The sequence below is a fragment of the Cricetulus griseus genome, chromosome 6 (genome assembly GCF_003668045.3).
Source record: "Cricetulus griseus strain 17A/GY chromosome 6, alternate assembly CriGri-PICRH-1.0, whole genome shotgun sequence".
NCBI lineage: Eukaryota > Metazoa > Chordata > Mammalia > Rodentia > Cricetidae > Cricetulus > Cricetulus griseus.
The window spans coordinates 142058860-142120595 of NC_048599.1; the positions used below are offsets into that span (position 1 = coordinate 142058860).

At 50.4% G+C, this 61736-nt stretch overlaps 3 protein-coding genes across 9 annotated transcripts; 2 read left to right on the forward strand and 1 right to left on the reverse strand.

The window, feature by feature from the left end:
- The first annotated feature begins 4265 nt into the window (after positions 1–4265).
- Dolpp1 (dolichyldiphosphatase 1) lies at positions 4266–12330 on the forward strand. Of its 3 annotated transcripts, none has more exons than XR_004770474.1 (8): positions 4266–4488; positions 7588–7688; positions 7886–7970; positions 8067–8166; positions 8308–8406; positions 8879–9057; positions 9356–9445; positions 10965–10991. XR_004770474.1 is itself a non-coding variant. In XM_027423192.2 (8 exons), exons 1-8 carry the CDS (start codon positions 4413–4415, stop codon positions 10999–11001), a joined length of 717 nt encoding a protein of 238 aa, XP_027278993.1. In that variant the 5' UTR covers positions 4276–4412; the 3' UTR covers positions 11002–12330. The 3 variants fall into 3 exon arrangements, 2 of the variants coding, with proteins under 2 accessions (XP_035302189.1, XP_027278993.1); XM_027423192.2 differs by having other exon boundaries at positions 4276–4488; positions 8879–9007; positions 10965–12330; XM_035446298.1 differs by lacking the exon at positions 8308–8406 and having other exon boundaries at positions 4270–4488; positions 8879–9007; positions 10965–12330.
- Positions 12331–13711: 1381 nt separating this feature from the next.
- Crat (carnitine O-acetyltransferase) lies at positions 13712–28041 on the reverse strand. 2 transcript variants are annotated; one of them, XM_027423187.1, is made up of 14 exons: positions 27801–27827; positions 25484–25747; positions 22743–22861; positions 21488–21541; positions 20853–21018; positions 20509–20683; positions 19788–19966; positions 18530–18630; positions 17456–17575; positions 17240–17362; positions 17004–17139; positions 16572–16634; positions 15219–15356; positions 13712–14494 (listed from the first exon to the last, which is right to left on the reverse strand). In XM_027423187.1, the coding sequence occupies exons 1-14, from the start codon at positions 27825–27827 to the stop codon at positions 14279–14281; spliced, it is 1881 nt and encodes a 626-aa protein (XP_027278988.1). In that variant the 3' UTR covers positions 13712–14278. The 2 variants fall into 2 exon arrangements, with proteins under 2 accessions (XP_027278988.1, XP_035302188.1); XM_035446297.1 differs by having other exon boundaries at positions 14279–14494; positions 25484–25687; positions 27801–28041.
- A 563-nt stretch (positions 28042–28604) lies between these two features.
- Positions 28605–60635, forward strand: Ptpa (protein phosphatase 2 phosphatase activator). Of its 4 annotated transcripts, none has more exons than XM_027423190.2 (11): positions 28605–28744; positions 29294–29395; positions 34418–34515; positions 36428–36514; positions 42150–42275; positions 46864–46981; positions 48812–48911; positions 50119–50243; positions 51519–51619; positions 55609–55716; positions 59243–60635. In XM_027423190.2, the coding sequence occupies exons 3-11, from the start codon at positions 34492–34494 to the stop codon at positions 59318–59320; spliced, it is 867 nt and encodes a 288-aa protein (XP_027278991.1). In that variant the 5' UTR covers positions 28605–28744; positions 29294–29395; positions 34418–34491; the 3' UTR covers positions 59321–60635. The 4 variants fall into 4 exon arrangements, with proteins under 4 accessions (XP_027278991.1, XP_027278990.1, XP_027278989.1 ...); XM_027423189.2 differs by lacking the exon at positions 29294–29395 and having other exon boundaries at positions 59243–59353; positions 59584–60635; XM_027423188.2 differs by lacking the exon at positions 29294–29395.
- Positions 60636–61736: the final 1101 nt, after the last annotated feature.

Sequence of the window (61736 nt, forward strand, 5' to 3'; positions counted from 1 at the left end):
AAGGCCCTCTTTCTGGGATGTTGATGGAGGAGAAAGATCAGCCAGGTGCTCTCTCTGCCTCTCTGAGCTAGCAGGGTTTTACACTAGCATCTGGCTCCCAAGTCTTTATTGGTAAAATTGAACGTTTGAGATTTTGTATAAAAACGACACTGCTACATAGTGCCTGTGGCAAATAGCTGGATGCATTGAACCTTTCTGCTTTCATCTACAAACTGGACCTGCCTTGCAAACCACATGAGGACCTGCCTTGCAAACCAAAAATGGTGGAGCAACCCTATAATCCCAGCACTGTGGAAGAGGCTCAGTACTTCAAAGCCACATTTGGCTATATAGCGAGTTCAAGACTAGCCCAGGCTACATGAGACCCAGTCAACAAACAAACAGAAACAGCTGGAGGGAGGGTTCAGTGGCTAAGAGCACTGGCTACTTTTCCCGAGGACCGGGGTTTGATTCCCAGTTTCTCCATGGCAGCTCACAAGGATCTGTAACTACAGTTCCAGGGAAAATCTGATGCCTTCTTTTGACTTCCACAGGCATTTCATGCATACAGTATATAGACATATACATACAAGCAAAACACCATACATGTAAAATAAGAATGAAGAAATGCTGTCTCTTTGGGCTGCTGATTTGGAAACTGAGAGCTCTCTGAAGATGACAAGATGCCTGTGTTTGATCTTTATCCCCGTTGGGTTGCTGGGAGCTTCCAGGTCCACACACCCCCACTCAGGTCGAACCTCATTGCTGGCACAAGGGAACAAGGAGGACATCTCATGGGATGAGCAGAAGGATTTCAGATGCCATTGGTCTAAATCTACTCTCAGAGGGAGGAGTTGGAGGCAGAACCCCTAATCTATCTGCACAGCTGGTCTGATCTTGTCATCTCTGCCATGTCAAGGAACCCTGCAATGTCTCCTGGGCATACTTCCATCAGCAACAAAGATGTACCCATGGATTTACTTTGCCTCTCTAGACCCATATGGGAACTGTAGCTCAGCCCACACTTGAGATAGCTGCCCTGGTCCCAAATGTCCTCCAAAAGTCAAATGGGAAGTAAACTAGGAGTTCATACCATGAGAGAGCACACAGCAAGGTCAGCTGTAGGCCACAGCATGAACAGCTCCCATAGCCAGTGCCCTGTGGGAGAAGCTGACTGTACACTGCAGGGTTTTGATTTCAGTAGATGTCTACCATTGGATGTCACCTAGAGTGACTGCACAGGCCATCCTTATCTGGAGGATTCTGGTTTTTTCTTTTGAGACAGGGTTTCTCTGTGTAGCCTTGGCTGTCCTGAAACTTCATTTGTAGATTAGGCTGGCCTCCAACTCTCAGAGATCCCAGAGATCTGCCTGCCTCTGCCTCCCGAGTGCTGGGATTAAAGGTGTTCGCCACCACTGCCCTGCTATCTGGGGGATTCTTACACAAGAATGTTTATCTTCTGAAACACATTGACCTATATCAATTTGATTTCTGGAACTTTCTGTAAAAATGTCACATGGATACACACAGACACACACACAGACACACAGACACACAGACACACAGACACACACACACACAGACACACACACACACACACACACACACACACACACACACACACACGATTTTGATCATCCTCCCTTAGCTTCCCTAGTGAAGAGATTATAAGTGCACACCACTCATACAATTTGGTTTTTAGTTTGTTTTTTTTCTTCTATTTTTGAGGCAGATTCTCATGTATCTCAGGCTAGCCAAGACCTCACTATGTGGCCTGAGGATGACCTTGAACTCCTGATCCTCCTGCCTCCTCCCAGGTGCTGGCATTATAGGCATGCTCCATCTGGTGTATCCTTTCTTTTATGAGACAAAGTCTCAGTATGTAGATCAAGTCTGCTTGGAACATACTATGCAGCATGGGCTAGAATTCCATCCTTCTGCCTCTGCCTCTCAGGTGCTATAGTTTTAGGTCATGCCACCCTGTTAAATATTTTATTTAATTAAAAATTAGCAAAAAATAGGGACTGGAGAGATGGTTCACAGGTTAAGAGCACTGGCTGCTCTTCCAAAGGTCCTGAGTTCAATTCCCAGCAATCACATGGTGGCTCACCACCATCTGTAATGAGATCAGGTGCCCTCTGCTGGTCTGCAGGCAGAAGACTGTATACATAATATATAAATAAATCTTTTAAAAAATGAGCAAGAGCAAGCTGGGTGTGGTGGAACACAGCTTTAGTCTCACCACTTGGGAGGCAGGGGCAGGCAGATCTCTGAGTTTGAGATCAGTCTACATAATGAGTTCCAGACCAGCCAAGATTACATAGTGAGACCCTGCCTTAAAAAGAAAAGAGCAAACCAACTTCCCTACTCTTCCTCCAGAGCTCTGTCTATCCTCGGCACCAGCTGTGCTCTCAGAGCCTCAGTGGCCCAGCTCTCCTCCCTCAGCATCCTGGGTTCCTTTACATAGCCATGCTGGACCACAGGACAGTGACATATGCTCTTCCTCTGCCAGAAACTCACCCTATGACTCCCACACTTCTTCAGTTCCTCATCTTGTCACTTCCTCAGGAATGTTTTCCCTCTGTGTCAGGTACTTTGCCTCTGGGGGCCTGTTGAGAAGGGGCTACACAGCCTTATCTCCCACGACTGCTGTGTCTCAGAGAACTATTCTAGGAAGCTCATGGCCATTCTTCACACCTCTTTTTTTCAGAGGCTAATAATGGCAGTGTCTGAGAGGGCTAAGGGCAGGTGACAAAGAGATGAGGCCACCTGACCCAGACAAGTTCAGGCTGGGCTGGGGAGAGGGAAGCTGGATACAGCTGGGGGCAGAGGCTTCCTGATCCACAGCTGGATTATGGTTCACCAGCAAGTCCCCAGCCTACTCAGACTAGCCTCAGGCCTGGCTTCTGCAGGATGACAAACTAAGCCACTCTAGCTAATGACCTCTTTGGTTTCTTCTCATTCCACCTCATGAGTACCATGTTATTTATTGAGTATTTATTCTAGGTCATCTATCAGGAGCTTGTGCTATGTCATTTATCAAGTACATGATAGGTCTGGGTTGGGCCAGGTTTTTGATGTAAGTTGTCTATTTGTTTGTTTATTTTAAGGTGGAGTTACAACCACTTGTATCAGAAACCCAAGAACATAGTATATGGAGGTCAAGTCTCCAACCCAGATCTACTGGGTTGATCCAGACCTCAGACAGACCCTGGAAGGCATCTTTATTGTATATGCTGTGGACTCAGTGAGGTCAGAGAATCATTACTTATTGGCAGAGACAGACAAGGAAATAACTACAGTGTAACGTAGCTAGAGATGAGGTAGGCAAAGGGGCTTCAAATGTAAGAGTACTGGAGGCCCCTTTGGTTTTTTGTTTTGTTTTGTTTTTGAGGCAGCCCAGAGTGGGCTTCAACTCACAGAGATCCTCTTGCTTCTGAGGAGGCCCTTCTCTTAACTTTGGGAACCTGTTAAGTATGAACTGACAAGCCAGACTAGGCCAGGAAATAGGGCAGGGGTGTGTGTGCCCGGTCCAAGCAGAGGAACAGCACAGGTAAAAGCTTGGAGACAGACTACCTGGCCTAGACTGTGTATGGGGGGTGTGGCTGTTTCCTCAAGAATGTTTTGGGGAAACAGAGAACGGTAGATGGGACATCTGGACTTACTGAAAATTTTCCCAGGTCGCCTCACTACGTAGCATAATTGATGGAAACAGTAGCGTTCCATCTGAGAAGCCTAGTATGTGCTCTGGCTCAGGAGCTAGGACGCATAATCTTTTAACAAAAAGGCTCCTTTGCAGAACTGTGATTCCTGTATGTCAATAAATGGAAGAAAAAATAATTCGCACAAGTCTTTGGCCTCAGTTTACGTTTATGGACAGGAAGCCAGAACCTGGAAGGGTGAGGCAAAAATGATATTAGCATAAGCCGATTGGTCTTCATAGTGACACACTAATTTTTGTTTTCAAAATGAGTCGATTCAGACCCGGTGGTGCTGAGACCCCCTTTCCACTGCGTTCAGAGTTCCTGGAAGCCTTTACTCTGGGAGCAGGTGCCAGCCGAACCAAAGCTCCCACCAAAGTACAACACGCCCCCCGAGATAGCGCCTGATTGGCTCCTCCTGCCCACACTCCGAACCAGGCTTACCTTTTGATTGGCTGTTCTGCGCTCTGTCCTGCGATGGAACCCTCCGTTCTCCTGATTGGCTAGACAACCACCTGCGCTCTCCCGGGATTGGGCACTGGCAGAGCTGCGCGGTTCCCCGCTCTCTGATTCGCCGCGCGGGCAGCTCACGGCCTGCACACTGAATGGCTGCGCCACTACCTGCAATCGGCCTCGGATTGGGTGCGTGGCGCCTCCCCGGCGTGATAGGTCAGGACCACCGCCCCCCTTGCTCCCCATTGGTTGCTCGCCGGAGCCCGGTCTCCGGGTAAGATGGCAGCGGACGGACAGTGCTCGCTCCCCGCTTCATGGCGGCCGGTGACCCTCACCCACGTCGAATATCCTGCAGGTAAGAGGCGGCCACGGTCCCGAGGACGTTCTCCGGGAGCCGGCGCCGCAGCCTCGGGCGCTCCAGGCCGCGTGGGCCGGCGTGGGGGCGCCGGAGCACCGCGGTGGGAACTGTCAAACAGCGAGCCATGGAGGGGCTCGGCCGGCGCGCGCGCCGCGCAGGCGCAGTGAGGCGGCGATGAGCTGGGCGAAATTGTAAGCGGCTCGCTAGTGCACTCTGCGGCTGCGCGGCCGAGTCGCTCTCCGGGGTCCCGGGGTGCTGGTGGGCTGTCCTGGGCCTGAGGCTTGGGTGGGGCGGGCAAGGATCTGGTCCTGGACCTTGTCCCTTGTGCCCCGCCCTCCCCTGAGCCAGAGAGGCCGCACTCCTGCTGGGGCGTGCTGGGAGTGCCAGTTTCCTTCACTATGCTGTGGGCTGCTTGCTGGAGAAAGCTCTCTGTTGCAGGGAGTGTACAAGTCCAGGCCAGGTTTGGGAGGATTTGCAGCGCCACGCCCTGAGCAGCGGGGCAGAGGCTAGCCGCCAGGGGGGCATGGAGTCCCCTGGAGCTTGACTTGTAAGAGCTTCCATCCGACACGCCTCTGGGAGTGCCCGCCTCTCTGGTGGGAAGGTCCATTAGCCACGGTTCTGAAGTTCCGGCTCGGCTCCGTAGAGTGGTGTGGAGCTTAGGCCTTGGGGTGAGACGCTTCCAGGGGAGGCACCATCCCTTCATCTTTCTAAGTGGCTCTAAGTACAGTATCTCCTTTCTGTAATGGTGTGTGAATCAAATGACCACAGGCCTGAGAGGTGCTGGGCACAGGGCCTAGCCCACAGTGAACGCCCAGTAAATACCTGTAGTTTGTATCTCCAGCTTGTTAGCATCCTCCCTGATAGATGTTTGTTACTGAGCAGCTGGAGGCCCCTTGCTGACCTCTGGTTGTCCAGGAAGGGAGAAGTTGGTTCTTCTGAGAGCTCAGGGCCACAGGCAGGGAGAACTTTGGCTCTGGGTATTCTGGATTATACTCAGTCATCGGTCCCCATCCAAGTGCCTGTTCAGCATCCATCCATCCACTCATTCATTCATTCTGCATCCCCTTAGCATCCCCCAAGTCCTAGGCCTTGAGCCAGCTCTGGGTTTGGAATGGTGAAGTCCCAGCACTCTTGATCTGTGGAAAGTCTGTTCTCCAGAGGAGGGAAACCAGGCCTGGAGAAGGGGAGAGACTTGACTCCACATCTTCCTGCCTTTCCCTCCTCGGCTTCAGAGTAGCTTCTTGGAGGGCTCATGACCTTACAGGTGAGAAGGCACCTGCCTCTGAGAACACCGTGACATACACAGGCTATGTGTGATATGACCCGTGGTTGCGCCTGAGGCCATCTGGTAAAGTCCAGTCCCCTGATACCCTTCTGGAACCCCTGCACCCTGAACATGTTCCTGTTATCTGTTTAACATGGTGTCTGATCCTGTAGAATGTCATACATTGCTCCACTCAGAGGACAGTGGGGTGTAGAGATGTTGTCACTACCCTCAGGGGGCCTGAAGTATAAGAGGGCAAAGAGAGGCACCCACCCCACAGCTACCCAAACTAACTAGTGGCTCATGAACCATGGCCCAGTCACAAGTCTCCCATCAGTCAGGCTGAGAGTTTTGTGATGGTCTCATCTTTGGGATTTGTAGCTTTTGTTTTTGAGTTCACCTAAGTAGTACCCCAGGTGGGAGAAGCCACGTGTGCATGGATGCAGAAGTAGGCCAGCACAGTGTGTTCAGGGAGTTAGAGTTCCATCCCTGCAACTGGAGCAGAGGGTGGGAGGGAAGTGGGCCAGGACTGCACAGAGCCTGGTAAGCAGGGCCTAAGAAAGCACATTCCAAGGGCAAGGGAGGGGTGTGGATCAGAGAGAGTTGAGACCAGAGTCCCTGGCAATATGTCCAGAAAAGCCTGAGGGTCTTGCTTGCAACCTGAGGAATTGGTCAGAGGTTCAGGGGTCCTAGCCGTGCCCTGTCCTCATAGCCCAGCAATTATCAGTGGAGATGTTCGAGAGTCAGAACCTCAGGGCTGGGGAGACATGGGCTCCAAAAAGGGTGGGTACTCACTCAGTGTTACTTAGTGGGTCCATGACAATAACAGCATTTGAACCTTGGTTACTGGCCAACTCAAGGTCAGTTTTCCTGGTTGGATCTAATAAGGTATATGTGCATCTCTTAAGGCCTGGAATCTGTTCTCTGCCCTCTGTGGGCACCTGCTGTGTAAAGCCAGGCTGCTGGTGTGGGCTATTTCCCATACTGGGTTCACCCAGCCTCTGTGAGCCCCACTGTGGGAGTGTCCTGTGTGCCCGAGATCATGCTGGGCATTTTACATGGCTCTTCACAGTTGTGGGAAAGATACTACTACGCCTGCCCCACAGGAGAGTGTGGAAATCTAGGGAGATAAATTCTGTACCTGAGTTCCTGTAGCAGCTCAGGCTGCTATAGGAAGTGAACGATGGCTTTTGAGTCACCCACCTGTGAGCAAGGGAATGTGACTCTAAGCTTCAGCTTCTGTCTCTCAGAGAGGCTAGTGGTCCTCTTCTGCTCCCTCCAGGCTTTGACAGGAGTAGGAAAACCAATGCCTTGCCTGCTAACTGTTGTGGGTGGCCACTTTGAGCTGGCTCCATTGGAGTCTCCAGTGTGGCTCTGTATCTGGTGTCTGGAAGAGCACAGGCTTCTCCAGAGGCCCCAGCCCCACGGGGCAGCCCAGACATGTTTTGCATCGGACCTTGGGGTTCAGACTCCACCCTCTGGTAGAGTTATGGGTACAGTGTGTAGACCAGACCAGAGACTGGGGTTCCATCCAGGTCCCACCTCTCTCTGGTTATGCTACTTGAGCAAGTCACATAGCCACAAAGAGACTTAGTTCCTTCTGTAAAATGGGGACAAAGAGGCACCTTCTTGAAATTCCTGGTGTGTGGGCTTTCATGGTTGGTAGTATGCCCCTTACAACTGTGAGGGAGTTGGTATATCAACTGGATGTCCATGGCTATGACCCTGGGATCTGTGATCTCCTCTTTTGTTTAGGCCCTGTTGACTTTCAGAGGACTGACCTCTCTTCTGATGCCCATGGCCTGGCTCATCCTGTTCCTCTGTCCCTACAGGTGATTTCTCTGGCCACCTCCTTGCCTACCTGAGCCTCAGCCCTATTTTTGTTATTGTTGGTTTTGTGACCCTCATCATATTCAAGCGGGAGCTACACACGGTGAGTTCTGGCCCCACATTGCCCAGAAACCCTCTTTCAATTTTTGCAGTACCTTACTCTGAAAAGCCTGTAGGGTCTCCTTGCTGGGTCTAGGTTGTTCCCTCATTGGTCTGGTCTGTCTAGTCAGAGGCCACGATCATTGGGTGTTGGCCAGCAGGTATACAGAGGCCCAGCTGAGTGCCCATCTTTCCCAGCAGATTTCATTCCTTGGGGGCCTGGCACTGAATGAAGGCATCAACTGGCTGATCAAACACGTCATCCAGGAGCCCCGGCCTTGTGGAGGTAGTGCTGGGACTTCGGGGACCCAGGGCTTCACATTGGACATTACGAGGAAGTCCATATCCTCCCATGATGCCCTGTTCTTTTTCTCTCCCTCAGGCCCACACGCAGCAGTGGGCACTAAGTACGGGATGCCCTCAAGCCATTCCCAGTTTATGTGGTTCTTCTCCGTCTATTCCTTCCTTTTCCTGTATTTAAGGTGAGCCCTACCCCTGGCCCCCGTGGTAGCTGTGCTCTGCTGGAGACTGCTGTACTAGGCTTTTGGATGGGACCTAGGGTAGTTTGGCAGGTTCTTATTTAGGCTGTGGGCTGAGGCTGTCTGATGCACCTCTTTTTCCAGAATGCATCAAACAAATAACGCCAGGTTCTTGGACTTGCTGTGGAGGCATGTGCTTTCCCTAGGGCTCCTCACCGCAGCCTTTCTCGTCTCCTATAGCAGGTATGAAGGAAGTAGGAGCCTTACCCTGCAGCCTGCCCACCTGGGGTCCTACTAGGATCTTGGTGTCTTTTGAACAGTCCCTGTGGACCCTGGGCGCAGAGACTGTATGGTAGGACTGGGAAAGGAACTTTTAACAGCCAGGGCTCCAGCTGCCCTTCTAACATAGCAGGCTAAGCCCTGAAATGTAACAGCAGCTTCTTGTGTTAGCCATTTGTCCCCAGCTTCCTGGCAGGGTGGGGGTGAGGGTGGTACACCTTTGTGGACAGGCTCCAGTTTAAGAGCTGGCTGGGAAGGAGGCAGGTCTGGAGATGGGCTGCTTGAGTGTCCCTGCTGCCTTCTGGGAGTGCCTCTTCTGTGTGTGTCTTCACATCTGCACACACAGGGTCCCGAGGAACTGGCCCTTGTGCATGGGATATTGTGCAAGCCCGTCCCTGGTTGGATCTCATGAATTTCCCTTCTGACCTTGTCACAGGGTCTACCTGCTATACCACACCTGGAGCCAGGTACTCTATGGGGGTATTGCTGGAAGCCTCATGGCCATCGCTTGGTTCATCTTTACCCAAGAAGTTCTCACCCCACTGTTCCCCAGGATAGCAGCCTGGTAACCAATTCCCCTCCCTTCCCAGCGCCATGGCCCTGCCCCTCCTGCAGGTATGCCCATCTTTGGAGAGCCTTGGATGGCCCAGGGTCTGGGCCTTTGGCGGCGTGAGGCTATAGTGCCCACTCTCCTGGCTACCTAGTCCCCCAGGGGCTTATGGGTCTGTCAGGCTCAGCAGCCAGAGTTCCATCCTCTGCCCTTGCTTCAGCACTTAGAGACTTAGAAGGCAGCCAGAGTCTCGTGGAGCAGTGGAGGAGGCTGTAGGACTCCAGGAACTGTTGGGACATCTGGGGTGCTGGTGTAGGCTCATGCCCTCACCATGCCCTGGCTTTTGGGTATCTGTCTCTCCAGGCCCATCTCCGAGTTTTTCCTCATCCGGGACACGAGCCTAATTCCCAATGTGCTCTGGTTTGAGTACACAGTAACCAGGGCAGAAGCCAGGTGAGTTCAGGGGACAATAGTCAACACTGCCCCCCATTTGGAAGGCTTCTCAAAAGCTAGATACTTGTTTCCATTTCTGCATTGAATTCTCCTGTGCTCTTAGTCTCAGAGAGGAGGAAGTCACTTCCCTGGGTTCTGTCCGTTAGTGAGGGAGGGAGCTGGTGATAAACTGCTGGCCCCATGTGTGCTTTTACCCTTTACAGCCCAGACACAGACAGCCAGGCCTTGGTGCTTTCAGGGCACATGAGTGTGACCATCCTCAGAACTGTTTAGCTTTGTTATCTGGGTAAGCCGAGGCACACTGAGTTGGGCCAGCATGAGGCCAAGTACAAGTTAGGGCAAAGCAGGACTTTGGTATCTCCTGACTCATACTCTTCTACTTAACTCTTCCCCAATCTGGGGTAGAGGTCATCATGGGTGGGGGAAGGCCAGTCCTTCCCTAAGCTCTGAGGGGAGCTAAGGCAGGTCAGGCTCCAGAGGATGCCTGGAAGATTTTCCAAGAGCCGTAATAGGAGTCACTGGGCAGTGCAGAGCAGGGTGGGCGTCCAGCAGCTAGGAAATGTGTTAGGACATCAAGGTCTACATTATCCTAATGAGCTTAAGAGCAAAGCCTGGGATCCATGAGGAAATGGGATTTGAGGGGTTAGGGCAGGGCAATCCCATTAGTGACAGAAAGGCCCAGATGCCTCAGGCTCAGCTCTCCACCTGGCTCCCAGAGTAGCCAATACTGCCTGGCCCTGCTCAGCCAGCTGCCACCTGTTCCGTGTCAGGCTGTGTGCAGGGACTGAGCACAGTGAGACAGCCATGCTGTCACCTTCCTGAGCCATGAGGATGAAATGGCCAGCCCATGTGAACTCTACTAGGGAGTAAAGCTCATTGCCTTAGTGACAGGATCCTAGAGTAGAGCAGGACAGTCCACTGGCATCCCAGGAGGAAGCAGACCTGAGCGATGCAAAAAAGCAGGCCTTTCACAGCATTCCTGACAGAGGCATCTGGGAAGAGGATCAGTGTACATGAAGACACTTTGGTGTGAACAGCCCAGGGAATGTGTTGGAGGGCTGGGGCCACATCACACTAGGACCCTGTTATTTCTGAGCCTCAGCTAGCCCCTCTAGAGAATAGCAGTAATTCTTCCTGTGCCCCTCCAAGTAGGTGCTTTGTCCCAGGCAGCCCATTCTGTGTGCCTTCCTCTGCTTGCATCCTCCCACGAGAAAAGCACACCATCTTTCTGTAGCTGCTTTGGTGGTGGCAGTAGAGCTCCCCACAATTAGTCAGGCCCATACAGGTACCACTGACCTTTCTTGTCCCAACCCCATCTTGCCATCCCAGGGTCATCAGGATACAGCCCAGCCTAATGCTAGTCCTCTTCAGGTTCTAGCCCATGGCAGGAGCTCTGATTGGCCTGGCTCTGGTCAGGGTGGCTGTGGTTGAGCATTTGCCTGTCTCATTGAGACTGAGCAGAGAGAGAGGATAGCTGTAATACCAGGCACCACCACATCTATGTCATCCCATTTTGCAGGAACAGACAACGCAAGCTGGGGACAAAACTGCAGTGACTGGTAGGTGTGGCTGGGTCAAGCCTCCGAATCTGGCCTGCACCATGCCTTGCAGGATAGACAGGATGATGGACGGAGGAGTGAAGCAGAGACCTCTACAGACCCAAGTCACCAAGTGGAGCCTTTTTTTTTCTTATTTTAATTTTAATGGACATGGTGGACCAAAGGGCTTAGTCAGGCCCTCAGCGAGGACCCTAGGAGGGCCTGCTCTCTGTGGGTCATATGGCCAGAGACCCTGGCTCTGCTGCTGCCAGCTCCTGACTGGGTGGAAAGTGCTCTTGGCATGAGCCCTGGGGTGGGTAGAGCACAAGGGCTCGGTCCTCTGGTCTTGAGACCAGGAACTCCAGGTGGTGGAGTGCACACTATTTATTTTTTGGGATTGTGGAGTTCAGGCTGAAGAGGCTGCTCTGCAGTGGCTGCCCTGTGTACAAAGGGATCCAGGTCAGCTCCCAGGCCCTGTGCCCTGAGCCACAGGTGGGACAGCCTGCCTTCTGTTGGACCTGAGTGGGGCCTAGGGCCTCATGAGTGAGGCATCCCCTGCTCTCCCTGCCACTATTGCAATTCCAGAACCTTGTCAGTGTTTCCTTGTCTGGGAGCAGGGCCCAGAGTGAGCACCGTCTGTCAGCTGCTGTCATTGTGCTCTTCCCTATACCAACCCAACATCACAAGGGCTTTCTCTGGTCCTCTATCCCCAAGACAGTCATCCCTTCCTGACAAAAGAGCCTGCACAGATGGGTGGGCACACCCAAGCGTTTACAGCTCCTTTTGTCTGGCCATCCAGTAGCAGTCTGTCTTCATCCCACTTGAACAAAATAGAGGAACCAGGAGCTAGAATTCTGGCAGTGTGGCAGTGCTGACCCCTCCCCCATCAGCTGCCTTGTGTGTTCCGGATTTGTTCCTGTCCTCCCTGGCCTGCCCTGGAGGCTGCCTGGGTGTGGGCTCTGATCCCCACCTGCCCAGCTGCAAGGAGTCCCTCTTCGGGCCTCTTTGTGAGTTGTCCTGACACAGCTGTGGAGATGCTTCCAGAACTGAAGCTGCCAGCCCTGGGGACTGTTTGAAGCCTCCCCCTTCTCTCTGTGGAGGTTCCTAACCTGCTGCTGAAGCACAAGTCCTTGGTGCTTTCCTTTGGTGTTTGTTAAAGGCTGTGTCCAAACAAGACATGCCAGGGCCCAGGGCTGGTTTCTAGGGAGGTAGGTCAGTCATGTCCCCTCCCTCCCCCTAGGATGTTTAGTTTTTACTTTTTGCCTGAGACAAGCCAAGTGTGAAGTGGTTTAAGAAAATAAATGAAATTGTTTACTATTGTTTTAAAATAAAATCCGAAACTCTGGAGGCTGAGTATACATTAACTGAGCTCATGAGAGTTGGCTGGGACAGCTGGGGCATAGGTGGCCCTCTGGAGCAAGGATGTGGTAAGACCCTGAAACCATAAGCATTTCCAGGATGCTTAGCCCTTCTATCCCCCAAAGTGAATGGCCTCAACATCTGCCACAGGGCTTGCCAGCCTCTGGTGCCTGTCATCCAGAATAGTCAGGTCTGCACACCTCTCTGTCTAGTTTGGCTAGCCCTGGCCAGGTTTCCTCCACAGAACAGTCTGAGGACTGGGGAGTATCTGCCCTTCACTGGGCTCTATGATCAACCCCACTTGTGCTGTCTGCTTCAGTGGGTATAGGTGACTGTTCTGCCTTAGCAGAAATGCCTGTCTGCCAGGCTGGAGGCCAGAGGCCCTGCAGGACTGAATGAGCACAGGCTGTCCCGAAGCAGGCAGGCAGTTTCCTTTCCCAGCAGGTTATGCCAAGGTACACAGCCACACCCTCTGGGTGAGGGTGTACAGGAGGTTACCATGTTCCTCACATGGTGGGAAGCCGGGAGAAGCACTTGGATGGGGGAGGGGGGAGTCTTAACAATCATGACTTCTGACTAGTAGTGAGAAGTAGGAGAAAGAATCTATCTTGGACTTTTATCCATAGTTTTTAAGTTACAGAGTCCTGCCTGGGCTCCAGCTCTTCTCTGGGGCCTATTCAGAACCCAAGGCCACACCCCTGATACATTCCTTTCTGCTTTGGGACAGCTGATGGGTGTGGTGTGAGACTGGGCTGAGTTGAGCTTCAGGATCTTCTCAGACAGACCTTTTCTGGCTTGGAGGTAACTAATGTACCCTTGGGAGCCTGCCATTTAGTAGCAGTGACATTAGCTCCTCTGAGCAGGTTTCCTCATGTAAAGACTGGTACATGCCACAGGCCCCTGCCTCAGGTGACCACACAGGTCAGTTAGGCCATGAAGCACTTCCAAGCACATGTGTACCCAGGGACTTGGGCAGGTGTCAGGGTTGGGGCAGTACATGTGGTAGCTCGTCCCTAGCCCACCTCCGGTAAGCATTTGCTCTATTGACAGGGCCCTGCTTCATTTCTCCTCCTGTTGAGCTCAGTGCAGGGTTAGCTGCACCAGCTTTCAGATCTGCAGCACCCCCAAGCCATGGGCCAGGACAGCAGGAGGGTGCTGTAGAAATAGACCACTAGGGCCTGGCACTATCTCTGACTCAGCACCAAGGTTGGGGCTGGTCCTCAGCTCTCTGAGCCCAGCCTGAGGACATCTCTTGGTTTCCCTGGGAGCAAACTTGACTACTGGGACACCAGCTCTCAGAACCAGAGATAGCTATTAGAAGGCAAGGCCGGGCATCTGTCCTCTACTTGCCACTCAGCTAACACTCGTCTTCACCAGCACTTCTTCCCTTTATTGAATCATCTGGGATATTCATATTACACAACCATGAATGTAGTTCTGGAATCAAGCTGAATGGAAGCAAGAAGGCTGGGGCAGAGTCACCAGAATGAGCATGGCAGCTGGGAGATGGCACCTCAGAGATGGAGTGATGGAGGCGAGGCCTCAGGGAGGCTGAGAGCCCCTCAGCGCTGTATCATCCCGACTCCTCCTGGTCCTTGGGCATTTCCAGATGAAGACAGATGAGATTCAGCGACTGGTCAAGCTGTGACAAGGGATGGGGGTAGGCTGGCTGTCTTCCCTGGGGCTCATGTTGGTGGGTGACACGTTGGTGACCTGGACCTTCATCTTGTTCAGCTTCTGAACTCAACCCTGGTGCTTGAACTATGGCAAGTGCTGAGGACAGGACCTGAAAGGCACTTGGCTTGAACTTTGGGGCCCTGCTAGAGACTTTCCCTGGCTCCACCAATTGGAGGGCACAGGAGCCAAGGAACTCTGAGCCATGGCAGGTATCCATCCCAAAAAAGGCTTGATTGTACTGACAGGCCTTGGCCTGGGCTCAGAGCTTGGCCTTGGGGTGGTTCTGCAGTAGGGTGCGCATGTCCAGCAGAGCTTTCTCCAAGTAGTGAGCCATGCGGGCAGCGTTAGTCTCAGCACAGCTGTTGTAGGCAGACACGGAAAAGTTGATATGGGCCTCCATGGGGTTATAGCAGATGCCATAACCATCCGGGACCACAGGTCCAAAGAACATGACGCAGTCTGTCTTAGCAGGCACCTGGGGACAGCAGGTTCAAAGCTTTCATACCCAGGTCTGCGGTGGCCTTCCTGCCCCTTGGTTGTACCAGTCTGTCTCTCTGCATCCACCCCCCCCCCCTGCTTTTTCCTTCTCTCCATGAGGTGAGCCTTCCTTCACATTCCTAGAGGGAGCACTGCTCCCTCTGTACTCTCTAGCTCCTAGCACTGCCCTGGGGCCATCACTGACACTGGGAGCTTCCTGGGACTATGGCTTGTCCCCATCTGTGTCCCAGTACCAGAACACTGTTGGTTGGTACTGATCAGGCGGTCATTTACAGATGAAAGAATGGAACAGACTCTCTCTCATCCTTGTCACAGCAGTGTCCTTACCCTGAGCTCCTGCTTGGGAACTCAGTTGCTTTGGCAATGTGGCTGTGGTGACCTGTGTGGGCCACATTATCCCTAAGATCCATCTGCCCATGGGTTCTAAAGATTATTAATATTTTATATGTCTGCCTGAGTATAGGTATGTGTACCACGTGTGTGTGTGTGTGTGTGTGTGTGTGTGTGTGTGTGTGTGTGTGTGGCCACAGAGGCTAGAAAAAGGCATCAGAAGTTATAGGTGGTTGTAAACAAGCTGATGAGGGCACTGGGACTGAATCTGGGTCATCTGGAAGAACATCGAGTGCTCTTAGCCATCTCTCCAGCCCCTGCTAGTGGGTTCTGTTCACCCCTACCCTGGGCTACCTGAGGCAGTGGCCTACCTGACTGGTAGAAAGGTTGAAGTGCATAGCGATGGCATAGGAGGTATCCATGAAGATGTCAGGCATGCTCACTAGGTCCTCAATGGCTTGCAGCTTCAGACCCAGCAGGTGCCGGTCAAAGGATTCCCCTCGGATAGCCTATGGGTGGGAGAACTGTAAGAGGCAGGTGCTACAGGGCCACACAGATATACATAAAGACAAAACAATTCACATAAAATAAATAAATCTTTTTTTTTTTTTTTTTTGAGACAGGGTTTCTCTGTGTAGCTTTGCAGCCTATCCTGGCACTCGCTTTTTAGACCAGGCTGGCCTTGAACTTACAGAGATCTGCCTGCCTCTGCCTCCCCAGTGCTGGAATTAAAGGTGTGCACCACCAATGCCTGGCAAATAAATAAATCTTAAAAAAAAAACAAACAAAAAACACCAAAAACATAAGCTTTCACCAAGTGTTGGTGGCACATGCCTTTAGTCGGAAGACAAAGGCAGGCAGATCTTTGTAAGTTCAAGGCCAGCCTGGTCTACAGAGCAAGTTCTAGGATAGCCAGGGCTATAAAGAGAAACCCTGTCTCAAAAACCAAACATCAAACCAAACCAAAAAAGCAAAACAAAACAAAAAAAAAAACAAAAACATGAGCTCCAGTAAAGAGTGGTCCAAAGAGAGGTAGATAGTATCCACATGTAAGATGAGCAGTGTCTGTGTATGCCAAATAACAAGGCCAGGGCCTATATAGGCTGTGTAAAAGGTGGTGTCTGTATGTGTTTAACAGGGCAGTGTTTGTGCATGTTGGGTAACATGGGGCAGTGTGCCCTTCATATGACAGGCAGTGTCTGTGTATGCCTTGATGCTCAAACCAGCAACTCCCAGGCTGCAGCCTCTGCTGCTGGACAACAGGAGAGATGCCATCTATTGGGCCATCAGGGAGAGTGCACAACATGAGATCTGAGGGCATGTACATAATTATATCATGGAACTGGGTCCAGGGCAGTGGCTAGGTTGACCCTGGTTTCACCAACTTTCAAACAGTGATATTAATTAAGTGACTAATTAATTAATTTTTAAATTTATTTTTATTTTGTGTACATTGATGTTTTATTTGAATGTATGTCCATGTGAGGGTGTTGTAAGCTGACATACGGGTGCTAGGAATTGAACCCTGGTCCTGTGGAAGAGCAATCAGTGCTCTTAATCTCTGAGCCATCTCTGCAGCCCGGTGATATTAATTTAAAATGGAGAGATTCCCAGGGGCTCCAGAGCTCTGGGAAGAGGCAGCTCTTACCAGGAAAGGACAGGAAGGTGGACTGACAGGCAGGGGTGGTAATGAACAATAAGGAAGGAAAGCAGGGCTCACTCACTCGGTCCGTGTAGGCTCGGTGGGCCTGCACAGCCTTCCGAAGCAGCTCCACCTTCTGGTGCTCCTAGGGGTGGGGTGGGAACAGAGCAAGCTGAAGTTCTGTCCCTCCTCTCTCATGTTAGCAGCTTGCTCTGCACCCTGCACCACAGCAAGTGCCGAGCCGCCATCTCTTCATTCTGTAGAGCCCAGCATTCGCTGCTGACGTGCATGGACAAATGGCTGGCTGGCTTCTCTTATGAACGGATGGACACATGGTTTTGCTTTCACTGCCAGAAAGCTCAGAACTATATTCATGGCTCCATCTTCTGTTAAGTTCCCTTTGCCCACTATAGGACTCAAATACCATAGAGGTGCAAGTCCTTTGCACACTGTGAACAGGAAAGGAACGAGGTGTCCCGGCACAGCCTACCCACCCGTGTCCCAGATCTCTCACCAGCACAGTGGAGTCATCCATGCCTTTGACAAAGGCTAGTGAGTCCATGGAGGATGAGCGGATGGTGTCAGTGCGGCCCAGGTGAAACATACGCAAAGAGGCGCTCTCATATGTGGCACATGCCTGTCCATAGATCCTGCATGGGAGGCAGATCTCAGTATGTCTCCTCTCCACACAGGGCTGCCTGCACCCCTCTTCCCTGTGCTCTGTGAGGCGGGTGGTCAGGTAGAGCATACCTGTAGTATGCCAACTGCAGGGCTATCTGAATGAAGGCGTCAGGGCTCAGCTTCTCTGACTTGGGGAAGTCCTTTCCAAAGTGATGGAATACCAGCATCGTGATGTCCAGGTCCTGGATCATGCTGGGGTGGAGGTGCAGGAGTCATGGGTGAGAAGCAGGCACCTGGCAGCCTTGTGGCTGGCCCTCCCCTAACCGGACCTAGCCGTGCACTCACATGCTGATGTTCTGTTTGGCTTTCTCAATGTCATTCTTGATCTCAGGTGTTATGTTGAACCGCAGCTTCTTGGGCATGGGCATGGGTAACATAGGAGACCGCACAAGCTCAGGCTTTTTTCTGCAGGAGAGGGGGGGGGCGCTTCAGGCTCATGCTGCTGTCACTGAAACCCAAGTGTCCCTGGGACTGAGGTGGGAGAGATAAGTTCTTGAAGCTAGGGGTGGGAGGTTCAGAGATCAGGGGTTAGCTCTTGTGAAAACTAATTTCACCCCAGCTTTCTAGATACCAGATGGAAGCCAGGTGTAGTGGCATACCTAGTGTCATAGCACTTAGGAGGTGGGTAGATCTCTGTGAGTTTGAGGCCAGCCTGGATCACTTAGTGAGTTCCAGGACAGCCAGGCTATAGTGAGACCCTGTTTCTTTCTTCTTCTCTTTTTTTCTCGGTCTTTCTTTTCTTCCCTCCCTCCCTCTCTCTCTCTCTCCCTCCCCCATCTCTCTCTCTCTCTCTCTCTCTCTCTCTCTCTCTCTCTCTCTTCTTTTTTTCTTTCAAGACAGGGTTTATCTGTATAGTCCTGGCTATCTTGGAACTCACTCTGTAGACTCAGAGATCCACCTGCCCCTGCCTCCCAGGTGCTGAGATTAAAAGCGTGTGTCACCATCTTGTGGCATGCTTTGCTCTTCTAGAAGTCCTGAGTTCAATTTCCAGCAATCACCTGGTGTCTTACAACCATCTATGATGGGATACAATGCCCTTTTCTGGTGTGCAGGAATACATGCAAAGTGTCCATATACATAAAATATATAAACAAACCTTTAAAAAACTGTCTAAACTGGGTGGTGATGACAAACACCTTTAATCCCAGCACTCAGGAGGCAGTGATTGGCCTACAGAGAAAGTTCCAGGGCAGCCAGAGCTACACCGAGAAACCCTGTCTTAAAAAATAAAACAAAATACTAAAAGAGACAGATGGACTGACTGACTCTTTGGTGCAAAGGAGAGTGATCTATCTTTACCTGCATGCCACCTGCCACCTGCCACCAGGAACTGGGGGATGAAGCTGTAACCATACTCACGTATACTCCATGACATGGTCCACAAGAGCAACGATGGGGGGCCCTTCTGCAGCCGCATGCTCATAAACCAGCCCACAGGATCCATCTTCTGCCACAATAAACTACGGATGAGAAAGGACCCATTCCATCAGCCCTAGATGCCTGGAGGGACCCAGTCACTCTCTAGGAAGGTTCCCTGAAGCCATCTCCAGCCCCTATGCTGATATGCTCAGCGTAATTGAAAGTAGGTCCTTAGAAGCACACCAGCCCCAGCACTTCTTTTTTTTTAGACAGTGAGCAAATTTTAATTGACATAGACCCTAATTTACTAGATGCACAAAACGAAGGAGTCAGATGGAGATGTATCTGGGTTCTATTCAAGGTTACTCTTTTTGGAGCTTGGCTGTCAGCACAGCAGACCTTCCCTGACTGCCAGCACAACAGCACCTACATGGGACTCCATTCCCTCCAACTGCTCAGCTGCGTTCTTCTAGTCAGGAGACTCTGGGTCTACTCTGTGTACCAATTTCAGCTTCCCACAAGGGACTCAGTCAGGTCATTAAGGTGCAGCACATTCAGCAATGCCTGGTACACACAGGATCAGAGTGTGTACTGATCTTGTGGATCAGTGAAGCATTATAATATACAGGTAAAATCTGAAACCCTAGGTGTTATTTCAAAATACTGGTTTCAAGCTGGGTGATGGTGACATAAGCCTTTAAATCCCAGCACTTGGGAAGCAGAGGCAAGCAGTTCTCTGAGTTTGAGGCCAGCCTGGTCTATAGACCAAGTTCCAGGACAGCCAGGGCCATATAGAGAAACCCTGTCTCAAAAAACAAAAAACACAACTTTCAACAAGTTTAAGGTATCGAGCTTATTAGTAACACTTATAGAAATTATGCTAATATACAAAAAACTACTGAGAATATAACCCAAAGTTAAACTAATTCCAAATCTGGCTCTATTCTTTGCAGGTTAACCTTGCTTGCCTCAGTTTCCTCTTGCAGCCCCAGCACTTCTACTGTACCTGTGGTATGAGCACAGAGGACGTTATACCCAGACTGCACCACTCTGACTGACCCAGATATGCTGAAGGGTTATGCTGGGGTTGTCAGTGGCATGCAGGCCTGGTAATGACAAGCTGGTTGCCTGGTAATTACAGCAGCGTCCAGCCTCCTTTACAAGCAGGAGGCTGGGGATGCTGGGCTTAAGGAGGGGACAGAAAGTCTAGAGCCTTAGGGAACCAAGCTTTGGGATTTTGGCCCTGCCAGGTCCTCACCTGCAGTGTCTTGTCGAACCAGCGGTTGCCACTGTTGAGCTTGCTGCCACCACCATGCAGCATCTGGCCTGCTACATGGTTGCGGTAGACGTCGTCGGAGACTCTGGGCACTGGTTTGTCCAGGCACACAGTGAAGATGCTCTTCTGAATGGAGTTCACTGACTCCCGGTTTACTTTGTCTGTAGGAGTTGGGGTAGACATAGGGAGCCTCAGGGCCTGTGGTCTCCTGCCCTGGGCTCTTCTTGCTTGGTACTCCTCTGGGGATGGGGAGTTCCCTACTTTTGGGGCCACTAGGACATTCCTGGAGTTCAGAATGTATGTTCAGAGCTTTGCCCTCAACAAGGTCCTGCAGGTACCCCTCCCCTCATACATCAAAGGGCAGGGCCCAACACCTGGCACACCACAGACACAGAAAAGCAGAAGCCCAGGGTCACATGGAGAGCTGGTGTGGCAGTCAGGGATCTAATAGGAGCAATCTATGACAGTGCCCATGGCTAGCATGGGATTTGATGGGTGTGATTCTGGGAGCAGAGACAGTCTGGAGAAGGGCACCTTAGCCAGAACACTTGTCTAAATCCAACTTGCTACTTCACAGGAAGAAACTAGTCTCACCAATCCAAGCCTTGATTTTCTCATCTATAAAATGGGCCGGTAACACCTGTTCCAAACTGAGAGGGTCAATGAAACCGTGGCTGTAAGGAAGCCCTTGCCCTGGAGGTACCTTTGATGAGGGTATTGTAGGCCTTGGCCCAGGTGTTGCGGTGGTTGGAGGTAAGGATGCCAATGGGCTCTTTGTTGGTTTGCAGTGATGAGTTCCAAATTTTCTCCAGCTGCACAAATATCTGATCCGAGGTGAATGGTGTCCCATCACTGTGGTACACATCCAGCTCGAAGAACTAGGAGGCACAGACATGGAAGAGAAGGGGGCTTGGGTAATCTCAGGCAGAGAATGCCTCTCCTGGCCTTGGCTGTGGAGGTCACAGCCAGCGCAGCTTAGGGCCAGCAGAGGAGCTGGAGTTGGGCTGGAAAGAGCTGGGGCCCCTCAGAGGGGGCAGTGGTGCCCACCTGGTAGTTGTGCACCACAGTTATGTGCATGGGTGGCTTCTTTGTCTTTAAGAAATTCACCACAGAGTCCTGCTTGGGACCCGGCACACGGCAAGAGGACAGGATCTGATAGTACTGATTCATGCACAGTGGCTTTCCCCCCAGGAACTCGACTGGCAGGCTCTCGCTGTGGGAGGACACAAGGAGGGGCTGCTGGGCAAGTCAATGGGGAAAAGGCCGGGGCAGACAGACACTTGCTAGGACTACTTGGAACTGGGTGAGGAACCTTCTCTTTAGCATGAACAGGAGCCACTGGGGTATAATGGGGTCTTGAGGCCTATACTTTCTAAGGATTGGGCCCTGTTTATGAGTCACCACAAACTCCCTCCCTTTCTGTTTCTGAGCTTCACTGTGATCCATTTTGGCTGGGATGACAAGGTCACCAGGAGAAGTCCCAAGAGCTGTAGTGGAAGACTTAGGTATCCCCACTCTCACTGATCACTGTCCTCAACCCTTTCCAAAGCTGGTCCAATAGGAAATGAAAATGACATGGGCCTGCTCAGTGCTTAGGCTGACACACTGAAGTGCAGGGCTAGAGCCAGGGGCAGCTATGGTATTAGGCAGGTGTGGGCAAGGGTAGGAGTGGGGCTGCTCACTTGTCAATCATGGACTTGAAATCCAACACACCCTCGATGAGTTTGGCAGCGAACCTAGAGGATGAAGTAGAGATGTGAAACAGTGTGGCCATCCGATGGGGGACCCTGGCACAGGGATGCGTGCTGAGTAGGGGAGGATCAGTCAAGGGTAGGACCTATGGAATTGCTACCCCCCCCCCAGTGTACTGAGGGCTGTGGACTACAAGGTGGATCCACAGATGTGGAGGCCTTTCTGAGCTTTTTATCATCTCCAGTGGGAGGGCTGCACTTGCCTCAGAAATGCTGGTGGGAGATGACCTGGAAGGACCTGGGAGCTACTCAATAGTGGCACTCTATGGCTAGATAAGAAGTCAGTGGTGACTGGTCACTGAAGGGCCACCACCACCACCAAGGGCCTGAAGTATTCATTATGTGGAGATTTGTTACCCTAGTGAGACAGATAAGGGTCCTCTCCAGGGTCTAAGTATCCCTGCTGCTAAGCTCTTTTCTGTTTCTGAGTCTATATTCCCAGTACACTGCTTTCAACCTGTTCTTCCTCCTTGGATTATCTGGGTGTAGGAGGAGGGGTTTCCTGGCTCATACCAACTATCCCCCAGTGCCTGAGGCCATCTCTGGTCCCAGTATGGGCTGGCTGGAGTTCCCAGGGTGAGTCCCATCCATAGCCAGGAGGCACCGGTCCCTTTATCATTTGTGTATGCACATTGCCAAAGATGGAACCTAGGATCTGATGCACGCTAGGCAATCACTCAACTACTGAGCCACACTTCTTTCTTCCTCTCCCTCCTGGCTTCTCTGTATTCTTGTCCCTGTCTCTTTAAGAGAAGCTGGTGGCAGTAATGAGTGAGTGGCAGGCTCCTGGATATCCCTGCTGCTAGTATTTTTATCTCTGGTAGGACTGGAACAGGGGCCAGGGCAGGTGACATGGCTGAATGTGGAAAAGGGGACTGTGTATAAAGGTCACTGTGTGGCCAGCTGAGGAGAGTGGGAGGGACCCAGGGCAAGGTTGGCAGGTGAATGGTTCCAAAGCCTTGGCAGTAGAAGCCTGGCCTTTGAGTTGTAATATGGGAGAAGGTCCCCTCATTGTTCTGAGCTTCAGTTTCCTCATCTGTAAGAGGCCATGGGCTGGGTAAAAGCACAGCGTCAAGGCCTTCCAGTTTCTAGGAAGTAGCCTTGAGGGTTCTGGAAACCCACAGAGCCCTGTCCATTGGCACTGCTCAGCCTTGTACTTGTCCTTGTACCAGTCTCAGACACTCACCGGAGCTGCCCCTGTTGATCCACGAAGTTCTGCTTGGGCAGCATCACTCCTGGGCTAGAGTGAATGACCACAGGCTGGCGGTACTGGAGATAGGCTGTCTTGAGCCACCAGTCGGACAGCTGGATGAGGACCAGAGCTAATCAGTAGTAGAACACAGGTACCTGATGCCCCTTCTTCCCCAGGACTAGGGACCTAGCTGGCCCTGGTGTCCTTTGACCTCTTTGCAGTACAGTCTCCCAGCAAATGCTGAGGTCCACAGTACCCTTCCCTACCTCCTTCTACCCATCATCTTCCCCTGAGCCTGAGCAAACAGCACTGCCTAACAGAACGACCTGGGAGAAAAGACTGGAAGCAAACCTGGCAAGGGTATAAACAAGTGAGCAGCTTTTCTCTTTCAGTGTGTATGCATGCTGGTGAGGCTTGAACCCAGGACATCACATACATGCTAATAAGCACGTTTGGTCACTGAAATATACCCTTCCTTTATCTTACAAATTTCCTGTTAATGATTATAATACACTAGTAAATAAAAATGCATCCCTAGACATGTAGAATAAAGCAGAAGGAATGACATATACTAATGATGATAAAACAAAGCCCAGCAAGTGGGTGTCAACCACCTTTAGTTGGTAATTGTCTGAGAAGCCAGAAACCTTCATCAGGACCACCCACAGGAACTGGTCCTTTTCAGTGGCCTTAGACTAGGAGATGGGCACTGGCAATTGTCAGGGCAATTCTAAGTGGGAACTCACTGTGAGGGTAAGTTATTTAGCAGTGACAACATGTGGAGGGGTCCTTTTTCTGCCCATGGACATGGTCTCTTAGGGGATCAGCCGTAGGCATGGTGTAAGCGATACCCTTCAGCCTTCTGTGCTGATTATGACTTACAGTAAGCTAGAGTAGGTGTTTGTCCACCTATCCCCACTTCATTTCTTAATTTTTTTTGAGACAGGGGTTTCACCATGTACCCTTGGCTTGCCTAGAGCTGTGCAGATTAGGCTGACCTTGAACTCACAGGGATCTGCACCTCTGTTTCCCATGTGCTATATATATATACCACCATGTCACACCTATCTCTTGTAGGTTCCTAAACCTCTTTGAGACTTAGGCCTCTCAGTGTGTTCCATGCCCTTCCCAAACAGCAGCAAGATGTGTCTACATAGCACACAGACTGTCTTTGTGGAGCGGCTAGCCTGTGGCATCAGGCCACTCGCCCTGGGCCCTTGGCAAGAGGGAAGGGAAGGTGACTTGCCACAGGCTGGGTAACATGTAATTGCCATCTGCTGATTCATAGCCAAGGACTGGTCCCCTTGAGGCATCCAGGCATCCTGTGCATCTCAGGGTCTTTCCTTTCTGAGAGCTACTACAGGATCTGGACTCTGGCCTACTTCTCTAGGTCACAGTTTTCTCATTTGTAGGAAGGAGATATATAAGGGCTCCCTCTCATCCAGGAGCCTTCACACCGCAGGGATTTCAGGAATCCATGGCTACAGTTTATAAGACAAGGGGAGAAGGCTTTCTTCCTAGTAGCTAGGGCTATTTTTTTTTGCTTTTTTTTTTTGTTTTTTGAGACAGGGTTTCTCTGTATAGCTTTGGAGCCTATCCTGGCAGTCGCTCTGGAGACCAGGCTGGCCTTGAACTCACAGAGATCCACCTGCCTCTGCCTCCCGAGTGCTGGGATTAAAGGCGTGCGCCACCAACGCCCGGCTAGCTAGGGCCATTTTTTTTTGTTTTTGTTTTTTGAGACAGGGTTTCTCTGGCCTTGAACTCACAGAGATCCACCTGCCTCTGCCTCCCGAGTGCTGGAATTAAAGGCGTGCGCCACCAACGCCCCGCTAGCTAGGGCTATTTTTTTTGTTTTTGTTTTTGTTTTTTGAGACAGGGTTTCTCTGTATAGCTTTGGAGCCTATCCTGGCAGTCGCTCTGGAGACCAGGCTGGCCTTGAACTCACAGAGATCCACCTGCCTCTGCCTCCCGAGTGCTGGGATTAAAGGCGTGCGCCACCAACGCCCGGCTAGCTAGGGCTATTTTTTTAAATCTTTATGTATAACATGAATACAATAATATGTACCAAGTACCAGTCTAGATATTTTTTGCAAATTGAACCAATCTTTTAGACACAGAGCTAGGATCATATACAGCAACCTCAGGCTGACACAAATTCCCTGCCTCAGACTATCCCACCAAACTCAAGTCTATATTCCTTCCCCTTGACTGCTTATCCTGCTCTGAACACATTCTGGCCCAGGCTCTGGCCCAAAATAGGCCATACTGTTGCTACCTTTGTCCTCAAATCCACCACCTCCTCATGCCCTCCCTCTGACAGTGTCATCCATCTCTCTGCCTCTTTCCCCCCTCAGCCCTGCAAGTGGAACCCAGGGTCTCATACATGCTAGGTAAGTGTTCTACCAGAGCCACAATCCAGCCAGAATGACACTTAAAAAAACTCCATGTAATTTCTCTGTTTAACATGACTTCACCTACTGATTTACAAGCCTGTTTCTCACCCTTCTCTCTCCACCCCCACGACTGAGTATCAGTTCTAAGAGGCTATAACCAGGTCCTTCTTGCCTACTACCCTGCACTTGCCAAGAGTAACCCTGTCAAGCAAACAAATGAAAATGCCAGAACAACTGGTATGGGGAGACTGTGGGCATGCAGCCAGCAACAAGCAACCGGAGGGATGCTCTGGAGGACCCAGGGGCCCTGGGGGATCGTCAAGATGCTGCCATCTCACTTACCCAGTTTTCCATTTTCTTGGCTCTGCGCTCCAGTCCCTTCTGCAGGCGTTCCCCTACACCCCCTGGGGTCTGAAATTCATCTACCAGTTGTTTGGTGTGGGCCCACTCTTCCTCACTCACGATGGGCTGCAGTGCCTTGAGGTAATGATCCAGGGATTGCTGGAGTGGGGGCACGGGCAGCCTTGGCAGTGCATCCTGGTGGGCCTTGAAGCGACCAGAAACCTTCATCAGGGAGGAGGGCTTGAGGAGGCCCAGGGGCTTTACCTGAGGGAAGCAGAACAGTCTATTCATTCTCTCAGTCTGAAGTACAGCTCTCTTCCAACTGTAGTCTTAGGCGCTTATATGCCATCCCTGGGGGCAAAGACAGCTTAATGGGTGGTGCCTGTCCTGGAGCCCAGCCCTCGAGAGACAGGAGTCCACCTCTCAGAAGCCTAGAAGTGCAGGGAGGCTAGGAAAGGGTGGGGGTGGGGATGAATGACTGAATGACACTGTTGGGGTGGCAGAGATAAGGGGGCCTAGCACTTGTCAGGATGGACAAGGCCCATCATCTTTCTTGTCCTGGCAGGTAAGTCAGCCAGCAGAGAGGTGGCAGCTGGCTCTCTAAGCTGAGGTCCCCAACTTCTTTCTCCCCCCCCCCCCCCCCGCCCCTTCCAGTTTGAGAAATAGGAGGAACTGGAAATGGGAGAACCAGACAGTGACAGCACCTCTGGGTGAAGCTTCAGCCTCTGGGCTTTCTCTTCACCGTGGGGTGATGGTAAGGGGTGCTGGGCAGTGCTGCACTAAGAGAGCTGAGTAGCCTGGCATGGAGGGTGAGAAGTAGCAGAGAGAGAGAGAGGTGGGGAGTCCCGGAGACTCAGAAGTGGCAGAAAGCAAGGCAGGAGGTCCCAGGCTGCTGGCACAGTGGCAGGCAAGCGGAAGAAGTTCCATTCCATACCTTCTCTCTCTGCTGCCCGTCCTCCATGGCAGGACTGAGGATGTGAGCCCTGTCTGTCTGCCTTGGCTGGATCTCTAAACCTAACTGTGCTACCAATTGGACGAGCAGAAACTAGCAAGAGGCAGCCACCTGCCTGGGCTGGAAAGAAAAGACAAGATCCACAATTCAGGGCTGAGAGAGCAGTAAGGCAGCAGCCACTGATGTGACATTTAAGGTTGTAGCCCTGGTGGCCACAGGATTGCAGCAGCTACTCCGCCACCTCTTCCTAGCTTCCAGAAGAAGAGGAGCGGGGCAGGTGAGTGGGCTGGCATACGCACTACCGGAGGAGGAAACCTGGGACTTTCTCCTTTCTTCTTTGGATGGCCCAGTGCCAGGAAGGCAAGCCAAGAGGTATTAAAAAATCCACCTGTCAAAATCTTCCTCGATCTTTTTGATGTGGGAAAACTTGGCTGGAGGGTGGAAACAGTCTGGCTGCTAACCCATGGCCCTGAAATCGGTCCTGTTTGGGACTGAGCAAGGCAGGAGATGGCAGGACGGGGCCACTAGTGGACAATGCTTTCTACAAACCTTGCCCATTTGTTTCACTTCTAGAGCCAGGGGTTTTTGGTGGCCACTTCTCTACCAAAATCTGGTTCTGATTTTTCTGAGCTTTGGATCACTTAGGTTAGGATCAAGTGTTTGTGTTGGGGGGCAGGAGTACTTTTGGGACTAGGTCCCTAGTTTGAGGGTTGGGCTAAATTGATTAGCAGAGCCATGGGATTTGATTGTCTCCTTGCTTCAGTTTCTCTAGCATCAAAGTGACTGTGCCAGCATGGTGATCCCATGTGATGATGGAGAAGCAGTCTGTTGGTGTCTGAGATGGAGACACAACTCACAGCTGTACAGATGGCACCAGAGGAAAGGAGCTCACATCAGGATAGCAGCATTGGGTAGGGATGGAAAGGGGCTGCCTGCCATGTCCTGCCTGTTCTGGGGACTTTCAGTACAAGTCTCCACCTGACATTCTCTTGAGGGTGGGCACCTGATGAACTCAAGAATGACCAACTGAGTAGGTTTGGGGAGAAGGGGCTCTGGTAGGGCAAGGGCAACGGGGCCTGAGGCTGAGCTCCAGCCAGGAGCTCCCGACTGGTGTCTTGAGTCAGAATAACTGAGCATGAAGGAGAAGCAGTGTGTAAAGGTGCAAAAGACTTGAACCTAGATTTCCCAGTCTTTTCCTGGGTCGTTGACAGTTCGATCCCGCCCCTCAACCTACCTGGTCGGTCTACTCTACCCACTTTGCAGATGGTACCCTATCAGTCCGTGTGGGGGTCCTGGGCCATCATTTCCCTGCAGCCTGCGGCCCGCCCGCCTTACCGGGTCCACAACCCTGCCGTGCGTACTCACCACGGTCCTGGCAGCAAAGGCTAACATCGTCCCAGTCTGTCTGCGGCCACTCGGTCCGCTCCGCCTCTCGTGCTGGGCAAAGTCTGCGCTGCTGTGGGGGTCAGTGGGTTCTCCTCTCGGGCTCTAGGTTCAAGGTCGCCGAGTCACTGCCGCCAGCCAGGAGAGGCGGCCCCGCGCCCACCGGGCCGGGCGGTCGGCCGGTGGAGCAGGACTCACGGGGCGGAGCCTCGGTGGGTCTCAGTCCCGTGGCCGCTAGCCGCGAGCCGGGACAGGCACAAACCGGGACGCGGTCACGGGGGCGGGGCCTGCGGCGATGGGCCTCCGGTGCAGCCGTTAGAAGCCGGGCGCTGGGCTTCCGTCACAGCTCGTAACGGTAGCCGCTGTCCCGCACGCGCTCTCCGTCTCCGCACGCCACCTGAGCTGTCGAGGCGGTTGCGTGCATCCATCAAGTTCGACGGGCGTCCTCGAACGTCCCTCTTGGAGTTGCAAGAAAACATAACGATGTTGACGGGGGGCGAGGCTCTATGCCATTCACAAAGATGACAGGCGGCCTTGCCCCGCAAAAGTATGGCTGCCATTGCCCGCCCCCGAAACCGGAAGCCCCGCACAAACATGGCTGCCGCGTCTGCTGCGGGCGGCAGCCGTTACCGCGCATGCTCCCGGCGCCCCGCACCAAGATGGCTGCTGCGCCTGTTCGCACGGCGGCCGCGAGGCGGCAGTTGGTGGGCATGCTCCCTGAGTGCCCCGCACTGGCATGGCTGCCGCCCTCACAAGACTGGGTCTAATTCTCGGCTTCCGGTCGTAGCCGGCCGGCGCTCATTTCTCTTCTGGAAGCTTAGTGGAGCCGGGGAAAGGTGCGGGGTAAACGGGGAGAGGGAACTGCGAGCATCCGCGCCGGCTCCTAACGGAGAAGATGGCTGAGGGCGAGCGGCAGCCGCCGCCAGGTAGGGCGGTTGGAGGCCCCGGCGTGCGGTAGGAAAGGGGTGTGGCTCGGGGGGGTCTCAGGAGTGTGGCGACACGGAGAGGCGTCGGAGGCGACGCTGTCGGCCTCCGAGGAGTTGAAGGCCCGGAACCCAAGCTGCAAGCGGATGGCGGGGAGGGCGACCCGACTTGGGGAGCCCGGGGCTGACTAGGGCCGGGCAGGCAGAGCGGTGGGGAAGGGCAGAGCGTGCTTAGGTAAAGCTCTTGACCTGGTGCCAGAGTTGCCTGGGGTCGGGGGCGGGAAGGATCTAGGAGGCTGCCTTTTTTAACGAGACTTTGCTCGAGTGGGCCTGCGCCTCGCTCGCTCCCAGGCCAGCTTCCTCCATGCATGCCCTGCCCACCCGGCATCACCTCACCTCCCCTCCCCTCCCTCCTGTTTCAGTATCTGCAGAGTTGAGAGAAACTACCCGTGGTGTCTAAACCACTAATTTAAAAAGGCTGTCTGTGCAAGATGAGAGGGTTGGTGGCATCACCGTCTGTTAACTTTTATTTACACTGTGGCCTCATTGCAGTTCGTCTCGAGTAACTAGGGCAGAGGTACAGGCCGGTTCTTCCAGTAGAGACCCCCTTTCCTGGAGAAGATAGCAGTTTGTTGACTCCATGGAGTTAAGAAGGTCAGGAAAATTCTTACAGAGAATGGATAGTTTGGCTTAACACAGCGTTTGGTCATCCTTCTGCCGCGCTTCATAGTTTGTGGTCCCAAACAAGGTCTCAATAGGGAGACATTTTGAAAATCAAAAAAGGTGCCACTTCTGTGTCCCCCCCTAAAATAGATGAGCACAGTGGAATTCGAAACCAGACATTTATTTTACATTATTCCCAAACCTCTGTGAATGTATCCTAATCGGTTCTGGTGCTGACATCAAGAACTACAAGTGTCCCTGAAGATGAGTAGGGGAGAGACATGGGGACCAGAACCTGTGCACTGGGGCAGACAGGACCTCAGGGAGGTCATCCTGGAAACTCGGGTCCCTGGAAAATAGTATTTATGTATTTGAAGGCAGGGTCTCATTATATGTATAACCTTGGCTACCTTGGAACTCACTAGGTAGACCAGGCTGGCCTTGAATTTACAGAGATCTGCCTGCTTCTGCCTCTGAGTGTTGGGATTAAAGGTGTGTGCCACCATAACTCCCAGAAGAGTTATTTATTTTTTAAAATTAATTTGGTCAGCTTTAACTTATGTTTTAGTAATAAAGCAGATTTGAGTACGTGTGAAGGGCCGAAGTATGGGCAGCAATGAGAGTAGCACCTGGGGGCCAAATAGGAGTTTTTAGATTAACTGGTAAGAAATTCTGTAAAGTTATGGAAAGTTTTGAATTACACAGGCTAATATGGCAAGTCACAACTTCTGTGTCCTTTAGTAGACTGAAAATGACGACACTATGGCTCAGCAAGTAAAGGTGTTTGCTGCCAAGCCTGGCCACCTGAGTTCCATCCCTGGAGCCCACAAGGTGGGAGGGTAGAACTGACTCTTGCTTGTTGTCCTCTGACATTTACATGAACTCTGTGGCTTTATACACACATGTGCATTCTCTCTCTCTCTCTCTCTCTCTCTAGAAATATAATTTTAAAATGAGGTTATCCAACTTTCCTCTTGGAGTTCTGGTATATGGGCAGTCAGAAGTGAGCAGAGTGTGGGGTGTGACAGGTACATGGTGGATATAAACATGTCACATCCAAATGAGAGGTGATAATCCAGCACACTGTCCAGGGGCAGGTTGTGGGTATTTTTGTCTCTTTTCTTTTCTTTTGTTTTGAGACAGGGTACCCTGTGCATCTCTAAATTCCTGACACTTTTAATTTCCTCATGACTTCTCCAGGCAGATTCTGTTCCTCTGCACATGCCACATACACAGAACTTTCCTAGGATTAGAACTCACTTTGTAGACCAAGCAGACTGGAACCGAGATCCATCTGCCTCTTCCTCCTGAGTGCTGGGTTTAAAGGCCTTCACTCCTACGTAGAACATGTACTTTTGATACACGGTCACTGGCCCTGACTACCCTGGAAATCATCTTCTAGTCCTCTTTAAGAGCTGGGGTTGCAGGTGTGGGCCACCATGTTCAGCTGTTTTTGAGACAGGGTTTCCGCTGTGTGGCCATGGCTGACTAGAATTGGGGGGGGGGTCCTCCTTCACCCACCCACTGAATGCTGGGTGATGTGCTACTGCACCCGGGCTACTTTTGGGTGTTTTTCAAGAAACATCTGTAAAACTCTTCATGTTTTTATCTTAACTGTCAATGCAGGGGATCCAGTGTTTCTGAGTCCCTTGCTAGAGGCAGCCTGGGACTGGAGAAGCTGTGGGTGTGCTCTCTCTTATAGTCTTGTCTCTGAAGTCTTACTAGTTTTTGTTTGCTTGTTTGGTTTTGATCTGGGATTGTATATTCTGTTAACTCTGTTTCTTCAGGGACTTACTGTTTTGCTTCATATAAGGTGGCCTCTGCCCTTGGGGTGTAGCCAGGCCAGGAGGCCTTCTTTGTGAAATAATGTCTGGAGGGCAGCTTGTTGCAGAGAATAGGTCTCTTACGAGAGGGCTAGATCCTAAAGATCATCTGCAGGTTGGTTATTTGGAATGAGGAAGACATTTTCCCATAAAATGTGTCCCCATGAACAGTGGTTGGCTCACGAGACTAGCTTCACAGCTTTTCCTTTCTCATCTTACTTGGATTAGCAGTCCACTATTAGGAAGTGCCTGGGGTGGGGCTCTGGAAACTGTCTGTGTGAGCTGGGAGGAGTGGGAGGGAGGGGGAAGCTTTGACTCCCTGCATGGCCTTTCCCCTTCCCTCACCCTCTGCTTTACTTTTGAGTTCTGCTAAGTCTGAGAACCTTATCTTGCGCTTATCTCATTTTTTAACCCTCCACTTTGGTCTCCAAATCCCCTAGCACTTAAGTTTTCTCAGGACTTCTCTAGGCAGGCTCTGTTCCTTGCATGTGCCAAATCTACAGAACTCTAGAGGCCTCTGGATTTTTCTGCATACAGTGATGGCTAGGTTTTAGAGAAGGCATCAGGGCAGGTTTGTGTCATGTGGAGCCTCATCATCTTTCACCTTCCTGAGAGTTGCATTTTCAAATGCAACTTACTGAACCACCACATCTCAAATTGCAGACTCAGGCTTTAAGTCTCTCTCTCTGAACCCCGTGACAGGTGTGTTTGGAATTCAGCTTCTCATGTTTACAGAAGTGTACTCCTAACTAACCCAGCAAAATCTTTTCTGCAGTATATAAATGCCTTCACTAAGCAGGCACTCAAAAGCCTACGAATGTCTGTATATTAGTCTGTAAACTTATTTCAAAATAACTTTGGGAGTCAGGCAGTGGTGAACCCCTTTAATCCTAGCACTTGGGAGGCAGAGGCAGGTTGATCTATGAGTTCGAGGCCAGCCTGGTCTACAGAGCTACACAGAGAAACCCTGTCTTGAAAAGTCAAAACAAAAACAAAAACAAAAACAAAAACAAAAAAACATAATTTTCAAAGCAGAAGGCCCTTATAAGGTCACCTTGGAGGTGACCTTTAGGAGCTTTGCTGTTAAACCCTGTAGATTAGTAGTGTGAGTTGTTTTTACAGGAGTAGGATTATACTAAAAATTGACTGTTTTTTACTTGTTAATATGTAGATTGCTTTCCTATGCCTGTGATATGTTTAAAGTTATGAAGAATAAGAAAAAGCCATGTGGTAGCTCATGCCTGTAGTCCTAGCAATCAGGAAGGTGAAACAAGAGGATCACCATGAGTTCTAGGCCAGCCTGGGCTACACAGTGAGTTCCAGGTCAGCTTGGGCTACACAAAGAATTCCAGGTCAGCCTGAGTGACAGTTTGGAACCTTGTCTTAAAAAAAAATAAGCCTGGTGGTGGTGGTGCCGCCGGTGCACGCCTTTAATCCCAGCACTCGGGAGGCAGAGGCAGGAGAATCTCTGTGAGTTTGAGGCCAGCCTGGTCTGCAGAGTGAGTTCCAGGATAGGCTCCAAAGCCACAGAGAAATCCTGTCTCTAAAAACAAAAAGAAACAAACAAAATCCACAGAGATTGCTCAGTGGTTAAGAGACCTACTGCTCTTCAGAGGACCTGGGTTCTTAGTTCCTAGCATCCACATGGTAGCTCATAGCAGTCTTAACTCCAGTTCCACCTGTGTACATTTTGGCAAAAAAACTCATACTCATAAAATAAAAACAAATCTTGAATAATAACAAAAGAAAACACAAAAACAAGCTGGGCCTGGTTGGGCACAGCTTTAATTCCAGCACTCAGGAAGCAGAGGCAGGCAGATCTCTATGAGTTCAAGGCCAACCTGGTCTACAGAGCAGAGTTCCAGGACAGCCAGGGCTACACAGAGAAATCCTGTGTTTGTGTGTGGGTGGGGGTGGGTGCTGATCAAGAAGGGGGTAGGCAGAGGGACATGGATGACAACAACAGCTAAATAAAAAAACACAGAAAAAGGGCTGGAGAGATGGGTTAGCAGGTAAGGGTGCATACTATTTTTGCAGAGGATCTGAGTTTGGTTTCTTGTACTCAGGTTGGATGGCTCACTACCATTTGTAACTCTAGCTCCAGAGGATCCACTGCCTTTGACCTCTTGAAGACACCTAAACACATGTACATATATCCATATACAGAAGCATGCACAGACATCCCCATACACCTAAACATAGTTAAAATAAATATAAATTAATATAATTAATATAATATCTTTTAAAAATTAATAGTCCAGTCCTATGCCAGTTCCCCCGTTGATAGTGGGGAATCAGTGATCTCTCACAGCTCAGGTCAGCTGGTTCTGTGGGTTTCCCCATCATGGTCTTGACACCTTTGTTCATATTATCACTCCTCTCCCACTCCAGGAGGTTGACCCCGTGGTTAGTTATAGATCCCCGAATCTGCAGCTTCTCTGGGTTTGTGGATTGTAGGCTGATTATAGTTTGTTTTATGTCTGGTATCCACTTATGAGTGAATATATACTATATTTGTCTTTCTGGTTTTGGGTTATCTCAGGAAGGTTTTTTCCTAGTTCTGTTCATGCAAATTTTAGGATGTCATTGTTTCTTACCACTGAGTAGTACTCCACTGTGTAAATGTACCACATTTTCTTTATCCATTCTTCAGTTGAGGGACCCCTGAATACAGGTGACAGTGGTGTGGCTTGGACAGTATATGAAGCCACTGGCAGTGTGTGACCAAGATCTAACTATAATGCATAAACTGACGTTGTGGAGCCCATTCTCTATGGAGAGATACCTTGCTCGGCCTAGACATGTGTTGGGGGGGGTGCCTTGGTGCTGCCTCAACAAGGTGATGGGACAGACTTAGTTGACATCCTAGGAGAGGCTTTACCCTCTCTGAGGAGCAGATGGGGGGAAGGAGGGGAGAGCAGGAGGAGAGGAGGGAGGGAGAACTGGGATTGGAATGTAAAAAATAATAAAAAAAAAAATTTAAAAAGAACTACCCAGTCACAATTGTTTTGTTTTATTTTTTTTATTTTTATTTTATTTTATTTTTTTTGAGACACCGTTTCTCTGTGTAGCTTTGGAGCCTATCCTGGCACTCGCTCTGTAGACCAGCCTGGCCAAAATCTCAAGAAGGGAGGATGGGTCCGAGGGGAGGAATTATTTACCTGTGTGCCCTTTCATTTTCTTTGTCAAGATTCTTCAGAGGAGACCCCTCCAGCTACTCAGAACTTTATCATTCCAAAAAAGGAGATCCATACAGTTCCAGATATGGGCAAATGGAAGCGCTCTCAGGTACGAGTGGTACCCACATTAGAGGGTTGGAGCAGGGGTGAGAACTTGAGGCTTTTCGGTAGCTTTCTAGGCAGGTCATGGTTATATGCCCCTCGCCTTTCCTTACCTGAGCTGTCGGTACTAAGGAAAGGAGCTGAGAAGGTAGCTGTCTCCCTCCCTCCCTCCCTCCCTCCCTCCCAGTCAGTGCACAGGGTTGCTTTATCAGGACGGTCTGGCTGGGGCCCTGGTAAGTCTGGAGCGTCCCACTCGGGTTAAATCATTCATTTCTCCTTTAGTATTATACTGGATGAGCATGAATCTCCTAACTCTTGCTTGCAAGAGCCTACACACGTAGGAGCTAGAGCAACGGGGAGAAGAGACTAGCTTGTGGATACCTGGGCCAGGAACATGACTGCCCTAAAAATAGCGGGAATTGAGATCCAGGGCCCTGGCAGTAGGCTGGCTTTTTCTGCTTCTCAGCCCAGATGGTGGGCAGAAGAAAGCTAGTTGTGCCTCTTAGGCTTCCAGCCCAGAACTGAAGAAAGGAAAGACCACTTGGAATTCTTAGAGAGGGCCTTGGGCCCAGCTCCAGTCAGGCACTAATGCCAGCTTTGCATCTGCCATGGAGAGTGTCATTTGCACAGAAAACAGGCACAAGGGCCCTTGCTTGTGTGACAGATTGTCCATGCCAAGTCTGCCACACTTAAACTGAGCAGCCATATGCTTTTACTCCATTGGGTGAGAAGGGTCACAGGAACCTGTCCCTCCCTTCTTTCATAAGCCTGCCCTCTGGCATTTGCAGATGGATATCATGTCCTTTTCTGAGTTTTCACCAGGATAAGCACCTTATTCCTTGAGCTGCTCAGAAGCCATGGATGGAGCCTTTCATCATCTCAGTTGCTCTATCTCTGCGTTTCTCAGTCTTGTAGGAGGCAGTCCTTGAATGGTAGGCTCTAACCCTGGCTCTGCCCACTAAGTATCACTAGACGCTATCCATTGCCTCCCAGCAGAGAGACTGTTCTTATCTGGAACTAATGTGTTTGTCTGAATCCTTGTATAACACCACCTTTTGCATTCCATGGCAAACACTGGCTCTGGTCAGGACAAGGGCTTGGTCCTGTCTTCCTGCGTGGGCAAAGTTTTATGCTTGATTCCCCTGGCCTACTGGAGGCCATCTTGCAGGCTGATGGGGAACTCTAGTGTAAACTCACCCACTCTAGATGCCAAATGTTTGTTCTCATGGCTTATCATGGATGAGGAAGAAAAAAGTTAAGGGGGGAAATGAAGAAAGAAGATGGAATGGAAGCACACTTGCTCTCAGAAACTGCTTTCCCCAGGGGCCTGCGTCTCTGTGTTTTTCTCCCTAGGGTAACCCTGCAACCCGCCAGGAAGGAAGTCCAGTTGGAAGTGGGGCTGGTATGCTAGCAGACCTGTCTGTAGTCAGGAAACAGCACCTGCTGGAGGCAGAGATTCTGTACTGTAGCTGCCACCCTGGGGAGATGCTGGAAGATGACCTGGGGAAGGGAATGTTGGGTCATTCCTTGAACTCCTGCTGGTACAGACAGGGTAGTAGTCAGACATTTAATGGTTACTCAGCTGTAGAGTTAGGCTGGCAGGGTCCTAGCTCTGTGTTCAGTGAAGTCTTGGTCCTGGAAAACCATGGGCAAATTACTTTTTCCCTTGAAGTCTTGGTTTCTATGTTAGTAAGATGGTGACAATTATGTCTTCCTGTAGGACTGTCTAAAGCACTGGTAAGCACACAGTAGACCTTGGCTAGGGGTTGAGTGTGGTTGTGATCACTGCATGGCTTTATGGGTGGGGCAGATTTGTGTATTTGGTGCTTTTGGTGCTGTCTGGGTTGGGAGTGGGAGCTGGGGCAGCTGGGGTAGCCGAGATCTGACAGTCTTCCTTCCCTTCCCTCCCTGTTTGGCAGGCATATGCTGACTACATCGGCTTTATCCTTACCCTCAATGAAGGTGTGAAAGGGAAGAAGCTGACCTTCGACTACAAAGTCTCTGAGGTAGGTACAGGCGAGGAGCCTGCTGCAGGGCCACATGGGCTGATCATCCATGGCAGGCAGGTTGCAGACAATGGTTTGCCCCAGCATAGTGCAGTTAGCATTTGTGCTCCATACGCCTAACGTTTTAAATCTATGAGTAAAATAATATTTATAACTGAAATCAATGTAAATATGCATTCTAATTGGTATCTTTATGAAACTTGAAATTAAAGATGGCAAAAGGGACTGGAGATGTGGTCAAGTGTTTGCCTCACATATGCACAGCCTTGGGTTCCATGCCTAGAGCTGGAAAAAACAAACACAAAGGCAATGGATGAGATTTGTGGAGAGATCACTAGCAGAAACGTGTGGCAACAATGAAAACCAAAACAAGATTAGGTCGCTAGTTCTTTAGAATATCCAGCACATACTGGACATGTATAGGCCCTGAGTTCAAATCCCAGCACCACAACTCCCAGAGCAACTCTGGTAACAGTGCACACACATGCCTCCTGTCTGTTGGCATACTGGCCACACCATTGAGACATTCCCTTTTGTTTTCACAGTCCTGTATCCCTAGGCACTGCTGCTCTGAGCATCTGACAAGGAGATGTATAGACCCTATTTCCTCAGGCTTCATTCCCAGTAGAAACACCACTGAGCAGAGAATATGGGCAGGCTCGTGCTTTAGGGTTCCCCGTGTGTAATAGGTGCTCTGATTGTTTTAGAGACAGACTTGATTTAAGAAAAGGCATGGGCTAGGAACAGGTGGCCAGCCACCTCTACCCCTGGAGGGTTATAGTCTGCCATGCTGCATGCTGTGGCAATGCCATCTCCCAGAACTAGGGCCCAGGCCTCCAGTGGCCTCTTGGGTTCATGTCCCAGTTGGCCCAGAGCCACCCTGAGCCTCTTATCTGAGACACCAGCGGCTGAGTGGCCTCTCAACACTTTGGCTTTCTGCCCTCTAGTTACAGCTGGGGCCTGTTGGGTAAGGTCTAGCCTTGTCCTGGCCTAATTTCTTCATCTATCCTAGGTTGACATTGCCCCTTTTTAGCCCTATACCAGGTCCCTGGTACAGCCACTTCTTGGCCCTTGTTGGCTGCTGGGTGACATAGTCTGGTTCTTTCTACTATAGGTGGGACCTAGGGCTGCACTGGGAGAGACAGCTGTCCCTTGAGAGCTAGCCCACAAGTGACTCCTTGGGTTGGCTCTTCTTGGGCTGTGGCTTTGAGCACAGGATGAGTTTAGCAGTGCCCAGTGTGCTGGGAACATAAAGGAGGAGCTAATTAAAGGAGAGTGCTGTAATTGCCCCATCGAGAACTAAGCTACCAACCCTTGGGTCCTCAGTTGCTCCCAAGTTTCTATGGGAGCTGTCCTCACTGATCAGGTGTTAGCTTGGCTGAAGGGCTGTTCTTTTGGCAGATGACATCGTGTTTCAGGCTGATAGTTTGCCATCACACCACCTCCCAGCTGAGTAGCTTTGCCACCCCCCCTTTTTTTTAGTGCTAAGAATAGAACCCAGTATTTTGCACATGCTAGGCAAGAGCTCTACATTGAACCACATCCTTATCTGTAATTCTGTTCCTTGAGACCATGTCTTCTTTTTCTTTTTTCTTTTCCTTATTTTTTTTGAGACTAGGATCTTACTATAGCTTTGGCTGGTCTGGAATTTACTGTGTAAACCAGGCTGGTCTCAAACTTGTGATCTTCCTGCGTCCGCCTCCCGAGTGCTGGGATTAAAGGTGTTCGCCACCAGAGCCCAGCTTGTAGGTTTTCAGTACCACAACCAGCTTCCTTCTTGTCCTGCCTGGCCCTCCATAGAGTGACTGGGCCCTCAGGGTGTAGGAAATGACATGGGGAGCCACTGGGATCCCATGTGCAGGGTTACCATATGCTGAATGCCTCTGGTGTTCTTAGCTTCATGTCAGTTGGTTCAGTCAGCTCTGACTTTCCATCAATTGTTCTTGCTTCAGCTGGGGCCCTTACTGAGCTGGATCCATTCCTATGCCTACCTCACTGGGTGTACAGCCATAGTCATGTGGTCCCCAGAAGTCTCCAGCAGAAAGTACTAGTCATAGTATGTAGCCATGACTTGTGCCACTCAGCACAGTTACCAGAGCTCCTGTGTCTTCTCAGTACAGTACAGATGGCTCAAGAGAGAGCAGAGGAACCTAGGCTAGTGATTTCCATACAACCTGAAGCAGAGGACAAACCATAGCGAGGTAGAGAGTTTGTCTAGACCCATGACAAGTTGATCTTTAGATTGTAACTTCGCTAATAATGGAGAGGTTTTTTGTTTGTTTGTTTAAAGAAAGGGTGATGGATCAGAAGGCTTTTGTTAGTTTGTTATTAAGAGATAGGGTCCCTATTGCAGCCTTGCCTAACCTGGACCTTACTATGTAGACCAGACTGGCCTTGAATTCAAAGAGATCTGTGTGCCTTTGCCTCTTGGGTGATGGAATGAAAGGCATTTGCTATGACACCTAATTTTGTATTTTGTTTTTTCTTTTGTCTTTGTGGGTTTTTTATTGTTGTTGTTGCTTGTTTTGGTATATGAGACAGGGTTTCCCTGTGTAGTCCTGGCTGTCCTGGAACTCACTTTGTAGACTTGGCTTCAAACTCATAGAGTTTCACCTGCCTCTGCTTCCACTGCCAGGGCAGAATGAGAAGTTGGCAAGTGTAATTTTAGAGAAGATTTAGTAGTCCATGAAGTTCAAGAGGCAATGCTATAGTATGGATGGGAGGGGCACAAATTATTCTTTGTGCCTTGGGGTGGTGGGGTAGGGTGGTTCCAGTTGAGGATTGCTTTCTCTCCAGATCTTCTCTCCCAGCAGGCCAGACAATGGAGGCAGAAGGAGGAACTGTGAGTCTCTTAATTATTTATCAGCCCAGCTGAGCTAGCTGCTGGATCCAGGCTCCTGTTGGCCTCTGGAGTCACATTCTTTATACCCTTTAGTGCCTTGTCAGGGTAGCAAGCAGAGATCTCCAGGGAGGGAGCCTGGTGCTTCCTGGAACTAATGCTCCATCCTCCTGCAAGCCCCAGCTGCCATGTGAAATGAGCTTTGGTCTGTATTCAGTAGCAGTTCCTAGTCACCTGGTTCTTCACAAAGCCTGGCTGTGGCAGCACTTGGTGTTACAGTTCAGCAAGACATTTTTATGTCATGCCAGCCACCAACTCAGCCTATAGGCAGCTTACCTTCCTACCATGCCCCAAGCATAGGTGAGAAGGTGGGGAGAGCGACATTCAGGCCCATTGTTATGCTGTATAGCTGGAGTCCATGCAGCTGGGGTTAATGGCCAGCAGTTGTCTCGAGTTAGACCCAGTCCTCACTGCAGGTATGTAGCACCTAAGATCCCTGCTCCAGCATCATGTTTTCTGCCCTTAATCCTGCCCTTACCCCTCCAAGCTGTACCTGTGCCTGGAAGGAACGTGTGGCTGGGTGCCTGACCTAGTTTCCTCTGTAACTAACATTTGATATGATGATGCCTCCTACACCTGTTGCTCCAGTGTTGCTTCCTGGTGCTGTTTGTGGGGATGGCATAGAGACATGGCTTCTCAGGCTGCCGGCTCTCAAAGCTTTGATGATGATCCCAGATTTGCACCCAGATAGCACTGCAGAACTGTGGACCAGTATTGTTTGTGACGGTGAAATATGAAGAAAACCTAGATAGACATTTAACAGTGAGGAGCATTAAGAGGGGTCACAGCGTTCTGTGTACACAATGGTGTGGAATGAGATTGGGAGTGAGAGAGGCAGGCTAAAGCAGTTGTCCATGGTCCAATTTCAAGGTCTTCAGGTATTAAGTATGCCCATTGCTCTGTGGCAGGCTCTTCTACCAAAGGAAGAATAGATCCTTGCCCTCACATTTGGAATAAAGAAACAGAAGCTTGGGTCTCCCAGTAGCTCCATGCTGTTTTAGGAGAGGCTCTCTACTGTGCAATTCTTGAGCAGGGGAGCACACTAGAGAAAACAAGCCAGGGTGCTAAGATGTGGGCAGTGTTTGTTTTGGGAGGTCAGGTTTACTGGCTGTATTAGCTGTGTTGTTTCAGTACCTGACAGGAAGCAGCTTAAGGGAGGGGGTTATTCTGGCTTGAAGTTGAGGTGCAGTTCATCATGGCAGGGAAGGTAGAACAAGCTGAAGGGATGTGAGGTGGCTGTTCACATGGCATCCCCAGTCAAGAAGCAGAGAGACGAAAGCTGGTGCACAGCTGGACTTCTCCTTTCATCCCTTTTATTTAGTCTGGGATCCCATCTATAGGGTGATGCTACCCACATTTAGAGTGGGTCTTCTCAGCTAAACCATCTGGAAAATGCCCTAGGGACATGCTGACAATGAAGATTGTCTTAGTGTTTCTGTTGCTGTTTTAACGCAATGTAACCTGGGGGCTGGAGAGATGCCTCAGAGGTTAAACATTGGCTGCTCTTCCAGAGGTCAGGTGTTCAATTCCCAGCAACCACATAGCGCCTCACAACCATCTGTAATGAGATCTAGTGCCCCTCTTCTGGCCTGCAGTAATACATGTAGGACAGAACACTACATACATAATAAATATATCTAAAAAAAAAATTGAAAAAAAATAAAGCAGTGTAACCAGCAGGGTGTGGTGGCACACACCTTTAATCCCAGCACTCAGGAGGTAGAGGCAGCCTAATCTCTGTGAGTTCGAGACTAGCCTGGTCTACAGAGTGAGTTCCCAGACAGCTGTTACACAGAGAAACCCTGTCAAACAAAAAAGTACCTTGACCAAAAGCAACTTTGGAGAGGAAAGGTTTTATTTCAGTTTACAACTCTCATGTTATAGTCCATCAGTCACTGAGGGAAGTCAGGGCAAGAACTGCAGCAGAGAGGCCATGGTGGAGTGCTGCTTACTGGTTTGTTCTTATGGCTTGTTTCCTTCCTTCCTTCCTTCCTTCCTTCCTTCCTTCCTTCCTTCCTTCCTTCCTTCCTTCCTTCCTTCCTTCCTTTTTTGTTTTTTGAGACTAGGTTTCTCTGTGTAGCCATGGCTGTCTTAGAACTCACAGAGACCAGCCTGCCTCTGTCTCCCGAGTACTGGGATTAAAGGCATGTGCTACCACTGCTCGTCCAGCTTGTTTCTTATAGAACCCAGGACCACCTGTCCAGGGTTAGCACTGCCCACGGTGAGCTGGGCCCTCCTATATCAATTGTCAATCAAGAAAATACAACACAACCTTGCCCATAGGCCAGTCTGGTGGAACATTTTCTCAGTTAAGGCCCCTCTTCCCAAATGGCGCTAGTTTTTGTTTACTTTGCAATAAAATTAGGCACAGAGATGAAGTACAACATTGCATTTCTATTCTCTCCTGTTCATACGTCTGTGTTGTTCAGTGAAAGGCTTCAGTCATACCTGCTTTAACAAAGATTGGGGCTGGCCTTTGCCTATCTGGTGGCCCCTCCTGGATAGGCTGGCTGACGTAACAGAACTGTCCATGACACTGCCTTGTCAGCCAAGTGTGATTCCCTCTCTGAAGGGAAGGTTGCTCCCTGACCATCCCTTATATTGAGGACAGTTGGGAATGAGGGTGACAGCTAGGCCAGCCTAGGGGGGCTACCTTCCACAGCAACTGAGATTTCCTTCTGTGGCTCCAACCGGGCCGCCAGTCACTGATGTGGTTCTTCTGTCTCACCTTCACAGGCCATTGAGAAGCTGGTGGCTCTTCTTAATACGCTGGATAGGTGGATTGATGAAACCCCGCCGGTAGACCAGCCTTCCCGGTTTGGGAACAAGGCCTATAGGACCTGGTATGCCAAACTTGATCAGGTGAGACTGTCAGAGCACAGGCTGGGCCAGGCCAGTGGGAGGACTACTATGGCTCCATATGGGTCAAGGTCTGTGTTCAAAGCAAGCCTGTCTAGCTCCCAAGCATAAAATCGGGTAATTTGTTAGAATGGCAGTTTTATTTACCTAAATTACAAAATCATCCTCTGTCCCAGCCTGTCTTCTGGGAACTGCAGGTGTGGCTACACCTGTATGAGGCTGCTTATTAAGTCATTTTATTAGCAGCAGATTGGAAATGACTCAGGTATACATCATAAGAGGACAGGTTAACTATACTAGACCGTCCATACTGTAAAGTACTGTGCAGCTCTGAAAAGGAATAAGGAAGCCAGGTGGTAGTAACACACACCTTTAATTCCATTACTTGGAAGGCAGAGGCAATTGGAAAAAACTCCCTACCAAAAGAAAAAGGAAAAGTTGGGCAGGGGCATACACCCTTGAATCTTGGGTGGCAGAAGCAAGTGGATTCTGTAAATTTGAGACCAGCCTGATCTATACAAGTTCCAAGCCAGCCACAGTTACATAGTGAGACCCTAATCTTTAAAAAACCAAAACAAAGCCGGGTGGTGATGGTGCAGGCCTTTAATCCTAGCACTGGGGAGGCAGAGGCAGGCAGATCTCTGAGTTCGAGGCCAGCCTGGTCTACAGAGCGAGCTCCAGGACAGGCTCCGAAGCTCCAGAGAAACCTGTCTCAAACCCTGTCCCCCCAAAACAAAACAAAACAAAACTTAGCTTCTTACATCTGGAATTTACACGTGATCTTCTAGGGTCCAAAGGGTTTGGGCATCCTTGTGTCTCCAACTCTTCTGTCTGCAGCACACATAGCTTGTCTTGTATGTAGGCTCAAGTTGGCTCTACTCCACTCCTTGCACCTTGCTTGCACTTGCACTGTCCTGTGGTTTCCACTGCAATGAAGGCTGCACCATCACTAACAGCCCCCACACTCCAGCCTTGTCTTAGGGACTCTGACCTTGATGTCAAGCCTCAGTTTCTCTCTTCTATGACTTCTCATACCTTCAAAATCATTCCAGGTGGAGACTTTTACACATTACTCAGCTCAGCTTCCAGCTAGAGATGCAGCCTTGCCCAGACCACAGCTTGTCTACACAGTTTGTCTGGTGAAGTATTTCCCAGAACAGTTCTCAATGATGCTGATCTCATATCAACCACAATCAATTTTTCAGCACCGGATGACCAGAAACCATCACATGAATAGCCTCTGTAGAATCTGCTTCTTTGTGAAACTTCACAAGCCGGGCTTCCACTGTCTGCATTTTTCTCAACATTCTTCCTACAGAACAGCCTATTAAGCTCTGAGGACTCGATGTCTTTTCCAGCTCAATGTTCCTAACACTTCCACAGTCTTCCAATAAAACATGGTCATTTCCATTGATTCAACATCCATTCCTGGTACCAGTTTCTGTTCTTTTGGTCATGGTGTATATTGACAGTAACAGAGAAGAAGCAAACTGAAATAATTGGAAATTGTTTTAATCCAAAGCCAGAATTCATTCTCCTTTTTTTTTTTAAAATGAAATTCAGGTTGATAACTCAAATTGCAGTTTTTGTTTTTTATTTTATTTATTTTTTTGTTTTTTGTTTTTTCAAGACAGGGTTTCTCTGTGGCTTTGGAGGCTGTCCTGGAACTAGCTCTTGTAGACCAGGCTGGTCTCGAACTCACAGAGTTCACCTGCCTCTGCTTCCCGAGTGCTGGGATTAAAGGTGTGCGCCACCAATGCCCAGCTAAATTGCAGTTTTTAAAATCAGGTATTCTCTGTGGCTGGAGAGATGGTTCTGCATTAAGAGCATGTTGTTAACTATTTTTGAGACAGAGCCTTTCTAGTTAATCTGGGCTGTCCTGGAACTTGCTTTGTAGCAGGCTGGCCTCAAACTCAAACAGATCCTCCTTTGTCTGCCTACTGAGCGCTGGGATTAAAGGCTACTGTTGCAGAGAACCTGTGTTCAGTTCCCTAGCACCTACACTGGGTTGTTGTGGGAATTTATTCTGCCAAAAACTTTGGAGTAGCAGCCTTAGGGCATGGCTTCTTGTCTGTAGATGTTATCTCTCTGTCTCTCTCTCTCTCTCTCTCTCTCTCTCTCTCTCTCTCTCTCTCTCTCTCTCTCTCTTGGTTTTTCGAGACAGGGTTTCTCTGTGTAGCTTTGGATCCTATCCTGGCTTTCAATGTTATCTCTTAAAAGGAGAGAGATAGGAGTTCTCTCTTGAGTTGAGAATACTGGGTCAGGCAGCTTGAAGCAGCATGTGGCCAGTTCCTGTTTCCCTTGGGGAGAAGGACTTTGCAACTGGTTATCCTTGTTCTGTATCCATGAGTCTGTTTTCCCCATAGCATATCTCTCTCTGTCTCTGTCTCTGTCTCTGTCTGTCTCTCTCTATACATACATACATACATACATACATACATACATACATACATACATGCCACAGAGAAACCCTGCCTCGAAAACACACACACACACACACACACACACACACACACTTACTTTTGATTCTAGTAACACTGGGTTGCTCACGACTACCCGCAACTGCAGTTTTAGTGTATCCAACTCCCCCTTCTGGACTCCAAGGGCACTGCATGCATGTGATATCCATAAATGCACTCAAGGCAAACACACACAGTGCAATCTAGAGATACATTAACTTGATTTATGCTGAGGAGTGACAACAGGGACATTAGAGGTCTTTATTTTCTGTAGTTTTCTTTGATTTTGATTTTGTTTTTGTTTTTTTTTTTGTGTGTGTGTGTAATGCTGGCTATCCTAGAACTCACTTTGTAGACCAGGCTGGCCTTGAATTCCCAGAGATCTGCCTGCCTCTGCCTCTCCAGTGCTGGGATTAAAGGTGTGCATTGCCTCCACCTGGCAAGCCATTATATTTCTATTAGAGAACACTGTGCAGAGAAAGCTCTGCAGTTGCCAGCATGTGAGCCTGGGTGTGTCAGTCAGGGCTCATTGGTATTGTGTGGTGTGGTGGCATGCATGACAGCACTCACAGTGCCCAGGTGCATGCCGTGTGCTCAGAACCAAGGCCGAAGTGGCGTGTGTTGCAGCAGAGGAGAGCATTGCCAGCAACACCTTAGACTCAAAAATGCAGTTGATCTTTATTTTTATTTTTTATTTTTCCTCCGAGACCGGGTTTCTCTGTGTAGCTTTGGAGCCTATCCTGGCACTCACTCTGGAGACCAGGCTGGCCTCGAACTCAGATCCGCCTGCCTCTGCCTCCTGAGTGCTGGGATTAAAAGCGTGCTCCACCAACACCCGGCCTGCAGTTGATTTTTTATTAACTCTGACTGTTGATGCTGTTGCCACCCTGACATTCAGCTACCTCTACCCACAGTTTCAGGAGCTGGGTTTTCAGCTTGTCTGGGTTACAGACTCAGATGAGCAGACAAAGAGCCTGAGCCCACTGTATTGATGTACAGATCTTGTTTCCTTTGAGTTGGGAATGGGAGGAATGGAAGTTAGAAATGCATGTTTGTGCTGCTCATATTTGCAGAAGAAACACCCAGTAAAGTCCAGGAAGGTCATTAAGCTCTCTGTACTGTGCCATACCCCGGCTGTGGATTTTGAGGACAGTGGAGAATGGGGTGGACGGAGACTCCCGTGCCACCTCTGACTCTGGTGGTATGTGGGCTTGATTTTTTCAGAAGATATACATGAACTTAGAAGAAAGTTGACGATAGCTTTACAGCTGGGTGTATCTTTTGTAGTATTTGTATTTGTATTTTTGTAGTGCACCCACCACCAAGTCACATTACAGAACATTCCAGCTCTGTGGCAGGAACTTTTAGACTTGAGAGAGTTGATATCCCCCAGACTCTCTTGATTACTAATCCATACATGGATTTTATTTGCATGTTTTTGAATTTCATGTTTTTGTAGCCTCCTTTACTTGATGTTCATCACGTTGTCACTTGCGGCATATCTTAATTCCTCTATCGTGTAGTATTCTGTTGCAGAAAATGTACAGTTTTACTCATTCTGTTATTTTGGGACATTCTAGTTGATTTTTTGTTTTGTTTTTTTGTTTGTTTTCTGAGACAGGGTTTCTCTGTATAGCCCTGGCTGTCCTGGAACTCACTCTGTAGAGGCTGTCCTTGAACTCACAGAGATCCGCCTGCCTTTGCCTCCAGAGTGTTGGGATTAAAGGCACCAACTGGCATCTAGTTGAATATTTATGTTTTGGCTACTTTAAATAATGCTGTTGGAATCATTTCATTTGTCTGTCATGGCAGACTTGTGGCCTGCACTCTTACTGCTCTGGGGATGGAACCTACAACTATGGGAACAACAGGCCTGATGTCCCATAACCTCTGCTGGCCTTTGATGGGCTACCACATGGGAGGTACCACATGGGCCTTTGGGTTACCACATGCTCCCAGAGTCATACCAGGTGTCTCTTTGTTATTTCCCCTCCCCTTTTCTGTGGCTAGTCAGAACTGGGAAGCAGGCCAGGCTGGCAGCCTGGACCTCAGGCAGATGCTGCCCCAGGGTGCCTGCTCCCTCCGATGCTGCATAATCTGCTGCCACCACTGTGTGTCTCTTATGTTATCAGGAAGCAGAGAATTTGGTGGCCACAGTGGTCCCCACCCACCTGGCGGCTGCTGTACCTGAAGTGGCGGTTTACTTGAAGGAGGCTGTTGGGAACTCCACACGCATTGACTATGGCACAGGTATCTGCTGCTGCAGGGCTTTGGGTGACTCGGGCCTTGCTTGCTGCTTTTTTTATGTTGCCTGGGCTGCTTTCTTCATGCTCCCCACTCCCTGTGTGCCCCCTATCCATTCAGCCGACCAGCAGAGTGTTTGTGTGTGTGGGGGGGAAGGGGGTGGCTCTATGCTCTATTTTCTTCCAGCAGGTGGCGCTGCTGCCACAGGCATGGCACCTGCTGAAAGTTGGTTTCAGTTCCTTAGTTGTTTGTAAAGCTGGCTTCTGATTAAGCTCTGCATCATCACTCTAGTGTTAGTTTATTGAGCATTTACTCAAGGCAGCTGCCTATAGCAGCTGAGAAAAGAAAGACAGTTGGTAGTCCACCCTCTCCCTGTCACTCTTGTCTCTTAGCCCTTTTCTTTGTGCCTATGATCTTCGGCTCTGCCATCCATTTCAGTCACGCTGTGGTGGGTACCTAAGGAGAAGTGTTCTCTAGGTCAGAGATGGCCTCTATAGCCCAGGAGACCCTGCTGTGGCAAGAGCTTCCTTTCCTCCTATTTTTCTTGGGGAAGGAGGGCCAGAGGGAGCCTGGTTCCAGACCAGGCCCCGGAGAAGGCTTCGCTGGAGCCAGAACCTGAGACAACTTTGTCCATTGCTCTCTCTGCTGGGAACAGTTTCGAGACTCTGGATGTGGACCCAAGTAGGAGGAGGCAGAGGCAAGGTGGATCTCTGTGAGTTCAAGGCCAGCCTGGTCTATAGAGCGAGTTCCAGGACAGCCAGAGGTATACAGAGAAACCCTGTTTCAACCTCCACCCGTCCTCTAAAGACCCAACTAGGAAAAAAAAAAACCCTCCCCCCCAAAACAGGGTTTCTCTGTATAGCCCTGGCTGTTCTAGAACTCCCTCTGTAGACCAGGCTGACCTCTAACTCACAGAGATCCACCTGCCTCTGTCTCCCGAGTGCTGGGTTTAAAGGCGTACACGACCAATGCCCGGCAAGGAAAAGATTCCTAGGGCAGTGGGGTCATTAAAACATTTACAGGTGAAAGCAACTGAGTGTATGTGCTTCCAGAGTCTGTAGGCTATCTGCTCTGTAGAAATAGCCTGACACACCTGACTTCACCTTCTTCCAGATAAGGAACGGGGTCCAAGGTCCAGCCAGTGCCTTCTGCAGAGCTGACTGTTTCTGGTGGATGTGACAGGGAGAGAAACGAGGGTCCCTTAGCTTTGTAATTTGTGCACATGTTCCCAGTGCTCTTGAGACTGTGTCCATGTTTCTTACCATGGCTCTTCAGGCCACCTCTGCTCAAGACACACTGCTTACCTGCTTTGGGCCTTTGTGTGTGCTTTTGCTTCTGCCTATTTCCTACTGTCCTTTTTTCTGGCCTTTACCCATTCCTCTGTTGTCTTAAACATTTCCTTAGGGGAAAACCTTGAACTCTGAAATCAGGGTTCCCCTGAGATGTGACTCAGGTACTCACCTGTATCCCGCATAGCTAGATTCACAGTAATAACTGTGTATTTAATATCTGTGGCTTCTGACAGATCATGAGCTCTTTGAGGCAAGGACTCCTTTGTTACTGGGAGCCAGCATGGACAGTGACTGCCCACATAGTAGGTGCTCAATAAGCTGGAGTTGCTAAGGTGTCAAACATATAAAGTAAAATGCAAGTGCCTATGCAGGAAGTTGACCTCAAGGCCCGTCGGGAAGTGTTCCAGTGCTTGTGGTTGCTGAAAGGCCCGGGTCTTCTGGACAGGGAAGAAGCCTCATCTCAGTATGGGCCTTCTTCCTCAAAAGAGCTGAATGCTGGGGACTTCTTCTGGAGGTGTCAGCTTGAGCTGTTTTTCTTCACCAGGGCATGAGGCTGCCTTTGCTGCTTTCCTCTGTTGTCTCTGCAAGATCGGGGTGCTCCGGGTAGATGACCAGGTGGCGATTGTCTTCAAGGTGTTTGATAGGTAAGAGTTTGATAGGTGCTGGGGGGCGGGCAGGGATGGTGGGTCATACAACTCAGTTAATTCCCTATGCCTCCCTCTTATAGAAGAGGAAATAAACAGGTTTCTGCTGAGATCACAGTCTACCAAGATAGGAGGCAGATTCTTCTGGGCAGCACAAGTGTGTGGTGTAGTTTGAATTTTCTTTGGGCTGCCAAGCAGTATTATGTATGCTCAGTAGTATTATGCTCAGCCTTAGCTTAGGCTTGTCCTACTAGCTCTTATAACTTAATTTAACCTGTTTCTCTTCATCTATGTTTTGCCTCGGGGCTTTTTACCTTTCTTTCATTTTATTATTTATTTATTTATTTATTTATTTATTTATTTATTTATTTATTGGTTTTTCCAGACAGGGTTTCTCTGTGTAGCTTTGGAGCCTATCCTGGCACTTGCTCTGGAGACCAGGCTGGCCTTGAACTCACAGAAATCCGCCTGCCTCTGCCTCCTGAGTACTGGAATTAAAGGCGTGCGCCACCAAGCCCGGCTTCTTTCATTTTATATGTCTTACTTTCCTGCTTCCTCCTCGTCTGGCTGACTGGCCCTTTGTGTCTTCTTTCTTCCTGAGCCTACTGCCTCTCACTTACTCTCCCTGCCCCAAAGTCCTGCCTATACCTCCTCCCTCATTATTGATTGGTCAACTTTTCATTAAACTAGTCAGGTGTTTTAGGCAGGCAAGGTAAAACAACACATCTTCACATAAACAAATGCAACACACTTTGCATAGTTAAACAGATATTTTTCAACATAAACAAATGCAACACATCTTTGCACGGTTAAACAAATACTCTGCAAGAATGCAAAAACCTGCTCTGAGCTGCAGTAGTCCCAGGGGCACACTGGCATACTGGTGTTGAGGCACAGGACAGCTCTGCAGGTGACCCAGGCACACAGTCTGATGTCTGACTTCTTGGATTTCACCCACTTTCCAGTGGTACCTGAGGTTAGAGAGAGGGACTCCTGCCTTATTACAAGTTGCCAGGGTTGATGACACTGAGCCTGGTTTCTGGTGGGTGGTGTTTTCTTTCTTTTCCCTGACAGAAGATGTATGAGGGAAAGAGAAAAAAATCCCACTGGCTCTTTCAGCTTCACTATTCTCCCTACCCTTCCTATGCTGAAGATCACCATTTGTTACCTTCTTACCTTTCTCCTCCCCCCCAACCCCTGGTCACAGGTACCTTGAGGTCATGCGGAAGTTGCAGAAGACGTACAGAATGGAACCTGCGGGCAGCCAGGGCGTGTGGGGTCTGGATGACTTCCAGTTCCTGCCCTTCATCTGGGGCAGCTCACAGCTCATAGGTACTAGGTGGTCGTGTCTCTACCTTGAATCCCCAAATCCCTCCTTTTTCCTCCCTCCTGCCCAGGGCACACAATGATAGCTTGTAGAGTAGGACATCAGACCAGCTATTGATGGAGGCTGGTTGCTGTTGACTTAATGCTTTCAGCCAGTGTGGCCATCTGGAGGAGATGAAGGTGGAATGCCACCAAAATAACCGGTAGTGACATGGACTGAACCTGGGGCATGTGCCTGGTACATAATGGACTGGTGTGAATGCATGCAGCTTCTGGCAACAACAGCTGTGGGGTTTAAATTGAAAATTAGTGACTCTTTTTATTGGGCAATCATTGGTGTCACCCACTGTTGTTATTGAACTCTGTGCAGGGGGTGTATGGGGAGTTGCTGCCAAATGCTGTTTCCTGTGCTTCCCAGGTCTGCTCTGCCATGCTTCTCACTTTGTCCAGGCATGGTCAGCATGGAATCTGCCATTTGGCAGGATTAGCAATCATCTTTAGTTCCATAGAGAATGAACTGCTACTTATTAATATTCACAAATGCCTAATGGCTGACAATTTGCCATTCTAGATACCTCCACCAGCCATCTCAGGGACTCCAGCATCTGGTGGGGTAGAGGGGGATGTTGTTGCATAGATGCAGAGCCTGGAAGGCTGGAGTCAACCATCCAAGGGCTCACTGCCACATGCTGAGTTGAGTTTGGATTGCTAGGACACAGTCCTGCACACCTGTGTATAGCTGCATGCTCATTGCGAGAGCACTGTAGTGTGTGCTTCTCACACCATGGTGTCTTCTTGACCTAATAAGTGTGTACAGTTAACTCCAGTAGGTACACTTTTTTTTTCTGGCTGGTTTGGAACTCAACCGGTCTCTGAGTACTGGGACTAAAGGTGTATACTACCACACCCAGCTGAGGTAACTTTTGGTAGATGTACATTCTAATGGTGCTTAAAAATCAGGGACCGGTGCTGACAACCAAGAACAGAATTGCTGTCATAGTTAAGTAGGTACACAGTACTCCACTCAGCTGTGTCTCTTCCGTCTGCTGATTGGTAACAGTGGGTTTGTGTGCACCAGCATCACCACAGGCACAGGCATGGTGGCTGGCTGTGCACAGTGGGCACCTTATTAGGTGGCAGGGATTTCTCAGTCCCATTATGATCTTTATACACTAGACAAGCACTCTACCACAGCCCTGCCCCAGCACACCATCACAGAGGTTATAAAATATCTGTGGTGGATCAGGGCTGTTCTAAAGGCCAGGCCTCTGCTCTCCCTAGACCACCCCCACCTGGAGCCCAGACACTTTGTGGATGAGAAGGCAGTGAGTGAGAACCACAAGGACTACATGTTCCTTCAGTGCATCCTGTTCATCACTGAGGTGAGAACCATAGCAGCCTCTGTTAGCCAGGCTACCAGGGCCTGCTTGCCCAGCCATCAGCCTTCTCCCAGACCTGGGAGGATTCTTTGATTGTTTGGTTTGAGTTGGAGCCTCACTCTGCTGCCCAAGCTGGCCTTAAATTCATGACAATCTTCCTGCCTCAATCTACTGACGGCTTGGGATTTATAAAATAAGCAGCCACACTCGCTCCTACAGGGCCCCTGAACTAATGGATTAAGTTGTAGTTATTAGCTAGACTTGGTGGCCCGCAGCAGGTCTGAAAGGATGGCAGGTGTTGTGGTGGGGCAGTGGTGGGGGCAACACCATCCATCAGGGCTCAGGGATGAGGTCTGTAGAGCCATGTGCTATAGATCCAGGCTGGAATCCCTAGAGGAGCTGGAGTGATGGGAGTAGTTGTCTGTCTGTCTTTGTCTGTGCTTCAGCAATGTGCTAGAGGTGAAAACAAGCAGCCTGTGGTGACAGTCACTGGGCCCTGTACTACCCATCTCACTGAGGCAGGATTCCCTATAGTGTGGTGCTGGAACATTCCCCAAGGTGGCCCTAGGACACTGAAAATTCATGGCCTTGGGCTCTTGCCAGCTTTCTCACTTAGAATCTTACAGACATGAGCCAGGAGCTCATCAAGGAGCCCACAGTCTCAGGGCCTTGTTTCTAGGAGATGTTGGACTGTTTCATTCTCCCACCTATACCTGGAAACTCTCTCACCCCAAATTTACAAAGTCCTGTCTTCCTTCTCTTCCTATGGCCATCTGCATGTCTGCTCTGTGGAAATACACATGGACTCCTGCCCATGGATACTCTCAGCTTCCTGTTCCGAGCCTCTGAGTAGGGAAGAGCCTGGTTAGCAGCCTTGACTCTTAAGTGCCTTCTGGTCAGCATTCACCTCAGGCTTCAGCCAAGCTCCAGGGGCCAGAGGGGAATGACACATTTTTTCCAAGTCAGCAAATGGAGCCAGGACTGATGGCTGGGAGGCCACTACTTGGTTCTTGGAGATATGCTGCCTTCAGCAGTGTGGCAGGCTCAAGGTCAGAAGGACTTGGGGGCAGCCTGGCTCACTGCCTTGAAAGCCAGCTTTAGAGGGCTCTTTCAGAGTGGAGTGCTGGGCTGGGGAACTCTAGGATGAGGTGAAGAATTGGATGGGATGGGTCCACACATTCTGCAAAGCTTGCTGCTTGAGGCCAAAAGCCTGTTCTGCTTCCACTGGCGGTCTGCCAAGCCCCTTGCATCCTTGTCAATAATTCTAACAAGGAGGCTAGCTGGGCTGGGCTTCAGAGACTGGGAATCAATCTCATGCTAAGACTTAGCATGTTTGTTTCTGCTGGCATAAAACCCCAAAAGCTTTCCCAAAGTTTGGGACACAGTACCCCATAGAAGATAGCCCAAGGTAGCCACAAGGTGGCGCTAAAAGTACATTGAGCTCAGTCAGCTTCAGTAACAGAGGCAGGAAGTGGGAGGGGTGGCTTTTTGGCTGCTGTGCACCTTCTCTACAAGGCTTGGTTTTCTCTTCATTCCAGCGTCAAACTCTGGTTGGTTGCTAGGCACTGTGGTAGCAAAGGGCCCTTTTGCCTGCCTGGATTGAATGGTTGCTGTTGCAGCGCTCTGTTGTTTAGCACATCACCCCCCCCCCCAGCCTCCCATGCACTTCAGAGGGGTGAGCAGCATTTTATGACCTCTGATCAGTAAGTGAGTAGCTTGGTTAGGATCACCCAGACCTGGGGCACAGCAACCTGGAGGTCTAAGAGGTGTTCAGGGCTCTGTTGCCTCTGGAGATCTGAAATCCCTACTGGTTAGACATACCCAAGGAAGTTGGGAAGGAAACCACTCCCCTTTGCTGGGTCTTGTGTTAGGATTGCTTTGCTAGCCCTGGGCATAGCAGCTGAGGAAGCCCACCTTGCAGGGCTCCTACTGCTTCAGGAAATGCAGCCCTGGCGCCTTTAAGAGCCCAGGGCAGGCAGGAAAAGAATTTCAGTTTCAATCTGGCTTCTAAATTTGGAGTTTTGGGAAGGGAGGGATCAGATTTCAGCTGGAAGGGAAGGAGCTGACAGGAAGGCGCTGTGCTGAGCCTCCCCCACCCCCGCCCATCCCCCTCAGTTACTGACAGAGGAACCATTTACAAAAGGCCGATTCTCTGGGGAGTGGAGAGGCAGGAACGCAGCGCCTGTGAGTAATTTCCTGCTCAATATGGCTGCTCTGACTCACACGATTCCCCTGGGGTCACTGCGGGACTGCAGTTGCTTGCTTGTTCTCTCTCTTTCTCTTCTCCCTTTGTGGCTAGAATGAGCTAATTTTTTTTTTTTGTCTTCTCACCCCCAATTCCTTTTTCCCCCTCATCTGTTTTTTCTTTCTCTGAGTTGCAGAGCCTCCTTTTGAAGGACTTGGGAGACCTGAGGCACTGAAGGCCTGGGGGTGGGGTAGCCTCTCTAGAGACATACTGGGCCTCACAACTCTGCAGCCTGCCAGACAGCCCTTTCTGAATGTCCCTTGCTAGTGAGCTAGGCAAAGTCTTAGTGTCCCTCTGTGTGTCTTTGCCCCAGAGTCCTTGCTGAGGAGGTCCTTGAGCACCTGCTAGGAGACAAAGCAGTTGGCAGTTGGCTCAGAGGGTCTGCAGGGGACCCTGGTGCACAGCTCCAGCAGTCTCATGCCTCTGGCCTGCAAGTGTTTGAGACAAGGGTGGAAGAGTAGACTAAGGGTGGAGTTTGCAGGAGTGTTGGGATGAATCTTAGGAAGCCCAGGACCCTGGAAACCTTGGTGCCTCTCTGGTCAAGGAAAAACTTCACAAATGCCTGGTAGAGAACAGGCTGGCTTTGGAAGCCTGGTGACTTCACTACTGGGGAGGGGCCACTGAGATTGGCTCTCACTGGGGACTTTTGACAGGGAAGGGAGAAAGGGGAAAATGGCAATGTTTCTAACTTAAATCTAGAAGTTACTCTTACTGAAGTAGAGGCCTGTGGGAATGGACCTAAAGTAACTACAGAACTAAAGTAACCTATGATGCCCCATTGTGAAGAATGTTTGAGTTTATCCTTTCTTCTTGGACTAGCCCCTACCTCACCCCCACATCCATGTACAGCCTCTTCTGGAACCTTCCACTGACTAAGGTCCAAGTCTTCTTGCCAAACTTTTCAGAGTCTTTCTCTGTAGCCTGGGGCTGGATGCTGAGCCCTGTTCTCCACATAAATGCTGCCTGTAAACTGGGAAGGGAGTGAGGAGGGTGTGGTGAGCAGCATGGTTAATAAATACAACTGTACTGGCCTTGCACTATCCCTGGCAGAGTCCACTCAGGACACAGGCTTCCCGTTCCTCATGCTGCGGATCTGATGTCACAGGAACTGCTTTGGACTTGTGGTAGTGCTTCTCTGCCTTCCTGGAGTCAGGTTCTTGAGCAAGGACAATGGTGATGGACTGTCTGTGTTCCTGCTCATCTTGTTGCTGTGGCTATTTCTGCCCTCCTCTTGACCTGGCTAAACAGACCATCCATCCTCCTGTACTGCTCTGGAACTGTAGCCTCCTCCTTGTCTGCCTCTTGTTTCTTCCCTCTGTCCACTGTGCCAAGCAAGGGTCTCAACAGGGTCCTCCCATAGCCCCTTTCTTGCCCTCTGAGGTCTGCCTGGCAGGTACAGCCTAAACTCCCTACAGGGTGGGGAAGGGAGCCTGGCTGCTATCTGAATGGGAACACATCCTACTCTCCCAGGGTGGAGATTTTGTTTTCCTAGGGGTTGCTAAACTTGATAGATATTGGGAATGGATAAAGCCTGTTTAATAGTCTGTGGGAAAGAAAGGTAAGTGGAAGATGTGGGCAAGAAAGGTTATATTTTTCAGGGGGCTTTACAGGTCTAGTCTCCTTATCTCACCCCCCCCCCCACCACACACATCTCATGTATGTGTGTTCTTGGGTCCATGCTGCAGGAGAACAGGGGTAGACCCCCGGGTGGCCTCTGCCTCTCTAGTTCCTGGACTTTTTTTTCCAGATGAAGACCGGCCCCTTTGCAGAGCACTCCAACCAGCTGTGGAACATCAGTGCTGTCCCCTCTTGGTCTAAAGTGAACCAGGGCCTCATCCGCATGTATAAGGCTGAGGTGAGTGGGGTCTGACCAGCATGCCTGCCCCTGCTGTCACTTAGTCCTGGGGGTGAGTGCAGGACTGCTGATTCTCTCTGAAACTTGGGGACCTCAGAACCTGGTGGGAAGTCACAAGGCACCATGCAGAGGCCCACCTCAGCCCTGCATAGCTTAAGGACTGAAACAGCCCTCTCTGCTAGAGAAGTCAAATGGCTGGAGGCACCTCAAAGCTCTGGTGACCTCAGCGTCTCTCCCAAGGTGACTCGGGCATCCTGGGGTGGGTGTGATCCTAGAGCCACTATCAAAAGTGAGCTAGCCTCCTGTAGAAGGTGACTAGGAAGAGGGTAAGGTCAGAGGTGGTCACTGGCATTCCTCAGTGGGAAGGGTAGGGTGTAGGTGTTCTCCCTGCTTTCAGCTTACAAATCTGCTTCTGGGAAGGACCTTCTGGGAAGCTCACCCTGCTAAAAGGTATCTGCCCTCACATGCTGTCCTCCACATCATCCTGCCTGTCTGTGCTGGCTCCTCCCACAGCTTGAAGAATCACTTGTCTTTGACCTTGTGAAGTCCCTCTGCCGCCCCCCACCCCCCATCTCACTAACAGCCTCTCAAGTATTGCCCTGCAGCTGCCCATCTCAGATTCTTGACATTATCCCTTCTTTTCTGGAGAAATCTGCTTCACTGCGCTCAGAGCTCACCCCATTCATCATCAGAGGCAGGACAACGGGGAAGAGAAGGGTCTAGAAGCCAGTTGGATTTGGTAGTGCAAATGTTTCCCTCTGGCCTGGCACCCTTGAATTGGCCTTGAAGGGGTTAATAGAACATGGTCTGACCAGGTCTGGGCCATGGCCTGGCCAGCTTTCTTCTGTTCTTCCTCTAGCCTTCACATCCTATGTTTAGGCTTCAGCCCACATAGCTCTCATCTGGGAAGTCATTCCTAGAGCTGCCCAGACTTTTACCTGCCAGCTCCAGCACCTGGGCGCTACCCTTGGTCCTGTCTCCACAGCCTTACTCCTGCTGATTCCCAGTGGGAAATATAGACGAGGCCACTCCACTTCTGGCCCAGACCACTGCTGGGGAGTGTCAGCATGGGTGGTGTACAGCTCCCCTCATATCAAAGGCAGCACTCCAGCTGCCTCCTTGTTTAGAATCCTAAATGCTGCTGGCCTTGTGTGTCTTCAAACCTGTCTTGATTTGGCCTCCTAAGGGGAGGGCCAGCAACTCTACCCTCCTTTCAGAGACAGAAGATCTGCAGGCTGAGGGAGGAGCAGATGAGATACAAAATGGTGGCATGACACAGGGGCCTTGGCACCCTTGACCTGAGGGGTTGCTAGGTATCCCTGGTTGTTGACTGAGAGGTGGGTGTCACTGACATTCACCTGGTGTGTGCGGCAGATGGGAGCTGACCCCTCCTTGGCTTAGGCTCCCTATCACCAGGGCTGCATTTGTAGTGTAATTCTGCAACTTGCTGACAGGTGTGAGGACCTAAAGGCTTTGTAGTACCCAGTTCTTTTTTTTTTGTGGGTTTTTTTTTTGTGTGTGTGTGTGTGTGTGTGTGTGGGGGGGGGGGGGGAAATGGTCAAGACAGGGTTTCTTCATGTAGCCCTGGGTACCCTGAAACTCACTCTGTACACTAGACTGTCCCCAAACTCACAGAAATCTACCTGCCTCTGCCTCCCATGTGCAGGTAGTAAAGGCGTGCGCCACCAGTACCCAGTTCTTATTGGTGCTTTTATCTCTGTTCCTGAGAATGTGGGGCTATAAGCCCCTGCTCAGAGGGCCCGGAAAATGACCACTTTCTCAGCCCAGTTCTCTATCTTTAGGGAAGGCCCCATGAGGCTCACAAGGCTGTGGCCCCTGAGTTGCCAACAGAAGCCTGCTGAGGCCTGGCCTTAGCCAGTCTCAGTATAGTCAATTAATGTCAAGTTGCCTGGCCTGGTTTTTTGAAGAGAAGTATCAGGGACTTTCTGGGCCTTGTGTGGTGGGGGGTCTTTCTGTCCTGAAGGCTGTCACTGTTCCTGGAGAGTCCTACCCCCTTGAATCACAGACCACCCAGTCTGGACTCTGCTGGGCTCAGGAGGTGACAGGGTTCTGAAGGCCAGACACAGTAGCTGGCCAGTATTGCTGGAAGAAAGACCCTCTTCGATACTTCTCCTGCGCTGGGGTCTTGGGCTTCTCCACCTCTGCAGCCTCTCTCCAGCTCAGGTTCTGCTTATCCCTTGCAGAATGGGGATGATCTCTGCCCTTCCCCCACTTGCCTTTCTGGCTTCTTTTCTGTGAGAGCTTGAGGCGGGTTGACCTTTGACCCTTTCTGGAATTCCAGGCCCTGGGGGGCGGGGTGACTTCCAAGCTCCCATCACTTCCTGATGACATAAGCACCATGGCAGCTGCCTTGCCTCAGGCCTGGACATGTTGCCCCTCCCCCAGGTACTTGCCTCACTCCCCTTCTCCCCACTTTCTTTGGTTAGGCCTGGCTTCATATTTGAGTTTAGTCTCTGTCCTGTTTGGGCCCCTTGTACTTGTTCTGAAGCTGGTTTCTGGGGTGAGGGAAGGTGAGCCAATCAGGTTACTCCTTTGACCACAGCCAGAGTGAGGCCTTTCCCTCCTCTGAGTCCCTAAGTCTGGTTCCCTACAGTACTGAGAGTTGTTTCTGAGATCAAAGTATAGGAGGAAGTCAGGCTAGCCCGGCAGACCCCATCCTCACACCCTGGCTGGATCTACTGCCTGGGAGAGAGTGAGCCAGTGATGGCCTGTGGCCAGGCAAGGGATGGAGGGCTATGGGCCTGGGGTCAGGCTGCCCGTGGGTCTCCACTTCTCCTTGGCAGGGGTCTGAACTGGGCTCAGGGAGTTCCCTATCCCTTTGCCTATCATCAGTGCTATTGCCCTGACCTCCACAGTGGGGGCTGCTAAGGTGAGACAGAGGTGTCAGCCTGCCCACTCCTGTTGTCTCACTCTAAAGAGACCCAGAGACTACAGAAAAAGGCCCAGGCCTCTTCTCAGCTGGGTTCAGATGTCCCCGCATCTCCAGGGTCTGGTGGGTGGGGGTTGTGTGTGGGGTGTGGGGTCTTTTCTTTTCTTTCTTTCTTTTTGTTTTTTTTTTTTTTTTTTTTGGTTTTTCGAGACAGGGTTTCTCTGTGTAGCTATGGAGCCTATCCTGGCACTCGCTCTGTACACCCGACTGGTCTCGAACTCAGAGAGATCTGCCTGCCTCTGCCTCCCGAGTGCTGGGACTAAAGGCGTGCGCCACCAGCGCCCGGCCTTGTGTGGGGTCTTTTCTATCTCTCATGTCCAGCCTCCCCTCTGGGTCTACCGATATCTCTCAGATGCCTGTCTTGGCTTCCACTGTGTGTGTATGGGCGGGGGGAGGGTAGGACAGGGTGAACAAGTGTCACCCTTCCTTGTACAGGCCAGGAGCTGCTCTGAATGGCTCTCGAGTATTAAGGGATAACCCATAGAAGTGGCTTCATTTGAACGCTTGTTTGTCTTAGTCCCTGGGATGCAAGAGGCCAGCTAGGCCTCACCTCCTGGTCTTCCCCTCCTTCCTCAGTGCCTGGAGAAGTTCCCCGTGATCCAGCACTTCAAGTTCGGGAGCCTGCTGCCCATCCATCCAGTCACATCAGGCTAAGAGAGGCTGAGCCACCAGAGCCACCCTGGCCAGGTTCCTGTGCCCTCTGACCCGGCACCCCTCCCACCCTCCTTCTGTTCTTTCTGTTTGATGAGAGGCTGTTTACTGAGATGGGTGCTGAGCAGGGCCTGAGTTGAGTATTGACCAAAGTGTGGCCAGTTTTTGACTGTCCGTCTGGTGGGCAGACAAGAAGAGGGGGTGGGACCTGGTCCCAGGGCCCCTGCCCACCTCTGTCCTCCCTGCTTCCTCTCTCTCCTGCCTAGGCCTGTGTGGAGACAAGGGCATCCTGCTCTTCCCATTGCTTTCCCTTTCCCATGATGTGACTCCTCCTTCAGAGAGGCAACGGACGCTGCCCCTCCAGGGCTAGCTGGTCAGCTTCCCACCTGCTTGAGCTGTGTTCCACTGGTGTCTGCCTTGGGGCTGGAGGGTGAGGCTATCAGCAGCTGTGGGGAGGGATGGGATGGGGGGTAATGGTTGGTAGAGGGGCTATGGATGATGAGGTTGGCCTTCTTGAGGCCCCAAGGGTAGCTGTGCCCATCCTCATTCTGGCTTTTGTTCCCTGGCCCTTGGATTTGCCAGGTTTCCTGACTATTATCGTAAAGTTCCCCATGCTGGGATAGCCTCATTATGGAAGCTGCCCTGGGCCCCTGGGAAGCCTGTGGATTGGGTGAAGCCGATCTTTCCAGAATTGTCTCTTGCAGGGAGAGAATGGTAGAGGCACTGGGGCTATTGTGTTTTTGGAGAGCCTGGTTTCCTCCAGTTAGTCTTAGGCCTGACCAGTTCTGCTACCTCACCCCCTGCTTTGAGTGGCTTTTAGCTTCACCTGAGGCCCTTGCTTCTTGCTCTGCTCCCTTGGTAGGTTTGTGGCTGGTGTGAGATGGCAGGGAAGGCAGCAGCCCTCTTTCTCCCTCTCCCCTCTTAGGGGCTGAGGTAAGCAGTGCCCTGTACCAGGGCACAGACTCAGAACAGGTAGAACTGCTGAGGGGAACCTAGCCACAGTCAGCAGTTTTCTCCCAATGCTATGGCTGAGCTGGTACCTGCAGGCTTTCCTGCCACACTCATCCTGTCCTGCACTACCCATCCTGTGTGTGTGTCCACAAAGCCTTTGGGGGTTGGACACTGAGAAGCACAACCCAAAGGCTTCGCTTAGCGATGATCTGGACAGAGCTGGGACTCAAGTCATCAGTGTCACAGGCAGTTTCCAGGGGAAAGGCCATCCTTTCCTTCCAGGGCCAGGCCATCGCCTTCCTGGCTCCCTCCCCTAGTCCTGCACCTTCCTTGCTATTTGGATTAAAGCCTCTTGTTTTACACCTGTCCCCTGTGTGAGACATCTTTTCTGGACATGTCTGAGTGACTATTCCCTAGCAGGTCTCCTCCCTATCAGTTGACTTTCTGCGAATGGGATGTGTGACTGTGATTCAAACAGACAAGAGGGTTCAAATCCCAGCTGTCCTTCTTCTCACTCCAGCAGCAATTACAAGTGGTGCTGGTGACCCCAAATCAAGGGATGTCACATAACATATGCTGTGTTGTCACTGTAGCAGTGTGTGTGTGCCTCCTGCAGCTGCTTTGGACTCCTGTCAGCTCTATCCCTAGTTGTTAGGTGTAGCCTTTTCTTCTGAACCCCACCCTTCTGATCTGTTGATGCTAAGGTTGAGTATGGCTGTACAGTGAAACTCCTTAGACACCTGAAAACAAGGCTTTCTGCTGGTCCTGGAGGCTTTGCACAGAGGCAAGAAGAGGAGCCTCAGCCCAGTGCCCTTGCTCTTTCTCTGGATACCCTTGTTGCCCAAAGCCTAGTCTCTGGAGTCCAGTACATTGGAGTTCAAACCCAAGGTCAGCTGCTTACGATGGAGGTGATCCACTTCACCTCTCGGAGATTCCGTCTCTTGGCTTGAAAAACAGGCATAATGTATCATGATCTAGAGCAGTGATTCTCAACTTTCCTAACGCTTTGACCCTGTAATAGTTCCTCCCATTATGGTGACCCCTCGACCATAAAATTATTTTTGTTTCTACTTCGTAATTAATTTTGCTACTGTTATGAGTTATAATGTAAATATCTTGTGTTTTCTGATAGTCTTAGGTGACTCCTGTGAAAGGGTCATTCAGCCCCAAAGGTGTTTCGACCCACAGGTGGAGAACCACTGGTTTAATGTCTCATTTGTTTCACAGGCAATAGCTGTGTATTTGTGACCACAGCATACCAGAAAAGGACAGCAGTATTTAGTGGATTGTGATTAAGAAACTAATAGGGGGTGATGCTTTAGTTACACACAGGCATGTACAAACTGTGTATCTTAGTTGGGATTTCTGTTGTTGTGAAAAGGCACCATGACAATGACAGCTTTTTAAAAATTCTTTTAAATTTTATTTTACATTCCAACTACAGTTCTCTCCCACCCCTCCTCACACT

What these genes read in the sequence shown, in the direction of transcription:
- Dolpp1 (XM_027423192.2), top strand. Translation starts at nt 4,413, where the DNA reads ATGGCAGCGGACGGACAGTGCTCGCTCCCCGCTTCATGGCGGCCGGTG. An exon ending in CCACGTCGAATATCCTGCAG is followed by an intron (nt 4,489 to 7,587) that starts GTAAGAGGCGGC and finishes CTGTCCCTACAG; the next exon opens with GTGATTTCTCTGGCCACCTC. An exon ending in TTCCTTTTCCTGTATTTAAG is followed by an intron (nt 8,167 to 8,307) that starts GTGAGCCCTACC and finishes CTCTTTTTCCAG; the next exon opens with AATGCATCAAACAAATAACG.
- Crat (XM_027423187.1), bottom strand. Translation starts at nt 27,827, where the DNA reads ATGTTAGCCTTTGCTGCCAGGACCGTG. An exon ending in GGTTCGACAAGACACTGCAG is followed by an intron (nt 18,631 to 19,787) that starts GTGAGGACCTGG and finishes TCTCATCCGTAG; the next exon opens with TTTATTGTGGCAGAAGATGG. An exon ending in CTGCAGTTGGCATACTACAG is followed by an intron (nt 17,140 to 17,239) that starts GTATGCTCTACC and finishes CCTCCCATGCAG; the next exon opens with GATCTATGGACAGGCATGTG.
- Ptpa (XM_027423188.2), top strand. Translation starts at nt 28,714, where the DNA reads ATGGCTGAGGGCGAGCGGCAGCCGCCGCCAG. An exon ending in CGAGCGGCAGCCGCCGCCAG is followed by an intron (nt 28,745 to 34,417) that starts GTAGGGCGGTTG and finishes TTCTTTGTCAAG; the next exon opens with ATTCTTCAGAGGAGACCCCT. An exon ending in GCATCCTGTTCATCACTGAG is followed by an intron (nt 51,620 to 55,608) that starts GTGAGAACCATA and finishes TTTTTTTTCCAG; the next exon opens with ATGAAGACCGGCCCCTTTGC.